The sequence below is a fragment of the Halichoerus grypus genome, chromosome 6 (assembly GCF_964656455.1).
Source record: "Halichoerus grypus chromosome 6, mHalGry1.hap1.1, whole genome shotgun sequence".
In the NCBI taxonomy this organism is placed as follows: Eukaryota; Metazoa; Chordata; class Mammalia; order Carnivora; family Phocidae; genus Halichoerus; species Halichoerus grypus.
Genome location: NC_135717.1, coordinates 175236297 through 175293589, shown reverse-complemented (window position 1 = coordinate 175293589; position 57293 = coordinate 175236297). Strand labels below are relative to the sequence as shown.

The following is a 57293-nucleotide window of genomic DNA, read 5'->3' as shown; positions in this document are numbered from 1 at the left end:
ACCACAAATCCACTGCTTTCCAGGCCCTTCTCATGCACCTCACTACCCCAGGGGTTTGCCCAGTACTGCTGGTACCTTCCTCAGGGCCTGCTGTCCTCTGGCCTCGTGCCACACTGTGCTCCCCCATCGAACTGGGGACTCCCAGCAACAGGATGTGGGTGCTTTGCCCCATATCTTCCACTCCATGAGGCACAGGCCGAGCCTCCCTGCCGGTTGAGATGTGCAGTGGAAGGAGCCCAAGCTCTGGGCCTGATGGGCCTGGGTTCGAGTCCCAGCTTCACCTACTGGTGTGACCTTGGCCAAGCACTTCCTTCTCTACCTCAGTTCCTCATTTTGTGCAATGAGTCTGACAGCACCGTTGCACAAGGATGCGTGAAGTCCTGTAGTCGGGCGCCTGCTCCTTATCTAGACTGTGCCCAACACACGCTCAGTGTAACCTGAGTTGTGGGGGTTCAGAAAACACTTGTCAGTGAACCAGTAACAAGACGCAAGAGCAAGGCAGGAGAAAGGCAGCAAGAAGGGGGTGTGGTCCTGGAGACAGTGCTGGAGCTCGATCGCAATGTTTAAAGGAGTCGGTGTCAGGTCCCTGCTCTCTGCGGCTTGTAACATTATGGGTCACGGACGCTGGCTGCCTCCCGGAAAATCATTTGTTCATTTGACAATTGCTTATCGAGCACTTAACTGAGCGAGGACCAAAGCAGATGTGAAGATGGTCTCCATAGAGCTTATGGGCTGGTGGTAGACAGGGAGCAAGTAATGGCATACTGTCCTCTGTGTCACAAAGGGAACAGTAGATTGTTAGGATAGAGAATACCAGTGAGTATGTTTGGGAGGAGGAATGTGTGGGCCCCTGCGATGTGCGATATTTACGCTGGGGTCACACAGAATCGGGGAAGAGCACTGCACTAGAAGGGACAGTCAGTGCAAAAGCCCTGGGGCAGGAACGAGTTTGGTATGTGTGTTAGAGTGTGCACCCGTCTACACACACACACACACACACACACACACACAGGAAGGGGAATCATAGAGCTCTTACCACCCCAGATTTCCCCCAACCTTGAAGCCATTCAGAGACTCCCCTGGAGACACCGAGGAGAAAGCACACACTGTGGAGGGAGCGACTTACAGGTCTTGAACCCAGCCCTGCTCCGCCTACCTTTGTCCCCGGCGCCGCCTCCCGCCGCGGCCAGCAGGGGGCAGCACGACGCTGCGCTACTGTCCCTCTCCATCTAGAGAGGCGCTGCTCTACCTCCCGTCCTCCCGGGGAAACTGAGGCACAGAGACAGGTTGAGACCAAGGACAAACCCAGGCGTCCTGCTCGCTCGTCCGCCGTAACCCTCCCTTCTCCCCGCCCCACCCTGCCCGGCTGCTTCTGGAGCCAACCCAACCTCAGGTTCGGGATCGGACTGGGGTGGGCGGCTGGGGGTCCGCGCGGCCGGGGGCTCTGGCGTGGTCGCCCCGACCTGAGCGGGGAAGCCCCACCACCGCCCCACAGCTTCTGAGGATTCGCCCCGTGAACGGACACTGAGACTGGGGTTGGCGGTTGTGGGGACGCGGGGTGGTCCCCGGACTCTGTGCTAATAGGGTCGGGGACACCCCTCACCTCGCAGCCCGGCAGCCGGCGTGGACCGGAGGCCCGCGACGCCCCGCCCCGCAGTGCCCGCGTCCCGCGTCCGAGCGTCCGCGGTGTCGCCGCCGGGTGGCAGCATCCGCCCGTGCGCCCAGCTCCTCCCGCGGCTCCCCACCCCCGGCGGGCCCCGCTCCGGCCGCAGGCCGGCTGCGTGGGGCTCCGCGCCTACCCTCCGGTTCCAGCGCTCAGTTTCCCATTCTCACTGAACGGGACGTCCGGGGCGCTGGGGCTCAGGCAACACTGTGAATGAGGCTGCTACGGTCCCTTCACGTCTCTCTGTGCCTCAATTTCCCTGCCTGTGGTTACTCTCCAACGCCCTTTTCATCTGGGAACCCTCCCCATCCACCTGGCCCGGTACAGCGGCACCACCGGGCCTCGGATCCAGGGGCCGAGGAATGGCCTGCGCCGAGGTCCTGGCAAAGGTTTAGGGAATTGAAAATGATTAAGAGGGAATGGGGCACTTAGTTGAGCAGGACTGCAGGGGTGCGGGTAGGTGGGTTCTGAGCTAGAGTTCTCCTGCCCCGGCTTGGCTAGGTGGGACCCAGGGTGGCTGGAAACAACGGCCCTCGCCCTACCCCACCCCAGCGAGTCTCGGGTCTGGCTGGTCCTCGGCAATTAAGCGCCTCCCAGTTCCATCCCCTCGCCCAAGAGTGGCAGGCTTGAGGGCGTCCAGGGCTGTGACCCCGCGGAACAGCAGAGGAGCGTGGCCAGGATGGCTGTAAGGCGGCGGGTCACCGGCCTGCCCCTCAGGACAGACAGAGCTTCCAGGGGCTGTGCCAGACTGAACCGCTCCGGCTGTGCGAGGCACCGCGGCGGGGAGACCTCGCGCTCTGGGCTCTGAACGTGAGCACGGAGCCGGGCACTGCCGAGGAGACTGAGCAGAGGCAGCGGAAGAGGCGAAGCAGGGAACCCCTGGGGGGGGGGAGCTTCTCCCAAAGCCAAGGGGGGCCCTCAACATCCTCCTATCCGTCCCCATCATGGTGCTTAGTCCAATGGCTTCTGCAGGATGGCACGCGAGCCATCCCCCTGCATCAGGCGAGGCCTGTCTGTCCCTTCCCTGTCCCCTCCGAGGTAGTCTCTCTGGCAGCAGTGCTCACAGGTGGGGGTGACCCTGGGTGCTGGGGGAGGGCTCTGATCCACGTCTGCAAGGGAGGCAGCAGATACTTGGGTGAAGGGTGTGGCCCAGGAGGACCCCAAGCGTATAATTGCTGGGGGGAGGGGAAGCGAGCCAAGAATGGCTATGGGGGTGGGTGGTCTCTGCCCTGCCACCCCCACCCCCACTAGAGACTGGAAGCCGAGGGTCCACCACCACCTGTACGGGACGTTCTCCCGCACCCCACCCCCACCCTTGCAGGCGTAGAGGAGCGGCCAGCCCAACCGCAGGTGTCTCTTCAGAGACGCACCCTCCCCTGCGGGCCGCCCCCCCCAACTCCGCGCACCCAATCCCCCTCCCCCTGACCAGTCCCAGGAGGCCGATCGGAAGGAAGCGGGCCTGGGCAGGGGTGTGTGTGTGTGGGGGGGGTGGATGTGTTTGTGTGTCACGGGGGAGGGAGGAGAAAAGGGAGGGGAGAGCCCGGGAGCGAGGGAGAGAGAGCGCGCGGCGAGCGAGGAGGGCGGGCGGGAGGCGGATCCTCCTACCTGGGGCGCGCTCGTTCTCTCGCAGCTCGCTTGCCGGGGCCGCGAGTCACCTGGGGAGGCGGACAAGTGCGGACACATTGGCCGCCGCGGCGCTCGGCGAGGCGCGCACGGCCCCAGGCGGCTGCGCCCAGTGGAGGCAGCGCCCGCCCGCCCGCAGTGCTCCGGCCCGGCCCCCGCCGGCGCTCGTCGCGCCCGGCGATCTCTCAGCCCAGCTCCGAGGTCGCGGTTCCCGGCCCCGGTCACTACCCAGGCGCACGCGGCGGCGGCGGCGCCCCGGGCTCACCATGGTGGCAGCGCGCGCTGAGTGCCCGCGCGTCGCCGGCCGCCCGAGCCGCAGCGCTGGCTGAGAGCGGTCCACCGAAGCCCCCTGCCCTTGCCAGTTCCCTGCCCGGCCCGCGCGTCCCCTCCGGCCGCCGCTGTCTATGGCGCAGCCCCCCTCCCTGGATCATGCACAGAAACTTTCGCAAGTGGATTTTCTACGTGTTTCTCTGCTTTGGCGTCCTCTACGTGAAGCTCGGGTGAGTATCCCCGTGGGCAGGGGCCGCAGCCCCGGGGAGGGGCCGCCGGGAGGAACCGGTTCCAGAGGGTCGCAGCAGAGACGTGGGGCCTGAGGGGGCGCCGGCGGCTCTTGGGGATCCGGGGCCGGCCTGTGTGTCGGACCCTCGCCCCGGCCCAGCAGAGACGCCCCCAAGCCCCACGAACAGCAGGTACGCCCGAAGTGCGCCGAGGACAGGGCTGGTGGAAGGAGAGTAGGGCGCGCAGACGGCGGCCGCCAGGCTCGCGGGTAGCGGCGAGCGTGCCCGGCGCGTACTTTCACCTGTTTGGGCTCCAGGCCCTGGGGGTGGGACGCGCCTTCCCTCCCCCGGGCTGCGCTGGGCGCCGAGCCCGGGCCGAGCGCTCGCCGTCTGGAGGGCGCGCCGGGGCCAGGAGCCGGGGGCGTCGGGCGGCCGGGAAGGCCTGAGCGGGCGGGGGGCGAGCACCCCGGCCGCGAGCCTGCAGGCCGGGGCACCTGCCTGGGCCCTTCGACCCTATCCATCACCCGGACGTGTTGAAATTGCCTTGACAACTCGTCCGGCTGGCTCGGGATGGGCCGCGCGGCGGGCCCGGCCGCCTCGGGCTCGGTCCGGGGCCCGCGCCCCCGCCCGCCCTGGGCCCTCGGCCCGGCCCCCTCTCGCTGCGCTCCCCCTCGCGCGGCCCGGCGGGCGGGCGGGCGCCCGGCGGGCCGCGCTCGCTGCTCGCTGCAGTAGCTGCTCCGAGTCGTATTTCCACATTCCTGAACCCAGCCGAGTCCTTACCTGTTGAGCTGCGATCTCCTTTAGACAGAATCTGTCTCGGCCTTGCTCAAAGTGGGGGTGGGGGGGCCGATGTGACCGTGAGGGGGTGCGGTGCACGTCGCTCGGGGGCGCCCACGGCCGCGGGCCCTGCCGCGCCTTGCGCCCCTACTGTGCGCCGCGGGGGCCAGGAGGCAGGCCGGGCCCTGGCCAGAGCAGAGCCGGGGAACAGCCCGGCGGGAGACGGAGACGCGGTTTCCCAGGCTGAGAGGTAGAAGCACCACCTGATAATCATCTCGTCTATCGCCGGTCCTTCTGTCGCCCCCTCCGCCATTTTATAGACGGGGAAACTGAGGCCGGGGGCTGCAGAGGCAGGGCTGGAAGACCCTGTCCTAGCCTCAGTTCTGCAGGCCCGGGCTGGCATGCCTACCGCTGCTGGCGGTTCTGTTTATTGTGGGTCTGTGTAGGCTGTGTCCCTGGGTGTTGGTCTACGGAGGTGAGGGTGCCTGCACTGAGTCCGCCAGGGGGTGGGGGTTGGGAGGGAGGCACTGTTTTGGATCTGCAGCCCCTGCAGTTCCTCTCGCTGTACCCCCCAAAGTAATGGGCAGCCCCTAATGAGGCTCTCTCTGGTTCTCAGCACTAAGGCTTTGTCTGCTCCTGGCCACCCTAGATTTAGGTCCGCGTTTTAAGGATCAGGAAACTGAGCAAGGGAGGCCAAATCACTTGTCTCCGAGAGTAATAGGCAGAGCTGGGACTGGCTCTGGCCTCCACCACTGACCTCTCCTCCTAGCACCAGCACCAGTTTCTCAACAGGAGTCATCCAAAAGAACACCCCCCCACCCCGCCCCCCCAGCTTGTGGGAAGTGCTCTATGACCTTTCCCTCCCCACCCCAGGCAGCAAAAGGAGCTCGAGGTGGTGCCCAACCTGGGCTCCCAGGGCTGGTTGCAGGGCTCAGGGGCCTACATGATGGACCTACCGACCTCCGGACACAAGGCAGCTTCCCTCTCCCCTCTGTAAATGGGACTGCGGCTCTGGCCATCCTAAACAGGGTGGTGGCCCGTGTCTGAGTAGAGAGAGACCAGTGAGTGAGACCCGGCCTGTGTGCCTGCCTCTCTGGGAGTGGGCAAGAGAGCCAGGCGCTGCCTTCTGCCTCCACTCAGGAGTCCTGGTGTGGGAAGCTCCCCCTGCCCCCGCTGTGCCCCTTAAAACACACACTCCTGGAGGGGAGAGGAGAAAACCTAATCTCCAAACACCCTGTGGAACCACATCCGGGAAAACCAGGGAGCCACCATGGGATCTGCTAAGGGGAGGGGGCTGAGCCTCGGCCGCTACCTGCCTGCCCACCTTGGAGCAGGGGTCTTGCTTTCTTTACAGTAAAGCCATCTTGGCCGCACAAGGCAGGGAGGAGGGGGGGGCTGGACCCAGATGTGACCCGAGGGGTTAATGACTTGGGAGTCCAGTGCAGTAAAGATGAGGTTTGGGGTTCATTCCTCCCCCTCACTCCTCATTGGTGGCTTTGGCTGGAGGCTTAATCTCCCAGGCTGCCTCCCTCATCCGGGAAGTGGGATCACAGTAGCACGTCCTTCACCGGGTACTGTGAAGATTCGTCCTGGGTGCCTGCACCCTGGGGGGAGGGGGGCCCAATAAACACCTGTGAGCACAGCCAAGCTTTCCTCACTGTTAATGACCTCAGTATCAGCACCCTGGGGACTCCTCCAGGTAGTGGATTTTAGGGCCATAGACGTTCCAAGCCAACGTCAGAGATTGCATGCCCTGGGGGGATATTCCATGATCATGCCCTCCCCCAACCCACACCTGTGTGTGCACGTTTATGAATGTGCATCGGGAACCTCCCCCACTCGTGCACACGCGGCCACCACACAGACGTGTAGCCCCTGGGGGAAGCTCCCAGACCGGCAGGGATGGAGAACTCCGGCCTCACAATCCCTTTGGGGATCAGGGCCTCAAGAGTCAGTTTGCCTTGGATTTTGAGCAATTTCAAAACAGATGGCTTTGGGGAGTCACAGTTCCTCACTTTTGGACTGAGCAGGCTCCAGGCTGCAGCCCTCAGGGAGGCCAAGCCAGGGCCGGGACAAGCCCTTGGAATCCGGGCATCCTCTGCCCACTGGAATGGGGTTACGAAGTCCCAGGATCAGCCCTGCTCCATTCCTGCCCTGGGAGAGGCAGAGGGATCCGGTAGGGTGAAGGTGAAGGGGGCAGCCCCCTGCTTCTGGATGCTGGGCATGAATCTGCATGCCAGGTCTAGAAGATGGGAAATGCCCCACCCCTGGACCACTGGCCATATCTGCACAGACCTCTCTTGTCATCATCCCTGCCTTGTGCTTTCGCCCCATCTGACAGGGTCTACACTGTATCCGGAAGATCATTCATATATAGCCAGGCTTGGCAGACAATAGGAGGTGGGACTCAAAACCTCAAAATAGGAGGTGGGTTTCTGGCCTTTAAAAAAATCACTGGAAGAAGAAGGATTGTTTAGGAAGTGTGTCCTTGTGAATCTGCTCCTCCCTACACCTATCCCAACCGACCCCTCAAAGGAGAGCAAAAGAAGTGAGACGGGGAAGCCAAAGTTGGGGGCCTCTGTGAACCAATCAGGGGTGCCTTCTCACTGCCTCTCGAAAGAGGCACTGAGGCAGGACCCTACAGAGACACCAGTGCGCATGTGCACAGGTGAGCCCTGCCCGGCTGGGCCTGGTTGGTTACGGTGAGAGTGTGCGACTCCCAGGCAGCCTAACCGAACCCCGGGCGCGCGCAGCCGAAGGGCGGCACACACCGCGCATCTGTGCGCACACACCTGCGTCCTCACAGACGCGCCCACGCTCCCGCGGGCACACGCAGGCACACGCAGGCACATGCAGGCACATGCATGCGAACACGAGAACAGACTACCGAGCACAGCCCCCCAAGAGGAACGCACGCCCCCGCGCGGCTACCCGGCGGTGCCTCCCCCCAGGTGCACCTTCCAGAGCAGGCCGGAGCCGTGCGGTTCGCTGAAGCTGGGCGGGGAGGTGGGGGGATAGGGGCCAAGGCAGTTCGGGCAAGCCCTGGGGGCGGCTCCTGTCGCACGCTCCGGTCAGCCTCCCCTTTAAAAAACCCGCCCGCAGAGGAGGCGGATGTAGGGGCGGCCCGTCCAATGGCAGCTGCGCGCCTCGAGAGACTTGGAGACTTGAGCCAGAGCGAGCGACAGAGCCGGTTCCGACCGATCGACGGACGGAGGGCTAGACAGCCGCCGAGGCGCACCCGCTGCCCGCTGCCCGTCCCCTCGCTCCACACTCCAGCCCCAGCGCCCGCCGCGGCCCCGGCCCCAGCCCCAGCGCGATGCTCGGCCCTGGCGGCGGGGCACGGACGAATACTGCGCTGGGGCCCGCGCGCCCGGGTCCCTAGCGCCTGGTGTCGCCGCCCCACCTCGGGGAGGGCCGCGGAGACCCCGGCCTCAGCTGGCCCAGGCGTCCTGCCCGCCGGGCCCGCCAAGCCCTTCCAGGAGCGCCGGCCCACCATGCTCCTGCTGTCGCCGCGCGGCGCGCTCCTCTCCGTGTACTGCCCGCAGATCTTTCTCATCCTGTCCAGCGGCAGCTACCTGTGAGTGCCGCGGGCCGCACGCGGGGCGGGCGGGCAGGGGGTGGTGGTGCAGGAAGCCCTCTCCTCGGCCTCCGGCGCAGGAGCCGGGCGGGTAGGAAACTGGGCAGCGGAGTCCCTGGGCGGGGCACCGGGTGCCCGACGCGCTCCGTAGGCTGGGACTTTGGGTCTCCTGGTCTGCCTAAGGCGCCGAGGTGGAGGACGTGGGGGGCGGCTGCAGCAGTGACAAGTTACGGCTTTGGGGTCAGAGAGAGCGTGGCCCGCCACAGGCCCTACTGCCCGGGTGGCCCCGACTGTGCGCACCGAGCGCGAGGGCGGGAGGGTGCGCGGCGGCGCGGGGATTCCCTGCGCGGTCCCTCCGGAGTCCCGGACCAGCGGGATCCCCTTCCCTTTATAAATCCACGGGGTCGACCCGCGGGGGCCGCCCTCGGGAGAGCCGCACGCACACACCCGCTCCCCCGCGTACACACCGCGCACACGTGCCCTCTGCGCCCCACCAGACAGCGCCCCAGCTGTCCTCGGTGGCGGCTGCGGTTTCTCGCGCCGTCCCGCCGCGCTGAGCCCCCGACCCAGCTATGCCTACTCCTCACCTGGGGGCGAGGGGGACGCGCGGCGCGCGTGCGGCTGCCCGAGGTGCGCCCTGGGGTCCTGGCCGAGGCAGCGCGCGGAGCGTGGGCGCGCGTGTGCGTCGGGACGGGCAGCGCCCCCCGGGCTCCGGGAAGCTGCAGGCAGGGCCGGGCCGGGCCCAGGGAGCCGAGGGGGCGCGTCGGCGCAGCAGCGGCCTCGCCCGATTCCTAATGGGACGCATATGCTCTGGCCTCCGATTTAAAAAGAAGTTTGATTTATGGAACCGCCGTTTGGGGGAATTTAAGCTGGATGCTACTGATTAAACCTCAGAGCTAGTTCTCCCTCCCCTTCTCTCCTCCCCTCCTCCTCCCCCTCCTTTGCACGCGGGCCACGTCCGGGGTCGCCTAACGCGGCCAGAGGGGGCAGGCGCTGCCTTCCCGCTCCGTGCGCCGCCCCCACCTCCCGCGCGGCCGCAATCCTAATAAATGCCGTGCCCCCACCCCCTTTTAATAGAGGCGCAGCCAATTTCTCCTCCAGCTCCTAGGAAATTACTATCCTACCCGTTTTCCTTCTATAAATAGTCGCGCATCTTGAAACAAAAGTTCGCAACCGCAGCCAGATGCTGCGAGGCCCGCGGTTTCCCGGGCTGTGGGACATAATTACAAGGTCCAGGCGCAGAGAGTGCTCCAGGCCCGGCGGGCAGCCCGGCTGCAGAGGCATCGCCTGGGGAAGGTGGGGGGGGGGGGGATAGGCCGCCCCAGGCAGGGAAAGGGGCCGGATTGGGACCGCCTGATCTTTGGGGAATCAGGCTAGGAAAGTCCTGCTTCTGGCATCCCTCCTGGGAAATGGATCAACCAAGGGGGCCTTGGAATCCCAGCCTCCAGTTCTCAGAGGTCAGAGGTCGGGAAGCCTCCCCCTCCCCCTGAAAATTCCCTCATCTCAATCTTAAGCTAGAGAATCAGCAGCTACTATGCCTTAAGAAACCATTTTTGGAGCCAGCTGGCTGAGGTTTGGCGTTAATGGGGAGGTGTCCAGGGGTAGGAAACCAGGAGTCCTCCGGGGGTTGTCTGTGGAGTAAGAATCTGAGAGGAGGAGGTGGGCAAGGGGCTCAGGAGCTGGAGAGAGTGGGACCAAGGCAGGAGTGAGGGGCTCTGGGGCAGGTGGTGGCCAGTATGCGTGGGTAGACCCCAAGTTTTCCTTCAGGTTGGCTCCCCCAATCCAGGCCTGCAGTGATTACCATCTGTGCCCACATGGGCTCGCTCCCTGCGTGTTCACTGCCACAGCTTTGTTGGGAAAAATTCTCCAAAGGCGATAGTTTTCCAAATGTTCCCCGGGCCAGTGCGGAGGTCCAGGGTATGTGGTGGGGGGCAGCGAAGCAGACTCTGCCCCCTGCCCTGCCTTCGGTGACCCCTGCTCCAGCACCAGCCCAGCCTGACCATCAGCTCCCCCCGCCCCGGCCCTGCCCCGGGGAGAGAAAGTGCTGATGCCAGGCTTTCCTGGGGAGAAATTCAGTTAGCTGCTCCCAGGAGCGAGAGAGGGAGCTCTGGGGTTTCCCCTGCCCCGTTTGGTGGGTACAGTGCTGGCTGGGCCTGGAGGAGGCCACGGTGGGAGCAGGGCCCCGGGGCTGCAGATGACAGTGAGAATGGTGGGAAGAGCCTCGTGGGTGGCTCTGCACTGATAGCCGGGTGCAGCTGGGGCGGCCTGTGCAAAAGTGCTTTGAGAACAGCTGGGGGTCAACAGTAAGCCCACCTCACCACCCCGGGAATACTTAGGCAGGTCGGCCCTGTGGGATCTGAGGATGCCAGGGGCAGGAGGGGCCCTGGGCGGAGGCTTCTTTCTGCCTCAGAGAACTTTCCAGAAGGCATCCCACTGCTGGGATCACAGACACTGGTGGACAATTGATCCTGCCCTTTTCATCTGGGCTGCTCTCCCAGCTCCCTGTCTTGGGCTGTGGTCCGTGCATAGCGAATCCCAGATGCATGCCTGGGCCCCTGCCACTGATTGGGTCGGACGGGTGTGCTGGCCTGGAAGGGCCCCGAGCCCCCGCCTGATGCCGAGCTTGGCTGGCCTTGTGAGGCAGCTCTGGCCAGCCTTACCCTTCTCTGCACCACTGTTGTCAGGGCAGAAGCCTCCACGGCCAGTGGGGGGTCAGCGAGGGCCCCAGAGAGGGCAGGTGGGGGGCCGCAGGTCAAGAAGAGGGCTGCGGTGCTGGTCAGCTGGTCTGGGGGCCTCGTGCCAGGACCAGGCTGTCTCCTGTCCTGGGCAGGTCCCTTCCCGTCTTGGCCTCCCTCTCCCAGATGTGGAGGTTGGCTACAATGATCCCCCCAGGTCTTCCGGTACGAGCCTCTCATGGTGACCGCCCGCTCTGGGGAGCTGAGTGAGTCATGGGTGACGGGGCGGTTACTCACCGACCACCTGGCTGTGGGGGGGCTGGGGGGCGCTCACCACTGCCCTGCCAAGGCTGGGCCTCTTCCCGGCTCCACCGCTGTGGCTTTATTGGTGGTGCCAACCGCAGCCCCAGAAACGCTGTGGGCACGACCCCGGGGGGCGGGCATTGCTGAATCAGGCCCCCTCCCCTGGCCTCGGAGCCTGTGTGGCAGCAGAACGGGGCCGCCCAGCTTAGTGTGCATTGGTTTCCCCTTGGGAGGAGCAGCTCCCAGCCTGCAGGCTGCGTCTGCCCAGGTGTGGGAGTTGCCCTGCTGTGTGGCCTTGGGCGGGTCCAGGGGCTTCTCTGGGCCCCAGTCTCCTCACCGGTGGTCGGTGGTCAGGAGATGGAGATGCTTCCTCTCTGCAGACGCATGTTGGGCCCACAAGCCTCCGGGACTCCAAGGCACGTGTGGCTCCGTGCAGTGACTTATCCAGGGGGTTAGCGCCGGGGACCTGCCCGGGACCCCTGGCCTGGGCTGCAGAAATGGCGTTTCTCCGGTCACAAAGCGCTCCCGGAGCCTTTGCCACGTGGGCACGGCTCATCAACTGCTAATCGAAGGGCGGCTGGTGCGCTCTGGAAATTACTTTTGACCCTGTGTGTGTGGGGAGGAAGGGCCAGGAGGGGCGGTGGGTGCTCATGTGCTTCCTCCAGGCTCATGTGTGCCCTGCAGCCGCGTTGAGGCCCCGCAGGGGAAAGGCTCATTTTCTGACCGAGTTTCCCTTGAGTCCTCCCTGCTCTGGGGTTCCCATCCCTGCTCCTCTTCTTGCTGCCTGGGTGCATTCTGTAACCTGGCTGTGCCCTGGGGGGCCAGGGCCAGTGGGACTCAAACTTCTGGAGTGGCCGTGAGGACTCAGCAAGCTAATGCAGAGACGTGCCCCGCCGGGTTCTTGGTGTACAGTAGGGGCTCGAGAGATGGGGTCACGCTCAGCCATTAGGAGCAGGGCGGCTGGGCAGCTGGGACGCAGAGGGAGGACTGGTGGCTGTATTTGTTCCGGGGAGAGTGTTGAACTCTCTGGGGTGTCTCAGAGGGCTTCCTAGAGGGAGTGGCACCTAAATGAGCAGAGAGGCCCTCTGGAGGTCACACAGAACCCAGGGTAATGGCCGTCCCGGCTCTGGAACCAGTTCTGCCACTGCCTTTGGGAAGAAATTCGCCCTATGGTGGTCCCACAGAGAAAGGCTTGCCCGGGCCCCTGGGGCCTCCAGGGGTGATCCGGGCAGGTGCGAGATGCTCTGCGGGGAGGAGACCATCGTGAAGGGAAGCGATTTTTGAGGCCCTGACTTCTCAGTGTTTCCACACTTGGCTCCTCTGGGGACGCTGTGGACACAGACCCAGCAAATCACACACCGTGTCCCCCAGAGCCTCACGCCAGCCTGCGGGGGCAGGGGCCAGGGCCACATGGCCTGTGGGGAACCCAGAACTCCTGCTGGGGGTCTGGGCCAAGGCTCTGTTGTCAGGCTAGCCTGGGCGAGACCCCGAGGGTGGTGGCAGGGGAGGGAATGGGATGGGGTGGAGGTCTTGACTGTAGAGACCCAGACCTTCCGTCAGCTCGGGTTTTGGGGGGTACCCAGAACAGGGCCCCTCTTTGTGCGGCCCGTGGCCAGTCACCTAAACTCTCGGGACCTCTCCCCCCGCCCCAGGGCAGATGGAGGGGCTTCAGCTAGTTGCCCTGGAGCCTCCATTTTGCATGGCCCTGGGTCCGGCTCAGATAGGGCTCAGCGCCCCCCCGCCCCCCCTCCGCCCCGACTTCCCCAGCAAGGGACAAGAGGCTGGGAGCTCTCTCTTGTCAGATGAAACCTCGACCCAGGGCTCCCTCAGCCTGATGAAAGGGTCATTGTGTGGTGCGGGCCGCCCGCTGGTCAAGGACAAAACCTCCGTTTGTCCTCCTTCCCTGGCGCGGGTCTGGGGCCTCCCCTTGGGCTGGCTAACAGGGTGGGGGTGGGCACAGGTGCGCTCCCTCCTCCCCTTCTCCATCTTCCCTGTCTCCATCACAGAGCTGCTCAGCCTGCCCGGGCCCCCTCCCGGTCCTGCCCTCAACGTGGGGTGTCCTCAGCCTCTGACTTGGGGGGGAGCCCCAGGCCTGGGCCACTGGGCCAGCCCCGTGGTTGGCAGGGGGGTGGTGAGCCCTCCAGCCCTGGAGGCATACAAGCAGATGCAGGATTGAGGGCCAGGGATGCCGGGCAAGAGCCCTGCCTGGAAGGAAGCCAGCACTCATGGGTCCTCTGTGCAAGGCAGCCATGGGGTGTGGTTGGCCCGCTCTGTGACTGGGGATGCAGGGGCCCTGGGAAGGTCATCCCACAGGCTCAGAGGTGGAGCAGTTAGATTCTGAGCACTGCTGACGCCACGAAGCACTCGGTCGGAGGATGTGAGTGGAACACACTAGCACTATGCAGCCAACTGGCCATCCTCCTGCAGACCCCGAAGCCCGAGAGGTGCCCGGAGCAGGACGGACAGGACACCAGCTGAACCGGCAAGCAGCTCCCCAGGCATCAGCCGTGGTCCGGAAGGGCCTGAGTCAGCATCCCCTGGCAGTCCCATCCTGATCAGACTGGGGGCCTCCAGCGCTTTTCAGACCTTACCCCCCCTCCCCAGGCCACCCCTGGTCCAGACGCTCCTCCACAGCGTCTCAGACCAGAGGTGCTCTGGGTGCTGGAGTCCTGCTGCGTGCCCAGCGGGAACTGTGAATGAGCAGGGCCCCGGGGGGAGGGAGCCTTGGAACAAGGGTGGGCGGTGTCTCAGCTTGCCCTCCCGAAGCAGGCCTTGGGGCTGCCGGGGTGCGGGGGGCCACCATGCTGAGGGGTCTAGAGCTGAGATTTCAGCCCTCACTGTCCCCAGTGGCAAACAGATGAAGAGCCCCTCTGAGTGGGAGTTCCTCCAGAAGGAGCTGCCTGCCCACCAGACAGAACCCTGACGGCTCTGCGTTCCACCTCTGGAGGACTCAGGTCGTCTTGCGGAGGCCTTCCGTCAGGGGCTGAGGGGCGCACACCAGCTGGGGTCTGCTCCGAATTTGTTTCCTCCCTGGCTGCCTGAAAGGGGGAGCTAGCGGGGGCCCCCTACTTGGGGCGGGTGAAGTGAGGAGTGTGAGGGGCAGAGCGCCCAGTAACTCCCTAGGTCACGCTCAAGGTGGCTGAGCTCATGTTTGAACCCAAGCCTGTCTGCCTTCTCATTCACTGTGTGTAAGAGAAACCAACTACTCCGGCTGGTTAGAATTGTCTAGGGACCAGGAGTCATGAGGCTCTGAGCGAGGGCTCTCTCTCTGTCTCTCTGTCTTCCCTGCCCCCACTTCCCCACGTTTAGACTTGGAACCAGAGGGGCACCTTCTCTCCAGGTGTGTGAAGGGACCAAGAGGCCCTCAGATTTCTGCTCCAGGGTCCCTCCCCGCCTTGGGCCCCAACCCAAGGGGCCCAGAGACTGGCTTGAGCACAGAGAGAGAAGGTAGTCCCCACTGGCCCCTCCTGAGCTTCTAAGTTGGGCCAGCATGTGTACACATGGTGTATTACCATGTACCACGGGCTTTGGGCAGCCCTCCGCTTTTCTGCCTTGGCCTGTCGCTGTGGGTGGTGGGTCTCAGTGCTTCAGGCCCCTCTGTCCCCGCCTCCCCTTCCTGCCAGGACCGGACACTGCTCCCAGCTTGCCCTTCTTAGCAGCGACTGCAACCCCCGAGCCAGGCGAATAAGGCGTACGCGGGTGTAACTGGGAAGCTCCCCTCCTCCCCCGTCATGTACACAAAGCCCTGTGGGGTCCTACAGAGCAGGAGCCTGACCCATCTGCAGTGAGGGCGGATCAGGGGAGATCCCTCACAGAAGGTGGCCTCCGACCTGGGCCTTAAAGAATGTGCTGGGGAGAGTGGTGTTCTTGGCCGAGGGGCAGCTGTGGGGCGGGCCGGGGGCCCGGGGAGCGGGCTGGGGCAGTGGGAGGTGAGGTCACAGTGGTGGTAGTGCAGCCCCAGGCCCGGGTCTCAAGCAGGGCAGGGATGAGCTAAGGAGGGCCCCTGGGTATGAGTGCACCGAGCAGGGGAAACGGGGAGGGGAGGAGGCTGGTCCTGCCGCCCACGTCCGATGCGGGTGGGGCCGAGGCCAGGGGACCGGTTTCTCTGAGGCAGGACCCACAGGTGGATGGGGGGCACAGTGTGGCTGAGGGGGTGCCGTCAGCGCCCTTGGAGGCCGGGCCTGTGGTCGTAGCTGCAAGTAGGTCACTCCTCCCTGCCCCCCCCGCCCCCCACCGTCTAGCACCCAGCGCAGTACTTGGTGCTAAGTTGGTGCCCAGTAAACACCCTCTTGGATGGTCGGATGGCGGCCTCTGTGTCTGGGTCCCAGCGAGGCCCATCGACCTGGTCAGGACCCACTTGCCCAGTGGATGGCCCCAGGTGTGCGGGCCCCCAGTGCGCATGGGTGGGCACAGGGTGGGCTAGGGGGCTGGGTGACTTCCTGGCTCCTTGACTCAGGTCTTCCCAGGGTGACTTCACTGCTGGCGGGGAGCACCGGGAATTTCCAGGTGCTGCCGACACGCCCCCCTTTGGAAGGAGCCCACGTCTATCACCTGCCATCCCCTTCTTCCCTGGGGGCCCGTCCTGTGGGCCATCCACCCGTGTCAGGCCCCGCGGTGCGCTCGAGTGCCACACTTATGGACCAAGCCCCCATCACAGCCCCGGCAGAGTCATCACCCCCTTGGTGGCACTGCCCGGGGGTGGAGCACGATGCCTACGCCCATGACACAGGCTAGGGCACCAGCGGCCAGCCTGTGGGGGGTGCCAAGGAAGTGCCAAGGAGTACGCATCGGGGAGCCCGGGGGGCACGGAGTCAGCAGCCTGGTTCTGGTTGCTCACTCTGTGCCCAGTAGCTTAGAGCACAGGGCGTGGGGGACCCCAAGGAATGCGAGGTCAAGCCTGCTGTTGGTCATTGTCTGGGGAGGCGTGCTGGGCAGAGGGCTGAGAGCTGCCCCGGGGCTCCCGTGTGTCTTCTGTCGCAGACCCTGCCTGCCTGGCCATGTGATCAGGCAGGGCGTCACTCCAGGCCTTGGCTCCTGGAGGTTGGAGGGTGGACCCCCCACCCCCCTTCCATGATCTCCTAACTGCAGCTCCAAGAGCCAAGAGGCAGGGAGTGAGGCGTGATGATTGCATTGCTGGGGACATCCTCCTTGCTGCCCAGCGTCTGCCCCAGGGGACCTGGGCCACAGGTTGTTTGCCAGCCCCTTCTAGAGGGGTGGGGAGAGCCGACGGTTCCAGGTGAGTCTGAGTGTGAGCCCAGAGCGACCCCTGGCTCCCTCTCACTGCCTTCCTTCAGAGGTGGAAATTCCTGCAGGGGGAGGAGGAGGGGAAGAAGAGGGGAGGCTGAGGAAACAGGTCCTTAGGGCCTGGGGCAGAGAGCCCAGAAGTGGGGAGAAAAGCCACAGGGCTGGGTCCTGCTCTTGGCGCTGATACCTAATCCCTGCCAGGTGTCTGTGTGGCCTCGGACGAGGGGTGGAGGCTGGCTGCAGAAGGCAGGGGTGGTGCTCAGTACTCCGGGCCACTTAGTGACGGCATGGGGTGGGAGGGGGGATTGCTGAGCCCAGGGAGGGGTTCTGAAGGTGCAAGCCCCCAGAAGTGCTCACCACATCATGTAGCTCATCACAGCCAAGCCTAATGAAGGGCGGAATGGGCTGCTCCTGGGGGGGGAGTGAGCACCCTGTCCCATAAAGCATCCAAGCCGAGGCAGTTGGCTGGGGTGCCCTGGTGGCCCAGGAATTCTCAGAGGGAGCAGTGGGATGCTTAAAAAGTGAGGTGGGTGGTGAAGGAGCCTTCCCCGGGGTGCTCTGGCCCAGAGGAGTCCCCAGGTTTGGTAAGAGGAGGGGGCAGGGCTGTAGAGCTGGGGAGAGCCTGGGTGGGGCTGGGCTCTGCTCTGAGGTGCCCCGTGGCCCAGGCAGGCCCCCGCCTTCATCTGTTCCTAGAAAGGGGTCCCCCAGGATGCTGGCCTGAGGCCGGGTCCCGGGATTGGGAACTCAGCCCTGCTCTGCACTCTGCACGAGGTGATGGCCCGGTGTCCTCTGCCTACAGAGACTCAGCCCCCAAACCCTCTGCTCAGACCATGTCCAGAGTAGCCTGGAAGGCTGAGGTGCTGGCTGACCCATCAGGTGCCCAGACTCCCAGCCTGGCCATGGGCCAGATGCCCTGCCAGCTTCCTCCCACCTGTTCCCCTCGCCTGTCTGTCCATCCCTCTGTCCTGAGGTTTCAGGTTGACATCCTGGTCACCCAGGCCTGCAGGGTGCCCCGGTGTGACAGATCTGGGGCATTAGGGCCTAGGCCGAGGCCAGGTCTAGGGGTCACATGCCCTGTGTGGCCTCAATTTTCATGCACCTTGAGGTGTCAGTGTCCACCTTTGTACCACGGGAAGTGAGGAGAAAGGCCGGGGGTAATTCTGGGGAGGTCCACAGAAATCGCAGGAAGTGTGTTCATGGCCTGGCCAGGCAGGTATGGCTGAACCTCAGCCCCCAGCAGCCTCCTCAGGAGACTGGCTTAGCTGTGACCATGCTGGGAGGGAGGACAGAGGGGAGGCCAGGGGCAGGCTTCTCGGAGGAAGAGGCACCAAGCTGGGCCTGGAATCCTGCCCGGCTGCTGGAGGGGTCTGGGCACCTCTATCCTTGCTGGTCAGTGTGGCCTGAAGCCAGGAGTGTCATGATGGGCCCTGGATGCCCAACAGAGGTCTGGAAGGTTCTGAGGTCAGAGGTCAATGGCCTGGGGTTTTGTGGTCACAGGGAGCGGATGAGGTTCTGGTTTCACTGACTTAACAGATGTGGGGGCTGGATGGACCCTCTGGACCCCATGCCCCCTCATCTGCAGCTCCCCGTGCCCCCCTGGGTGTGCTTGCCCACCTCTAGCAGCCTCAGCCCTGCCCAAGACCCCTGTCCACTGGGGTCCGCTCCTGCTTTCTCCCAGGAGTGCTTGGTTTCCCTCCAGGGTGGGGTCCCAGAATGCCAGGCCAGGAATGCCAGCTATGTGGGGAGGGCGGGCGGTTGCCCGCCCGCCGGGGGCGCGAGGGAGCAGGCGGACGCTCCGCTCTCTTCCCCAGGAACACTGCGGGCAGTGAGCTGAGCGGGGCAGTGGGCTGGAAAGATTGCAGCAGGGAGGACCCATGGTGGAGGGAGCCAGCCTGCAGGAGCCCCACCTGCGAGCAGGGGCTCTTCTCCCCATTGGGCAGATGGGCAAACTGAGGCCAGTGAGAGTCAGCGGCTGAGCAGACCTCGAACACAGGACCCCAAGCCCTGAGAACCCTCTTTAGGATACAGCCACAGGTATGGCTTTGGTCCCTCACTACACAGGGAGATGGGAAACTGAGGCCTGGGCAGGGCAGGGAGGGGTAGAGGGATGGCTTCATTTGCCAGCTGGGCCCCTTCCTGCCTCCACCCTCTCTCTCTGCACCTCCACTGGGGAACCCCTGCCCACCACCCATGCAGCTCCCTCTGGGTGTTCTCTGGGAGCCCCGTTCCTCATCCGTAAAGTGAGGCCAGCAAGGTCCACCCTGAGGAGCTGCGGGGCAAGGGGGGGGGGTGGGGCAGGGTGGGGGATGCCACTCAGGAAGGGGGGTCATTTTGGCTTGTCCCTCCCCTGCAGGGCATCCCCCCACCCCTTCCAAGTTCTTCCCGCCCAGGCCAGTAGGGGGAGAAGCCATTGGCCAAAACAGGGCTGATCGTCCCTATTTTCAGATGGGAAGACTGAGGCTCAGAACAGACCGTAAGGGCGGCCTTCCCGAGGTATGGGGATGTCCCCAGGCCCCATGCTGCCCACTGAACAGGACCGAGAGCCCCAGCAGGGGAGGGAGGTGAGCAGACTTAAGGAACACCAGGAGGACAGGTGGGCTGAATGCCCCCGGGCCTTTGCAGCGGCCGTGTCCAGCTCTGCCCCATCTGTTCTGTCATCCTGTTCCACCCCACAGAGGAGGGCTGTGGGGACCCCGCTGGTGCCAAGCTCTGGCACTGTGCTGGTGGCTAGAGCAGTCTGCAGAGTGACCCCAGACCTGGAAGACATTCTTATCCCCATTTGGCAGGCAGGAGCACTGAGGCTGCCACGAGCTGCGGCCCCACATGACTCCTACTGGCTCCAGAGCAGGAGAAGAGCCTCTTCCGGCCCACCTGTGGCTGGGAAGTTCTGGGCTGACCCCTGCCCACCTGACAGAGAAGCTGGGGGGGACGTGGGGTGGGTGGGTGGGCGTGGGGGCCAGCTGCCATCTTCCCAGGTATTTGCCGGGTTACTTCCTGGACAAGTGGACCCAGGCCCGCCTCCCGGGCTGATCGCAGATAATTAGAACATTCTTCAAATATTTTGCCGGAGGATGCCCGAGAAGGAAGAATTATAAAGCGCCCGGGGCCAGGAGCGTGGGCTGTAGGAGCTCTGGGCAGCTGGGCAGCCGGGGCCAGGGCCAGGGATGGGGCCCCAGAGGGAGACAGGGGATCTGGCCCAGGCCCGACCAGCCTGTCCCCACCTCCCAGGGAGCTGGGGCTGGGGTGGGAGTTCACATCCAAGGCCAGCTCAGGGCTGGGGTGGGTGCTGGGCCGTGTTGGGGATCCCTGCCCTGGGGAACTCATAGCTTGTGGGGGTGGATAAACCTTACCCCAAATGGCTTTAGAAAGGCCTGAGGGGGTCAAGCACAGAGTCCTGGCCCCTTGGGGGGCAGGTGGGTGAAAAGGTCTCCAGGAGGAAGGGCTCGGCCGTGGGGAGGTCAGTGGGTCTGGAAGGAGAACGAAGGTGCAAGGACGGAGTGATGGAGGAGCAGCAATAAGGGGGTGCCTGGGGCTGACCTCATGGCTGACACGCACATCCCTGACAGCTCAGGGCTGGGAGGCCCGGCTCAGGCTCCGGGGCTGCTGTCCAGCTATGCGGGGCAGGGAGGTCGTGGCCCAGAGGGCAGAGGAGGAGGGTGGGCTGCCCGTGGGGAAGCCCTTTCTCATCACCGCTGACCTTCCTAGAAGTGGTACTCGCCACCTGAGCGGGGGGAGGGGGACCCAGGAAGGGGCAGATGTCCCCCGGTGGCCCCCCTCTGGTTCCTGTGGCTTGTGGGGGAGGGGGCTGGGATGTTGAGGTCCAGCAGGCTCCGTCATGAGGTCTGAGTTCTGGGAAGCACTTGGATACTGCGTCTCCCCCATGGAGGGCTGTCCCGGTCCTAGCCTTAGGAACATTCCCGGGATTCTGTGGTTGGTTCGGGGCAGGGGCTGCCCCAGCCCAGAAGCCTGGGAGTGGGGGCGGGCTGCATTACAGCTGGTGTTCGGTCCAAAGAGTAGGTGCAGAAGAGGAGCTCGGGCTGGGCTGGGTAGGGGGCCCTGATGTAGGGGGGCATTCCCCCTCTACTGGGACATCTCTATCCTGGGCTGTGGTTTGTGGGGTCGGTTGCTGGGGAATTTGTAAAGAGAAACGGGATACTGAGGTGGAGTTGCCTGGGTCTTGCGGCCTCCTCAGGACACACGGCCACATCGGTGCCCATAGTTTTAGGGCCCTGTGCACAGATCAGATGGCACGGGGCTTCCTTGGGGTCTGAGAGGCTGGTCTGCCACGTGGTCCTGGGCTTGCGATGACAGCATTTCTCTCTGGCTCTTTAAATAAAAAAGGCACAACTTGTCCAGTCCCTGGTAATGCCAATGGATCAAAGCCCTTTGAGGTCTACCTTGGGGTGGCCTTATCCCCACAGGCCCTGGACCCACTCTGCCCACCTCCCACGACTTGATGCGCTAGGCCTTCATATGGAAGGCTGACGTTTTCTCAATCACACGTAAAATGGGAATAAAAGCTAATTTTTAATCAACCTGTAGCCGTCTAAGTGAAAGCGGGGGTATGCTATGCGTGCCCCCAGCCACCTGCCCGCCCAGCCTGCAGCCCCCCGCCCCACTGAGGATGTCTCAGCGGCATCTTGCTCCCTGTGCCAGCTGGGGTCACTGTCCCTGGAAGGGGCCCCCTCAGCAGGTGTGAAGGCTTCCATTCGTGCATTCCACTCATTCACTCTGCCCTTCTCTCATTCACTCGTTCCGTGATGACCACTGAGGGTCGGTGCCCAGTGCGGTGCGCAGTGGGGGATGAGACAAGGCCCCTGCCATCCTGGGGCCAGGAACAGGGCGGGGGGCTGGCCTGTTTGGAGAGAGTTCGTGACTCAGCGCCTGGCACGAATTAGGGTCCTCCTTCAGGAACCGCTTAGGGAAGGCTCCCCAGTGTAGGCTGGCCTCCAGCGCAGCTTCCTGCCCTCCCTGAGGACCAGTGGGGGAGGATGGCTCTCCAGGTAAACAAGTGAGCACCCCCTAATTATCTTTGAGGGTCAGGGACAGGGATGAGGAGGCACAGAGCCGTCTGGGGGCAGGAAGTGTGGGTCCCAAACCCTGTTCCCTACCCTCCCTCCCTGAGCTACTCAGCAAGTGGCTGGGCCCTTCTGGACCTCTGGTTCCTATTCTGAGGGAGCAATAGAATAACAACAACAACAGCAGCAGCAGCAACAACGATAATAGTAACAATAATAAAACACCTTCCCACTGAGGGAAGCTCTTATCCCAGAATCCAGCACATGGTAGGTGTTCACTCTGCCTTGAGGCACTAACTCTGAATGGCGTGAGGGATCTGGCTCCTGGGACAGGATTTGCAGGGTCGTGACCTCCTGAGTGAAGCAGGGCTGTCCTGTGTGGAGACGGGGGAGGATAGGATGGTTCTAGTCCTAGGAATAGGGGGGACACTGGCTCCCCCATCTTTCTCCTCGCTGAGCCTCAGGGTCCCTGACTGTGAGGTGACCCAGATATTGTTCCCCAAGGAAGTCGGTGGAGGGGGGCTGCCCCTTGGCCCGAGTGGGGCTTGACCTAGATGAGGTCTGAACCAGATTTGGGCTGCACTCTGGCCCAGGCCGGCGCTGCCTGCATGGGGCGGCTGGCCCAGCTCACAGCGGCCCTCCCCCAGCACCTGCCCCGAGGTCCGCACACGCTGACAAGGCACGAGGGGGTGATTGTTAACATTCACATTGTATGTCTTAAGTGTATTTTCTTTATTTTAACTTTTATAAGAAAACGCGAGAGTTCTCATTCTGATTTTGCCAGCCCTATGACGTTTTGTATTGCAAAATTTTGCTTTCTTGTTGAGATATAACTTACATAAAGTACAGAAATCTCGAGTGGACAGCTTGATGCGTTTTTACGTGTGTGGGCACTCACGTAAACCATTTCTCAGCTTGGGCTAGAGAACAATCTGGAACCCAGCAGGCTCCCTCGGACCCCCTCCCCGTCCGTGCCCCCGAGCTCAGGGTAACTTCTGACTTCTGGCTCTTCCGCTCGGCAGTGGGGGAGAGTCACTCACGTTGTCACACGTAAGCTGCTCGTAGCCTCCCACCGTGTGAATGTCAGCTCTGTCATCCTCCTGCTGATGGACACCTGAGCGGGTGTCCCAGCTTGGGCTGGAGACGCCTGTGTGGGCTCTGTGGCGAATGTGAGCACTAGCTGCCCCGGGGTGTCTAGACCCCGGACTGAACCTGCTGCGTCAGAGGGAAGGGCCGGTCCAGGAATGAACCCAATCGTGGTGGGTGCAGTGGCGGGTGCGGACCCCCACTGGCTTCCGAATTGCCAGTGTAGGTGCTGGTCCTCGCGATAAGCACAGCTGGTCCCTGATTCCCACAAGGGACTGCATCCTGGGGGCTCAGTGAATGGAGGTCAGTGATGGGTCCCCAGTGAGGGTTAATAATGCCCAACGTCCGTGACCTCTCATCATCAGCCCGCATCACATACTCCTCCCAGCAGCCCCGATGGACCAGTGTTATCAGTAGTCCCACTCCGCGGATGTGGAAGCCGAGACACAGAAAGTTTAAGCAACTTACCAAAGGTCTCACTCACGTTCCCACCCTCTGCCCCACAGGGCTGCCCGGTGGGTGACGTGGTACCCGGCTAATGTCATAGCAAGCGTCCCACCCTCCTGGCCTCATTCTGCACCATCTGTTGCCTGGCAGTGGTCACCTCGCCCCTCACCCTCTGGCATCCCCTAGTCCTAGCGGCAGCCCTGACCCCTTGGGACCTCTGGCAGGTAGGAAGCTCTTTGTCTTGTCCCTCGGCAGGCCCTGCTGGCACCCCGTGCCCAGTGCCAGGAAACAACAGGGAAGTGCATCCCTGCGGGTCCTCTGCCGGCTTCGGCACCTCTGGTTGGAGATCAGAGGCCCGTCTGCAGTCCCCGGGGACAAGGAAGAAGCCCCTTGTCCTGCAGGCTCCCTTCATGGGGCTGGCCCAGGCTGGGGCTGAGGAACAGTTCCAGACTTTCAGCTTTGCCCGCTCCTCCTGGCATCTTACCTTTGTCCCGAGGCTCCCGAATAGTGCAAGGAGATGAGTCTGGAGCAGAATTTTCCACGGAAAAAGTCAGCGACTGAAACCGGAGGGGCCAGCCCGGCCACCGTGTGCTCAGGGCCACTCAGAACCTCCCTGCTAGCTCTCCCGGGGCACCTGGGTGGGCAGCTGCGGGCCGAGAAGCCACCCGGGGTGATCTTGCTGCTTGGGGGTGAGAGCCAGGCCCACCCTGCGGGCGGCTTGCTGAGATGCCCACAGCATGCCCTCACTCCCAAACTGCCAATTATTCCAGGACGCAGCCTGCACTCGCCCTCCTCCCCTGCTGCTCCTCGCCCCTCCTCCACTCCTCCCTGCTCCCCACTCCTCTCCCTCCCACCATGTCCCCTTTCCCCTCCCCGCCATGCTTCCACCCTCCTTGCCCCTCCTCCAGATCACCAATTTCAAGTTACCATGTATTTTCGCCCCTTTCCACTCTGGCGGATTCCCTAACGAGGATTCCCATAACCGCAGCCCCCGCCTAACCCTCCAGGTGGAAGAAACAGTGTGGCCAAGGCTAGGGGTGTGGCTGGCAGGGCCATGCCTTCTCAGGGAGGGCAGACTCGCTGCGAACCTGTGGGCCGTAGGGGAGGGAAGGGGCAGGGTGGCTGAGACCTCAAACTCCAGCAGTGGAAGCTGTCCGTCAACCCGGAACTGAATTCATGAATGACCTTGGAGGATTTTAAGCAAGAGAAAGATTTAAAGCTGTGTTTCGAGACTAAAAAGTGGGCATTGTTTCCCGCTCTAGGCTCTCGTGCTTGGTATGCCCCTGCTGTGGGGCACCACGCTGCCTCCGCCTGAGTTCTGGAGTCAGAGACCGGGCTCTGAGCCTGGCTGTGCGGCCTCAGGCACGTCCCCTCGCCTCTCTGAGCTGCAGCCTGCACAGCTACGACATGGGGCTGTAAGGAGAGAGGACTGAGACCCAGCAGAGGCCCGTGTTCAGAATGGGTGTATTTAATTTTGTGAGTGGATAAACCCCCACATTCTAAGGGAGACAATTTCAAAATGACTTCTGAATTAGCAGCCATTTCTCAGTATTTATGTTCCTGGCACAAAATACTGTGTGACTGTCTTCTCCGATGCCTTTACTTCACCTTCGACCCGCGCACTGGCTGCTGGGGGCTGGCTGGGGGCTCCCATGCCCCCTGCTCCATCAGCCTCACATGCCCTTACAAGTGGGGATCAGCCGGGCAAGGCCCCTCTTGCCCCCTCCTACCTATCCCACCGATGTCCAAGGGTGCAAAAGTCCTGTGTATAGATAGACTTTTTAAAAATTGTGTTTAAAATACACATACAATTTGCCACTTTAACCATTTGAAAGTGTGTCACTCAGAGGTGTATAAGTGCATTCCCGATCCCCTCTATTGGGCTCCATAACTTTGTCATCACACCTGCCAAGCTGGCGCTCCCCGTGCCTCCTCCCTGCAGCCCCAGGCGACCGTGGGTCCACTTTCTGTCCTTTGCCAGACACTTCATGCAAATGCAATCATACAGTGTGTGGTCTGTGTGTCTGTGTACTCAGCGTACTCGTTTTGAGGTTCCTCCATGGAGCATGATCCATACTTCATTCCTGCTTATGACCAAGTAGCATTCCACCGTATGGAGAGACCACGGTCTGTCTGCCCATTCAGCCCCTGGTGGACATCCGGGGTCTTTGCTCCTTCTGGCTCTTGTGGACAGTCTTTGTTTGAATACCTGTCTTCAGTTCCGGCATAGACCAAGGAGTGGAATTGCTGGGACCTATGGTAATTCTGTTTCACTTTTTGAGGAACTTCCTGACTGTCATCCGTAGTGGCTGCCCACATTCCTGTTGGCGATGCACGAGGGCTCCGATTTCCGCACAGCCTGCCAACACCTGGCACTTTCTCTTGTTTTGACCAGGGGCATCTTAGCGGATGTGAGGTGGCACCTCGCTGGTTTCGATTTGCATTTCCCTCATGAGTGAATTTAGGATCTTTTCACTTGCTCGTTGGCCATTTACGGCTCTTTAGAGAAATACCTATTCAAGTCCTTTGACCATGTTTAAATTGATTATCTTTTTGTTATTAAGAGGCAGGAGCTCTTTCAGACATTATCTTTGAGTATTTACTCATTTGTTCAGCAATTCCACGAACAGTCATGGGCAGCTACAGGGGGCAGCCCCGGGAACCCCAGATTTAGCTGGGACCTGGCCCTGCCCTCAGGTGCTTGTGGTCTGCTGGGAAGGCTGTGGAAAGGGCCACGGTGAGAGCCCAGTGGTGAGGGTGGTACTCGAGAGACAGGTGCCCACCGTGTGCTTCCTCCTTGCCTGGGGACCAAGGGGTTTGAGCTCAGGGGACTTGCACTTGGGCACAAGGCAGGTAGAGTTTGCCGGACAGAAAAAGGGAGAATGAACGGCATCCCAGGCAGAGGGACCAGCACAAGCAAAGGTGGCAGGGTGGTCGGAGGCCAGATCCCGGGAGGCCTCTGATTCTACACCAAGGAGCCTGGGGAGCTATGGATGGGCTTTGAGCGGGGGAGTGACATGGTGAGACCTGGGTGCTGGCGGGGGCTGGGAGTCTGCCTGGAGGCAGGAGACCAGGGCTGCAATGATCTGTTTCGGCCCCTGGGGTCCATCCTCAGTCCCCTGGGGTCCCCCCATTCAGAACCCATTTGTCCAAGCTCCTACCCCCAACAGGGTTCTTACCCCAAGCAGTGGGGGGCTCTGCAGCCTGGAGACTGCTGGGAGAATTTGGGAGCGGGGAGCTTGCTTTTAGCATCTGGGATCCAAAGCAGGCTCTGTCCCGAGGCCTGGAGGCTGGTTCCCATCCATCTCAGTTGCCCGGGTCGGTTTTCTGAGCATCTACAATTACTTTGGGCTGAATTCCCCAGATTCCAGCCCGCTCCCAGCCCAGCCCGCCCAGAGGCTCTTCTTCCATGCCAGCCTCGGGCATTTCTGCCCATTGTGCCCGTGGGAGACCCAGGGGGGTCTTGGCCAGATTAGTGAGTGGGGCGGGCAGGCCTTGGGGATTGAGTGTCGCCAGGGGGCCCAGCTTGCAGCACGTGCTGTGGGCTCGCGCCACACGGGGACTTTCCCAGCTGGCTGTGGGTGCTTGGCTGCCCTGGAAAAACACTGACTTGTTCCTCTCAAGAAAGGGGCTGGCGGCCAGTGGGCAGGAGCAGAGAACTCAGGGCACTGGGAGGCCAGGGCCGTGGACATCAGCTTGGGGAGCCCCTGGTGGTCTCCCTCATTCCCACACTTTGTCCCTCACTAAGCCAGTCTGGTCTCTGGTTTGGAAGCCAGATGCCACTCTGAAACTCAGCTTTTGCCCATAGGTCTGCCCAAACCAGCCCCCACCTCCTTCCCTACTTGCTGTCCACCCCCTCCTCTGGGAGCTCAAAACCAAATAACTCGTGCCCCTTCTGTGGAAAATAGTTTGGTGGTTCCTCAAAAAGCTAAACAAACGGCCACATGACCCAGCAATTCCACTCCTAGGAATATGCCCCCCAAAACTGAAAACAGGGACTCAAACAAAACCTTATACGTCCGTGTTTGTAACATCTGTTCACAAGTGCCCAGAGGTGGGGGCAGCCCAATGTCCGCTAACTGGTGAGTGGATACACGGAAGGTGGTCCCTGCGCGCGATGGAATATTACTCAGCCACAGAAGGGACGGAAGCACGGACACCTGCCACAATGTGGCCGAACCTGGGAAACATGACGCGAAGTGAGAGCAGCCAGACACGGAAGGGCACATATTATGTGACTGCATCTCTATGGAAAGTCTAGAATCACAGATTCCTGGTTGCACGGCCTGGGGGAGGGGAGAGAATAGGGAGTGCCTGCTGAGGGGCATGGGGTTTCATTTTGGGGGTGGTGAAAATATCTTGGAACATGACTAAGTGCTGCAGACCTGTACCCTTCAAAATGGTTACCTGTACGGTAGGTCCCCTCAGAAAATAAACACGCCGGTGACACCTCAAGTGAGCAGAGTGAGCCTGGCAAGTGCCCTCCGGTCTTGGGAGGGCGTCAAATTAATTACACGGCGCCCCCAGGGGACCACTCGGAGGATACAGTGTTGCAAAGAGGACCCTGCCCAGCCCAGCACACAGTAGGTGCTCAATTCACATCAGCTCCTGGTTCCTCCCCCAGTCTACCCAGTCGTCCAGAAACGAGTGAATGACAACCGCAGTTGCCCCATGGGTGCAGCCTTTCTTCCTGTGGTTGTCTGGTCTGAGCCTATGTGGTGGAAGTGGTGATGGGGGGGGTCAGATGTTTCATACTCCCATTTCATGGATGTGAATACTGAGGCTCAGAGAGGCAGAGCGCCTTCCCAAGATTACAGACGGGCTGCACGTGGAGTCAGGACCCTGTGGGCTTCGCTCCCAGCAGGGCCAGCCAGCTCAGCAGCCTTCCCGGCCCAGGAGCTACAAGTGATGGGGAAGCCCAGTGGTCAGGAGTTGGGGGTGCTCTCGGACAGTTCGGAGCTGACGGTTGTCGAATCCCAGGCGTGAGGTTCTCTGGCCCGAAGGGTCTGTGTGTCTGATTCAGAGGCACGGAGAGCTGGGGTTCTTGCATTCCGTGGGACTGTTGACTCCCAGGACCTGTGACCCATGGCTCTGGCCATGCCAAGGCTGAGAAGGCATGGGCGTGAGTGCCTTTTCAGGCTGGGATCACGCGTTTTGGTCCATGGGAAATGGATTTTCTAGGGAGTCTCTAGGAAGAACTTGGCACATGGTGGGCGCCCGGAGCCCACTGGCTGACCGAGAGACCGAGTGAGGCAGGACGGCAGGCAGAGGGCAAGGGGCCCTGCGCCGCCACTCACCTGCCCGTGTCCTCTCCCCTCTCCGCAGAGCACTGTCGTCCGTCGTGGCCCTGGGAGCCAACATCATCTGCAACAAGATTCCTGGCTTGGCCCCGCGGCAGCGCGCCATCTGCCAGAGCCGGCCCGATGCCATCATCGTGATCGGGGAGGGGGCGCAGATGGGCATCAATGAGTGCCAGTACCAGTTCCGCTTCGGACGCTGGAACTGCTCTGCCCTCGGCGAGAAGACCGTCTTCGGGCAAGAGCTCCGAGTAGGTAAGGGCGCCTCCGGGCTTGCAGGGACCCAGCATCGGTCGGGGCTCCAGGGGCCAGGCCACTCCCCTGTCCCCACGGAAGGCCGCGTGGGGCTGCGCACGCTCCCTGGGCTGCAGCAGCCCATGTCTTTGCTAGAGCAGCTTGCCCTGCGCCTTTCTCCGAGCCTGGCCTGGAGGGGGGCCAGCACCCCAGGGAGACCCAACCGTGTGAGTGGCCGAGGGGTGTCTCGCCGGGCCGTGGGGCTGGAGGACGGCGCTCTGGCGAGGCATGAGCCCATGGGCGGGCAGCACCGTGCAGCGGTTAGAGACCCGCCCTGCTCCACGGCTGTGCGGAACTAGGCACGCCTCTTCCTCTCTCCTGCCTCCGTTCTGTATCTGGAAACGGGATAAGAGCAGGAGTTCCTGCATGGGGTTTTGGGGTGGGGGAGCTGGAGGCGAATGGTGCCATTTATGTGGAAGGCATTCCAGGCAGAAGGAGAGTGCAAGCAGAGACGCGTGGGATGCTGTGCACACGTGTGGGAGCGCCGAGGAGTCTGACGGGCTGGAGGGCAGGGCAGGGGGGCGGGGGGATGCAGGTGGAGTCAGGCTGGGGAGGGTGGTGGGCCTCCAGTGCTATGGGCAGTGGCAGCTACCGAAGGATGCTGAGCAGGGGTGGCCAGGTCTCTGCTGGCTGTGTCCCGCTGCACCATACACCGTCCCTAGGTCACATGCTCCATCTCCATGTCCTCACACAGCCCCAACGGAGGCTCCGTGGTGCCCATTTTACAGTGAAGGAGACTGAGGCCCGGTTGGGGGGAGCTTACAGGGAAAAGTGGGACTTCCAGAGCCTGACCTCGATTGGAATCCAGCTGTGTGATCCTGGGCATGGCACTTGGGGCCACTCAGGGCCTCAGTGTCCTCAGTTGTAACATGAGCTCTGAGCAAGCGGGCCCTCATCGGGGTCCCTAGTGCTTCTCCCGGGCCTGCACGCAGTAGGTACGCATAAACTGCTGTTGAACTGGTGAGGGTGGGGAGGTGATGCAACCTGCCCTTCCAGGAGGGTCAGATGGGGGCGTGATAACTTGGGGGCACCGCGCCAGGCATGCAGGGGTGCCCTGTTATTTCAGACCCCAGCCTGTAGGCACAACACATCCTTCCGATCCCAGCGGGCCAAGGAGCCGCAGCTGCCGGGACCCAGGCCAGAGCCAAGCTCTGCGGGGCTTGGAACGCCTGGCATAGGGCTGGGGGTGGCGCAGGGGAAAGCCCCCGGGGCCCCTTTGCGGTGAGCAGCCTGTGGGTGGCACCTGGCACAGGCGGGAGGGTGGCACCACCCCCTCCCTGGGGCCCCACCACCCAAGCGCAGCTCCCTCCCTGCAGGTGCCAGCTGGGGAGGGCGGGGCCGCCTGCCCCATCCTCCACGGGTGGGAGGCCGTCGGCGCCGGGGCCTGCTCGCTGCCTGCTCGCTGCCAGGGGTCCGCTTGCCTCCCTGGCCCCTCATGCCTGAGACTCCGGGCTCTGAGGCCGCTGTGAGCACCCCCGCGGCGCAGCTGAGTGGTGAGGTCGCCTGCGGCCACAAGGTTTGCCCGTGACGGAGCTGGGTGCAGATCCAGGTCCGCACCTGCCACCCGGCCTGTTCGCTTTGCTTCTTTACTGTGCGGAGAGACGGGCAGTGGACATGGTCCCACGGCTTGCAGAGGGGTGGGGGCTCGGACTTTATTCGGGACCACGAGACACAGGGAGTGAGGGAGACGTGGCCACTCAGAGCCCCTTCTCAGGGTCAGGTCCCAGGTTGGGGAGGGCTTCACCGGTGGTCCACAATAAATGCCAATAAAAAGCCCAAGAGGAGTGGCTTTGGCCCCAGCCCATGACCCGCGCCGTCCCCCCGTAGTGGACACCACCAGTGCCCACCCAGATTACCTTTACTGGCCGTCACATATCCCCTGGATCACGGCTAACAGCTCACAGCTGTTCCTCCTTGGAGACTAGCCCTCGGCCCAGCAGGAGCCTGGGAGGGTCTGCAAGCTTGGCCCGCAGGGAGGGTCGGCTACAGCCACGGACGGACCGATGCAGGGGGTGTGAACTCTGCCCTTGTGGGTGGGGGTGCTCTGCAGTGCTCTGCATGCCCTGAGCTCCCCTGGGAATAGGCGTCTCAGGCTCTGCTTCTAGGGAAGCGACCTAAGACACCTGCTCTCTCTTCCATGAGCATTTCAGAGGCAAACTTTTTGGTAGAGCTGTCTGCACCCAATACCCCCCGATCCCTCACCTTCTTGTTCCCACCACCCCTGTCCAGGCCGTTAATGACCTTCATGTGGCCGACTGATGCCCCCTCTTCCTTGCTGGGGCCCCAGCTCACCTGGGCTTCCTCTTGTCTCTCTGGCTGGGTCTCCTGAGCCCTGAGCTCTGCCCCAATCTTTTCTCCCCTGGGACCAAGACCAGTGCGGCCGCTCCATGGGAACCTCTGGCTCAAGATGCTCAGCATCTTGTTGCTTAAATCTGCTGTTCTTGGCCTTCCCCCTGACCTGAGCACCTGTTGTCTCAGCAGAAACCTGGTGTTTCCCTGTCCATCCCTCCACCCTGCCCCACAGCCCCTGCAGGGCCTGCCTCTCTGGCCCTCCCCTGGCAGCTGTCAGTGCCTCCCCCTGCCTCCCTTCCAGCCCTGGTCATGCCATGTCACTCCCTTCCTCCAAAACCTGCAGTAGCTCCCTATTGCTCCAGGATAAAGTTAACTCCTTAGCTTGGAGTCTGGGTAATCCCTGTCATACATCACCCCCACCTCTCTTCATCCCCTCTGGAAACCAGAGCTTCACCCTGGCTGACTTCTTCCTCTTCCCAGAGCATGCCAACCCTTTCCTCCTCTGGGACTTTGCCCCCACTGCCTGTAACCCTGGGAGGACCTTCCCCTCTGCTCTGCTTATTCACATCTGATTTCTCTGGAGAAGGAAATCTCACCCCTCCCTGGCTCTTCCTGTCCATAGCCAGGCCAGACACATCCTGGAGCTTCATCCTGAGTCTCTCAGCCCGGGGCCAGCTCAGCACCTGCCTCAGCGCTCCCTTCACTCTGCCCTGGGGGTGGGAGGGGCCGGCTCCCTACCACCTGGGCTGAGGCCTCTTGCCCTGCTCGAAGCCCTCCTTGGCTCCAGGCTGGCCCCTGTGAAGGAAGACCCAGCTCCCATTTCAGCCAGGAGGGCTCTGGCTTGCGGGGTCCTGTGGGCACCGTGATGGTGGTCTGAGCAGGCCCCTGCTCCTCCCAGAACTCAGGGGCTGGGAGTCACGAGCAGGAAGTGGGGCCGAGTGGCAAAGCCAGCCCATGTCAGAGGCATGCGGCTGCCCCGGGCACGAGATGGGAGACGGGCCATGAGCTGGCAGGCAGCCGGGGGACTCGTGGGAGCAGCCACTCAAGCGGTGCCAATTAATGATTGGCCCCAAGTGGGGGGATGGCCTGGGTCGGAGGGACGGCCCCCTTCAGGCCTTGCCTGTGACCTTGGGCCGTGCCTAGATCTTGAGAGCTGAAGGGAAACCCCTCAATGGGCAAATGAACCCCTGCGCAAGGTTCCAATCCCTTTTCCAGCACCTGGTGCTGTTGCTTGTACACCTCCAGGGATGGGGAGCTCACCACTCCACATGAGCTAGATCTTTCTAATGATGCCGCTGCACTGGCTTTGCCCTGAGGCCCCCCAGGTGCCAGTTGCTCTGCTCCCTTCAGGGAGTCAAGACCCACACATGGTGTCACCTCATGTCTGGCGGCCCCCACCCTCTGGCAACATGAGCCCACCCCAGGCCTATTTCCCCATTTAGCGAGAGATGCTTATGGCCAGGCCCCTCTTGACCCATCTCTTCTGTTAGGGGGCAATGAGCTTGGGGAGGGGGGGTGAATGTGTCCTCAACTCTTCTGTCCTGGGGTAGGGGGGCACGACACGAGAGCTGGGGGGTGAACTTGTCTTCCGGGGATGCTTGTTAGAAACTTGGGCCCCCAGTGACCCAGAGCAGACAGAGTATTTCTTACAGGCACAGTAATTGGGTTGGGACTGTTATCAGGGGCTTTCTGACAGGGTGACCTATGAGATGAGACCCAAGAGAGAATTTGGGTGACCCAGACCAGCCTGGGGTGAGCGCAGGGAAGGGGGTTCCAGGCAAAGGGAACAGCAATGCCAAGTCCCAGAGGCCAGAAAGTGGATGGTATTTTCCAGGGACTGCAAGAGGGTGAACCAGAGGGCTGGAAGATCAAAGCCCAGAAGAGGGGGCAGAGCTGGGGCGCAGGGACCCCGAGGGCCCCATAGAAGACAGGGAGGGTTCTGAGCAGGAGAGGGATTTCCCTGAAACACTGGCACCCTCCAGCCATGGCCTCACTCCTCGCCCGAGCCCCGAGCCCTGTGGGACCCACTGGCAGGGGGCATGGGGACTGCAGCTCTGTGCACTCCTGCCCCCACCCCCACCCCGCTGCCAAGCAACGCTGAGTCCCGCCCATCATGTGCAGCCCCAGACATGACCAGGCATAGGGGCCGCCCCTAATCCTGGCTCACGTGGCCGCCTGGGGCTGGCGGCTGGCTCTGCGGTAGGGGCTCAGCAAAGGCCGTCGGTTCCTGGACAATCCGAGGGGGCAGAGTGACTTACCTCTGACTGTCTGAGGCATGAGAGTCTCGAGGCTTCCAAATTAGCCACTGGCGAATCCTCGGAGGAGGGGGCCGACTGTGCCCGGGCACCTTGCCTGGGGTTTTGCCGGCCGGGCCCAGGGGAGGTGTGACATTGGTTCCCGGGAGGGACGAGGGCTCCAGGGCCACGGCTGGCTGGTGCAAACGGACAAATGCCCTAAGTGTCAGGTACACAACAGATTTTGAAGACTTCCAAAGGAAAAGAGCAAGTAAAATACCTCTGCTGATCTTTACAACGAGCCCATGTTGACGTGGTAATGTTTGGGTATATCGGCTAAATAAATGATGTTACCAAAATGAAGTCCACCGGCTTATCCTCATGTTCCTTAGATGGCATGTGTGGCTCGCGTGAGACTTCTGCTGGGTGGCCCTGCTCTGCGGGGCACACGCTTGCCCGGACGCAGCCTGGGCAAAGCCGGCGTGCACACTCGAACCCAGATCCGACTGTCTCCTCCAGCCCGGGGCGCAGCAGACGGAGGGCGGAGGGTCACTGGCCGGCTGCTTCCTGGGGCAGGGCAGGAGGTGTGAGCATGACTGTGCTGGTGGCCCCTGGGGTTCAGCCTGCATGCATTGAGCGCCTGCTGTATGTCAGTCCTGGGAAAGGGCGCCGGGAGGCGGAGTGAAGGCCACCTGGCCCTGTACTTGGAACCTTGCACCCAGGATGCCCCGGGGGAGCCAGCTGCTCGGGGCCCGCTGTGTAACTTGGTCACAGACTCATGCTCTCCTGGTCTGTCCACCCACCCATACCGGGGGGCTGAGGCTGGGGCCGGGACTCAGCCAGAACTTGGGGTCTCTCCTCAGGATGGGGGGCAGGAAGGCCCTCCACTTCCTCAGCGCCCACACTGGGGTTCTGCCCAAGAGTCTAGTGGACAAGGGGTCCAGGGCTCTGGGCTCTGGTCTACGGAGGCAGGACACAGATCACAGGGTGGGCGGGCCTTCACCCTTGGCCTCCGAAAGTTAAGGCCTGGCCGGGCCGTGGCCGGTCTCCAAGCCCGATCCTCCTGCTTCGGTGCTGAGAGGATCATTTCTGTTACAGCTGCAGCCGCCTCCAAGGCCAGCTGTGGGTGAACCCTTTCCATGTTCTACTGTCCATACATCATAGATGGTGAGATGGAGGCTCACGGGAGGCTCATGACTCACCCAAGGTCACATAACGCTAGGGCCTAGAGATTTGAACCTGGTAGGCCAGCCCTGTGTCCCAGCGGGACTCCAGTCGCCAGGGGGCCAGAGGATAGCCTCGGGGAGGAAGGAGTTCTGACGCCACCGCGTCCTCACACATCAGCAGTTGCTAATTTCCCACACGACGGGACGAGGGACTGTGCATGAGGGCAGGCTGTCCGAGGCTGACCTCCCTAACAAGAGGGGCTGCCGGAAGCCAGGCCTGCACGAGAGGCCTTCCCAGGCTCCCCAAAGCTCCGGGGAGGGGTGGAAGCTCCTGGACGGCCATCCCAGCTTGGGACACAGATCCCGAGGCTCCGGCTCATGCTGCCCCTCACGATGTGGTCCTAAGCCAGGCTCTGCTCCCTCTCCGCCCGGTGAGCCCCGTGCCCAGCTGGAGCGTGGCCCACCTCGACGGCTGCTGCGTGGCATGTGAGGGCCTCCCTGGGTCAGAACAAAGGCCTCGGGCACTCGGGGATGCCAGCGTGTTCGGACCTGGTGTGGCTTTTTCCAATGCTCTGTTTATGACAAGGGCAGGAAGAGCTTCATGTGGCGACACTGACTCAGCCACAGGTGAGCTGGGGAGGGGGCCTGGGTGGGGCCAGAAAGAGACCGAGGGACAGATGGGGACAGAGACAGACAGAAAGAGGGACAGAGGGCAACATAAGCACTGACACAGAGGCACGCACACACGCACACCCACAGCCCCGGCACAGCCTCGGCCCACCCACACGTCTGCCCCAGGCCCAGGGTCTCGGCCCGTCCCGAGACACAGAGAAAGCAGCCCACGGGCATGGAGCCCCTCCCGCGTCCCAGCTGCCGCGAGCCCCCCACTGCACTAACTCACTCGCGCGGCGTGGGCGCCTGCGGGCGGATGCTTCGCTGCCTCCCTTTAACAGGTGCAGGGACAGGCATGAGGGTCCGAGCAGCCCGCCCACCTGTCCCCGGGCAGAGCCCCGGCCCTCCTGGCCGCTGCGGGAACCCCAGGCCATCTTCAACTGCACACATAGGGATTTGGGACCTCGCTGGGCTTGGAAGCGTCTCTGGGGTCGCCGGACCCCCATTGTCCCTGCCTCCGGAGGCCCTGAGCCTGAGCCCTGCACGTGCTGGTTTAAGCTCAGGCAGGGAGTTGCACGCCCAGGGCCGGTGACTGAGCCCCGTCTTGGGCCAAGGGGCCAGGAAGGCTCGCGGGCCCCGCCCTGGGCCCCTGGGCTCCTCCCCCCAGCTCCTGTGCTCCCTAGCACCTGGACATGGGCACCGCACCTGCTTGCCTGGGTGACACCAGGAGATGCCGGCTTGGCCTGGGGTGTCTCCTGGCCTCCCTCGCCTCAACGTCTCCATCCATAAACTGGAGGTGGGGACAGTATTCTCACAGCCACTTCCAGGCTTGGGAGAGCCCGGGGGCCGGGTGGGGTGGGCGCAGGGGCTCAGACGCACTCACCAGCTGGCAGTGTCCTACTGGCCAGGCCTCAGGCCTGGAAGACTCGGGGACCCCACTCCATCCCTACCATCCATGTCCCTACCCCACCTCAGCCCCGGCTTCCCTGTCCTGACCTGCTTCTCAGGGAGATCCAAAAGCTCCCTGCTAAAGAGGTTTAGAACCCGCTGCACTGGCCTCACTGCTGTATTACATGGGGAAACTGAGGCTGAGGGGAGTGAAGGGTTGGGTGGCCCCTGGTTCCACCTGGGTTGGCACCCGTGATGGTGAGCAGCAGGGCCGGGGCCCCCCCAGGCCCAGGGCTTGAGTGCCCAGCCCCTGCTTCCACTGTGTCCTGCGTGCCCCAATCTGCCTGTGGCCAAGGCAGCTCCTTGATTTCCCCCAAACCTGGTCCTCTGACCCACAGTTTCGGTGCCCAGCTGCCCAGGCCCCACTCCAGGAGACTTCTGGATTCATCTTTCCTGAAACCCTCACCCAGTCCACCTGCTGGTCCGTTGCTTCCACCCTCAGACTGTGTCCCAAGCCGGCCGTCCTCACCGCCTCCACCTGGCCGGCCACCAGTGTTTCTTACCCAGACCCTTGTGCCCTGCTCCCACTGTGCTGCCCACAGTCAGCTGGAGGGGCCCTTTCAATGTCGGTCACAGTGGCACCCTCCAGGGGCTCCCCCTCTTCTTAAAGCCAGCCCCCTCCCCCTGAGCTCTCCAAGTCGACACGGTGTGGCCCATTTCATGTTTCACCCTCTCCGTGGGGTCGGACTGCTCACACCCATCTTGTTCTCTTCTCGGGGCCTTAGCCTTGCAGTATCCTCTGCCTGCACACTGTTCCCTGACCTGTGCATGGCTCTTGTCTCTCATCATTCAGGATGTCCCCAAGAGGGGCCCTCCCTGGTCACCCCCCAGTCACCTGTCCTGCTGACCCTCCATGGTGACCGTGGCCCTCTGCCCATGCTCTCGGGGAATCCCCTCCTGGCTGTGTGCTTGGCCCTGAGCTGGGGGCCTCACCCCTGGGGCTCTGGGGTTTGGCCGGAGGGCAGGCTGTGCTTGGTGTTGGGGGCACTGGATGGTAACAGAGGATGGCGGGGACGGACGCCAGCCAGCCCAGGTCGCAGGCACGGTCAGCCGGATGGGAGGCAGGACAGTGTGCTTTCCCTGTCCGGTGGGTGGGGAGCAGTCTGAGCATGACCCTGGGGTCCCGGGTCAGATCCCAGCCCTGTGGCTGGCCTGCTGTGTGACCTTGGGCCAGTCACCTGCCGCCTCTGAGCCCAGCATCCTAACCATGAGTGTTTAAATAGAGGACAAGTTGTGCACAACCCCTAAAAACCATCAAGTGCTGTATGTTTTTAAGACAGCTTATTGAGGTAGAATCCACATACCCCAGAACTCATCTGTGTAAGCATCCAATTCTGTAGTTTCTAGTCTCTTCACAGAGATGTCCACCCATCACTGCCTTCAATTTTAGAACGTTGTCATCACCGCGAAAAGAAACCCTGTGCCCCTCAGCTATCATCCTCCAAGTCCCCAGCTCATCTTGACAACACTCATCTGCTTCTTGTCCCTATGGATGTACCTATTCTGGAAATTTCCCATCAGTGGGATCATACACTAGGTGGCCTTTTGTGGCTGGCATCTTTCACTCCGTACATGTTTCCGAGATCTCTCCCTGTTGTAGCGTGTGTCCGTGTTTGAGTCCCTTCTGTGGCAGGGGACTATTCTGTTTTGTGGCCAGCCCACCTCTTGTTTATCCATTTGTTGCCGATGGACACGGGCTGTTGCAAACACCGCTGCCGTATTTATGTAGAAATTTCTGCGTGGACACACGTGTTCATTTCTCCTGAGGCTGCACCCTGCAGGGGATTTCTGAGTCCTGCAGTAACTCTATGATGGCTGTGGCACTTTCCATCCCCCCCGCCCAATAGCACGTGAGGGTTCTGGAGTCCGGCGTCCACGCTGACACTTATTATTGTCTGTCTGTCTTGCTTTAGCCATCCCAGTGGGGCTGGAGTGGCATCCCACAGTGGTTTCGATTTACATTTCCTTGATGGCTCAGGATGTTGAGCATCTTTCCTGTGCTTACTGGCTGTTTTTATACCGTCTTTGGAGAAATGTCTTTTCAGATCCTTTGCCCATTTTTCATTGGATTGTTTGCCTTTTTATTATTGAGCTGTAGAAAATGCCATATTGGGGCACCTGGGTGGCTCAGTGGTTAAGCGTCTGCCTTCGGCTCAGGTCATGATCCCAGGGTCCTGGGATTGAGCCCCACATCAGGCTCCCTGCTCAGCGGGAAGCCTGCTTCTCCTTCTGCCCCACCCCCCACTTGTTCTCTCTCTCTCTCTCCCTCTTTCTCTCAAATAATTAAAATCTTTAAAAAAAAAGAAGGAAATGCCATATTTAAGGGGCCAGTACGGGTTGGCGGAGAGGCAAGGGGAACTGAACGGCATTGGCCACCAGCCCGGGACGTGTGCAGGGGCACATGCTCGCTCACACTCACGGGAGCCGCATTCATGCGTAAGCCCGGGTATATGCCCAGGGCCACACGCATGTGCACGCACACAGAGGTACACCCACGGAGACCCCATGTGTGGCGTGTCACTCGTGGGGGTCAGGCCTGCCCCCCAGGCCCTCTGGTACAGCCACTCGGCCATATCAGAGCTATTATCTTCATTTGGCAGGTGGGGAGACGGAGACATGAAGGGCCCCTTGACTGGTCCAAAGTCACCCAACTGGCCAATTTTAGGATCTAGACTTGAACTCCAGGTGTCAGACTCTGACCTCCCCTCTGGAGTGTGTGTGGCCCCAGACCTTTGAAACCCCGAGTCACTTCAGAACTTCGGGTCTGGACTCCCCCACTCCCTGAGCTGCTGTGTGACATGGGGCAGCTTGCGGACTCTGTCTGGGCCTCAGGCTCCTGGTTGGGGACAGAGGGATGGCACTGGATGGTCCTTAGCTCTGAGGTCCCAGATTCTTGGCCCGCCTTCTAAGAGCAAACCAAGTGCCTTTCCCACCCTGTCTCCCCAGACTTGCAGTTAATCAGGTCATTATGAGCTCAATTATGGCCTTCTAAAAATAGTACGCCACATCCCGAAGTGGCAGGTAGCTTTGAGTGGACAGTGGGGGGAGCATCTGGGGCGTGGGGAGGGTGGGCTCGGCCCCCAGCTCCTTCCCAGGAGGGTAGGGGGTGCTCAATTCTGTCCCGCTTTGCTCAGGAGGCGTTTGTCCCCTCCGGCAGCTGCTCATAAAGATCTGCCTGGTGCCGGGTGCCCTCCTTTGGGTCAGGGTGAGGGGATGACAGGATGGACTAGGTCCCACTATCCCGGGCAGGTCCCCTCACCCAGGGCATCGAGGTCTGGCTGGCACCGTGAGGGCATGGAGCGGGCAGGGCCTTGCATCTGCTCTCTCTGAGCCTGGCATCCAGCAGGGTCAGCGAGGGCTTGACTGTGAACAACCTATCGGAAAGAAAGAATAGAGCTGGGTAGCCCCCGAGGGGGCCTGGTGCCTCAGTTTTTACCCATGTGGCAGTGGTTTCTGAAGGTTCTGCTGCTCCAGATATTTTGGGTTTATCCAGAATATTGGGGGAGGGGGTAGCGGGGCAGGGCCAGCCCCTGGGAGGAAGCAGAATGATGTCTGGGCTTGTTCTGGAAGCCCTGGGCTTTACCTGGAGCCTCCTCAGGCCTGCTCACCATTTGGGGTGATGCCCGTCTGTCCTGTTTGTTCTCAGAGCTGCTCCTGGGACAGTGGAGCAGGTGAGAACTGTGAGTCCCACTTGACAAATGGGGACACAGGCTCAGAGAGGGTGAGTGACTTGCCTGGAGCCACACGGAGGTACGGCTCCAGGTCCAGTGCTCTCCTGCCTATTCCGGCCTGAGTGTCCCGCTCTTCACTCTGCTTTGTTGACACCTTGGGCCTTGCAGGTTCTCGCAATGGTTCTCGCCTTGACCTGCCAGGCACCAGAAGCAGATGGCCCTGGAAATAGCAGTGACTGCCTCAGGGCCAGTGTGTGCAGGGACCCACCCAGGGCTCATGAGGCCATGGAGGGGGGGGCGGCCAACGAGCAGCCTGCCTGCCTCTAGCGTTTCCCAGGGACACTGCTGGATGCGGATGCTGGCTCCGGCGTCGGAGGGTGCGGATCCGTGCTGGGGTGGGCTCTGGATCCCAGGAGGGTCCCCGGGCCTCCCGGGACTAATGTGTGCCCCCCGGACTGCTGCTGGACGCAAGCAGACCGCCCGTGCTGCCTTTACCCAGCTCCCCATCACCAGACCCACCTGAAGCAGCTGCTGAGCTCAGATGGCCGCTGTCCCCGTCACCTGGAGCAAAGCTTTTCCCACCTGGAGGCTGGCTCAGTGTTCCCATCCCTCCCTGAGATGGTCTGAGCAACCAGACTGATTTCAGGGGGTTGCTATGGAGATAAAAGAAGGCAAAGTGTGTAAAGCGCCCAGCCCCAGACCTGCTCATGTGCAGGGCTTGGGGACAATGTTGGGGGGGGACACAAAGTAATCAGACCTGGGTCCAGCCCTCCACCCCTACAGCCCAAGGGGCACCTGGCAGGAGCCCAAGAGGAGGTTGCCTCACCCTGTTGGGGCTCTCGGGAGCAGGGGCATCCCCGCTGTGTCCGAGCGCGGGGAGCTGCGGACACGTGGACCTGGGCAGCAGCGGGCCAGCGCCCACCTGGGCGGGTATCAGGGAACCAGGTGGCTGCTCTATTCAAGGCTAGTGGTGTGCACTGGAAGCAGCCGCATCTACCCCCCAGGTGGGCCTGGCCAAGCTAGGCTGCGGGGAATGGCAGGTGGGGATGGGTGGGGTCAGATCCCAGGGGCTTGAAGTCATCTCAGAGGTCTGGCGAGCCGCCCACGTTTGCTGAGCAAGGCCCAGAGGTTCGAGGGGCTTCTTTCTAAACCCAACACCCATTTGTTCTCCTCTGGAGGAGGATGCTCAGACATGCACCGGGGGCTGGCAAATGGCCCCAGGAGTGACTGTCCCTCACCTCCCCCATGCCTGCACACACTGTGAAGCCCCATGAGGCAGCATCCAGCTCTGTGGGTTGGCACAGTGATGCTCCCAGCCCGTGGGGCTGTCGTGTGAATGATATGAGGTGTGTGTGCAGAGAGCAGGGGCCATGAAGCCCCCCGTCTGAGACTTAACGTCGCCTTCCGTGATTCTCCCCCAAATGCCGCTTGCTCCCTGATCACCTCCCCCTTGTCGTCATGGCGAGACAGAGGGTTTGGCTCATTAAAACCAAATAAAAAAGGAATTAGTGGGAGTGGCTGCCCTGTGAGTAACTGATGAGTAACTGGGAGTCTGTGCTGGGCATGGGTATGAACCAGGGGACGCCGGGAACTCGCACAAAGGATGGAAGGGAGGCTTTCGAGAAATGTCCTCCAAGCGCACGGGCCTCTGTGCCTGCTTGCCTGCCCGGGGGCTTCGGGACAGCAAGGCGTGGGAGGCACCAGTTTGAATTTTGGGCAGAGGAGGGTCGGGTGGCAGGCGCCAGGGCCTCCGAGGGAACGCCCACGCTGTCCTAGCTCAGGCAGGGCTTGGTCGTGGGACTGGTAACTCCATCGGCCAGGCCTCTGGGTGTGATTGCGCAATCCTGTGAGATTTCCACCCCACCTGCCGGGCGCTGAGCTTGGGACATGCCCTCTGTGAGGCCGGCTCCCGCCTGCGTTCACCTGCCGACCAGTCGCTGAGCCCCAAGGTTCACAGATCGTCCAAAAGCGGCATTTCCTCCCCAAGGGCCCCCGTCGGTGCCTCTTCTCTCCTCTCTTCTGCCCAAAGTCGCTTAGCTGCAAAGAGACCCTCCCTCGCTTTGGAGGGTTTTGATGCCACCGCCTGGGCTCAGATTCTGCTCCGGCCACTAACCCCTAGTGTGATAGGCTCACCTGTGGGCCGGAACAGCGACGAGCCTGCCTTGCACGACAGTCTGGGCGCTCGGTGAGAACAGACGTGAGCGTGAGGGTGTCTGGCGCGCTGGGAGAGCTGGTGAGTGAGAGCCATGATTCGGGGCCGGCTCACTCCATCGTTCCCAGAGCCAGACAGGCTCGGGCACCAAGTCCACAGCCCTGGCCCCGGCACCAGGACAGAAGGCACCATGCGCTTCGGGAGATGTCTCCGGCCACCCACGACTGGCTCCCCCAGATCTTGACGGCCTCTTTCCTTCTTACGCTTGAGCTCATACTTCTAGCTCCAGGTCACCAAACTGTTTCACACCTTGGCACCTTTGGTCCTGCCATGCCCACTGCTAGGAGCGCACACGCCCACTGCACACGGCCACAGGCCACACAGACACTCCGCAGACACACGGCATACACGTACACGCTCACACATGTCACACACACACTCATATGCACTTGTAGGGAGTTAACTCTAACCTCTTGTTAAGACTCCCTTTACCCAAGGTGTCACCTCCTCCAGGAAGCCTTCCCTGACTCCGCCCCTTGCAGAGGCAGGTGGGGACACCCTTTGAGGTTGCTTGACCCCTGCGCCCTTTCTCGCAGAGCTCTGTGGTCACCTCCTCTCCTGGAACCCCCGACATAGTTTACCGCACGCTCCCCTGCCGTGTGTGCCTCATGCGTCCACGTGTGTGAGTTTGTCAGCAGGCCAGCAACAGTGGGGGGCTTGGTAACCTGATGCCCATCCTTTCAGATCACCTAGACCTAACTTGAAGCCAGGGATGGGGAGCCCCATATTCTCCCTGTGCTTGACCCTGTGTCTGCCTGGGAGCTCCCAGCCAGCCCACCTCAAGCCCGGCTGGGGGTTCCTCGGTGCTCCCCAAAGGGCAGCTGTGCTGAGAGATGCTTCTCACAGGAGCGGTGCCAGGGCAGCAGAACCCTATGCTGCCGGTCGGCAGGCCGTGGGGGGTCGTGCACCGACGCCAGGCCGGGTGGGGGGCGGGTGTGGGCAGCAAGGGCCAGGAGAGGGGCAGGGGCTGGACAGGAAGGCCGTGGCAGCCCTGTGTCCTTTGCAGACCCCAGTCTTGCTGGGGAGGAAGGAATGCCCAACACCACTCTCCCTTAGCTCTTCTCAGAGGAGGGACGTTTCCAGGGAGCTGTGGCCCCTCCTTGGCAGCAGAGGTCAACCAAAGCCTCCTCTACACTGGGCCTCCAAGACCAGCAGGTCCTACCCTGGTCCTCAGCCCAGATGGGAGAAACCCCAGGGAACAGGAACCCCCCAGAGGGAGAGCCCCCCAGGGGAAGCTCCCCCCAGCAGGCTGGTAGGTGAGGAGGTGGACCCCAGAGCACATATTCAAGGCCGATCACAGCGGGCATGCAGGCGGTGCTTAATGGATGTTCATGGAAGGGACATGACTTGACCTTCAACCCTCTCTCAATCTGGGGGTGATCACTCTAACTCCAGTAACGGGGATAGCGGTGGTCACAGACACGGGGTTTGTGCAAGCACAGGGACCTCACTGATCTCCACGCCCACAGTGCCAGCCGCTGAGGGCCACACAGACCTGCCCGTGGCCTGCAGAGAGCCTCGGAGCTCAGGGGCAAGAGAGGCCGGGCCAGGGAGGCAGGATGCCCAGGGCCCAGCCGGAGCCCGTGGAGAATAAAGATGGATTAGCACTGGACCCCTCCATCTGGGAGGCCACGGGCCCCTACGGAGCCAGGACCGCTCAGCGACAGGGCTAACCGGGTGAAAGGGGTCAAGTGCAATGAGGAGTCAGATCTGTGACTGAGGGAGAGGGGGCAGCCAGGGCCCCCTGCTGGCTGGCAGTCTGGAAAGGCTACCTGGAAGAGGCGGCATTGGAACCGGCCTTGGAAGGTCATTAGGATTTGGGAAGGGGAAGGAAATTCCATTAAAGAGACCAGGAGAACCCAGGAGCACATGAGCAGCACCGGAAGGAAAGAGTTGTTGTTTTGGGCAGAGGACGGGGAGAGAGGGGCGGGGAAGCCAGCTGGGCTCGGACGGAGGGCCTTCCCTTCCCAGCTCAGGCAGAGGAGAAGCAGTGAAGGTGCAGGGTAGAGGTGCCCAAACGGCACTGTGGGCCCCCGGGCTGGTGGCAGGGGCGTGAGGGAGCCGGGGAGGACTGGCACTCAAGGTCTGGGCAGTTCAGGGGGTCTCTGAGCCAGGCAGGGGTGCTGGAAGAGAGGAGAGGCCCAGGGAGCTGGGGCCTAGTGATGGGATGACGGGGTGGTCAGAGACAGGGAGGAGGCAACAAAAAGCCTGGAGTCGGGGCGCTCTGAGCTGCGTGGGTTCTGCCTGGTTCTCGGCTGGGGGGTGAGTGCGCCACGGAGATCCGCACAAGTGGCTCGTTCTCGAAGAGCACCACTCGGAGGCGGGCAGAGGGGAGGGGAGTGGGGCCCAGACCCTACAGGCCTCCTCGCAGGGCCTGCCACGGCTCTCTGCCAGGGTTGGGGAAACTGCAGCTCTCCAGCCCAGGCTCTTGGGACAGGGAGAGAAGGTGACGGTGGTCTCACGTGCTTCTGGCAGGGCTGGGGCACTGTCCTCACCACGGCCCTGCAAGATGGGATCCGTCGGCCCCACGTTGCTGAGTCAGCAGCTCAGATAGGGCCAGCGCCCAGGCCAGGGGCGCACGGCGGGCCAGCAGCAGGACGGGGCTGAGACCCGCGGGGCCTCACCGTGCGCACCCGATCCCCCCGCAGGGAGCCGCGAGGCCGCGTTCACATATGCCATCACCGCGGCCGGCGTGGCCCACGCCGTCACGGCCGCCTGCAGCCAGGGGAACCTGAGCAACTGCGGCTGTGACCGCGAGAAGCAGGGCTACTACAACCAGGCCGAGGGCTGGAAGTGGGGCGGCTGCTCGGCCGACGTGCGCTACGGCATCGACTTCTCCCGGCGCTTCGTGGACGCCCGTGAGATCAAGAAGAACGCGCGGCGCCTCATGAACCTGCACAACAACGAGGCCGGCAGAAAGGTAGGGCGGGCGCCGGGCCGGCGGCCCCGGGTGGGAGTGGGGGAGCGGTCGGGGCAGGGGGAGCGGCTGCGGCCCCACCTGGGCTCTGCCCCGCCCTGAGCCTCTGGGGGGGCGGTGCTTGGGGGCCGGGACCCCGGAGCTGTGTGGTTGGGGGCACTGGGCACGATGTCCCGCCTGACCCTCCCGGCAGCTCTAAGATGCGGGCCTGACTCTTCCCCTTTCAGAGGTCTGAAGACTGAGGCTGGGAGTGGGGCTCCGGTCCTCAGCGGCTGGGTGGCAGGGCGGAGACCAGGGCCGAGGGTGGGGGTGGCCCCTGGGCCACAGTACTGTGTCCCTGCCCTGGTACCAGACGGGTCGTACCAGCACACCGGGAAAGCTTCCTGGAGGAGGCTGCCTTTGGCTCAGATGGCCCTGACAGACTGGAGGAACAGATGTTCTCAGGAGGCTGGAGCAGCCTGAGGAAGGGTGGAAACTCCAAGCGGGGGCTCTCGAGGAGCTGCCAGCTTCACACCTGGGGCGGAGCAGCGTGGTGGGGCAATAATGGAGGACGTCCGGGCAGGACCACACTGGGGCAGAAGTCAGGGCGAGCCTGGCCCCATCTCAGGGAGATGAGGGCCCCAGATACTGGGCTGGGAGGAGCGGCCGCCATGGCGGCAAGATGGCCTGAGATAGGGCGCCAGCCGAGCGGAACGCCTCTCCAGGTCTGGCTCCCCAGCCCCGGGGGCTGCGCCCAGGGCACCAGGGCCTGTGGGTGTCTGCAGGCATGAGACGGACGTGCCTGCCCTCTGCCCCAGGGACCACTGCAGAGGCCACCCGTTGCTCGCTCATTCACTCAACAAACACTCCCTGCCCCTTCTCTGTGCCAGGCATTAGCTAGGGGAGACAAGGAGAAGGGAGACACCGCCCTGGCCGTGGGAGCTTCCGCAGCACCAGCGGGTCCACATGAGGGGTGCAGAGGACATAGCCAGGAGCTGCGAGAGTGTGGAGACCCCGGGGGAGGGAGCAGAAGTTTCTGGGGGTGGTGATGTCCAAGCAGAGCCTTGAAGGACACGTCGGCGCTGAGAAGAGCCCAGGCAGAAGGAGTAGGCACTCGGAGCAGGGGCGGGCTGCTCAAGAAGTAAGCAAATGCTGGGACAGGCCTTGAAGGCCAAGCCAAGGGATCGACTTTATCTTGTAGTCGTAAGCAGCCAGTGGTTATTAAATTGTTGGCAAATGGATGGACGGACGGATGAATAAAAGAAGGAGTGACGCAGTCTTTGCCTCTAAGGAGCTCGCAGACAGCCTGTAGGGACAGTCTGATCTCCATCTGGACCAGGGGAGGCAGAGGAAGGCAAGGTTCACGTCCCTGGAAGTATGAGGAGGGCTCCCTGGAGGAGGTGTGCTGAGCCCTCGACGGGACCACCGCCCCTTGAGCCTCTGCCGTAGCTTAGGTCCCGAGGAGGGGCTTTCCAGCACCCCTGGGAGGAAAGTCTCACTCTCTCCATTTCACGCATGAGGACAAGGAGGCCCACAGCGGGCAGCAGAGGCCCTGGTGGCTCCCGAGGCCTGAGCTCTGGTTGGCGCTTGCGGAGAAGTATCTGAGGAAGCAGCAGAGTGTGGGGAAGGGCACTGCAGCCAGAGGGACCAGCACAACGGAGGCAGGGCTGGGGGACTGGGGTGGGTGGGGTGGGGGTGCGACTCGGGTCACACGTGCGGTGCAGTGAGGCTGCTGGCCCAGCTCAGGGGCAGGTGAGGAGGCTGGCGTGTGGGATGGGCTCCTTGGTGAAGCGGCCATGACAGCCACGCTGGATTCTGGCCTCTGGGCCACAAGCGTCATGGCAGGTCCCCGAGGCAGTGATGCTAGTGGCTTGAGGGCCAGGGGCTTGGGTGTAGGAGGGTCAGCACATCGGGTTTTGAACCGTGAAGCTGGAAACAGAGATGGGGAGTAAGGGAGAGGCAGGTTGTGGGGGAGAGGGCCCAGCAGGGCAGGGAGGCTGTAGGAAAGGGCTCTACAGGGGTCAGCAGCCAGGATGCTGGGGCTAGCACTGTCCCTGCCTGTCTGCAAGTCCTCTTCTGAGCCTCAGTCTGCTCATCCGTACAGTGGACGTAATGTACCTTGTCCCCTTCCCCTGCTGTCCTTCCCACAGCCCCTGATCCTGAGCTGTGGAGCCCACCTGTAACCTGAGTCCTTGGCAAAAGCCACTGGGAGTGGCAGCCGTGACCCTGGGGGGCAAGGGTCCTTCTGCTCCCAGCAGCTCTGATCATGGTGGTAGTGGTGGGGTGGGGGGCTATGGCTTTGAGGTTTCCATAAGAACTCAGTCCGGATCTAAGAACTGAGTCTGGATCTTCTTTCTGGTCCCCATCATAGTTTGTCTAGGCTACCTCTGGCCTTTCAGGGCCTGAGTTCAGCAAGTTGGGTGGGAAGCAAGCTCACTGGTGCCACATGAAGTCCCACAGCCTGGAGGGCTCAAAGCAACAGAAATTTATTCTCATAGTTCTGGAGCCAGAAGTCCTAAATCCAGGTGTCAGCAGGGCCGCGCCCTCTGATGGCTCTGGGGGAGGACCCTACCTGCCTCTTGGCGACTCCAGAGGCTCCTTGGCTTGTGGCCTCATCAGCCTCATCATCCTGTCTGCCCCCATCTGCACATGGTCTCCAGCTCTGGGTCCGATTTTTCTTCTGTCCCTTACAAGGACATGTGTCCTTGGGGTTAGGACACACCCTGATCCAGGATGACCTCATCTCGAGCCTTAATTACACCAGCAAAGAACTATTTCCAAATAAGGTCGCATCCTGAGGTTCCGAGTGGGGAGACATTATTCAGCCCACCATGCCCCCGGTGGGCCAGGGTCAGACAGGCTGAGCAGGAGACCCGCTCACTGCTGGCTTCTGCGAGATTGAGGCCAAGGCCGCCCTGCCTAGCCCTCCCGTGGGCAGCGTGGCCTTTCCTGAGCAGCTACCCTGCTGTGTGGTCCCGAGTAGAGGGGCGGCAGGTGCAGAAGGAGGTGATGCCTGAGCAGCGGATCTCTGCACCTACCGACCCCGAAAGGCAGGAGCTTGCCCAGCTGGGAAGACCTGGGGGCTGTTGTCAGGAGGGCTCCGGGCTCCTCTCGTGGGTGACAGAGGTCTGAAGTCATCGCTGACGAGGGCCCCGAGCACTGGGAGCTCGGGCAGGACCCCCATCAGGTGGCCACAGCTCTTACCTGATCTCGTCTAGGCTCCAAGCTGGTCCTGCCCCAGGGGGCACATCATTCCCGTTGTCTGGATGAAAACCCAGGGTCCAGGGAGGGGTGACTTACGCGAAGTCCCCGGCTGAGAAGCTGCTGGCCATGCTGGGCCCCCAGGAAGTTGGGGCCACCTGGCCCCCTCTCTCCCTCATGGCCTGGGCTCTTCACTTGGTGCCCACGCCCATCACACTGCGGCCTGGACGAGAGGGTGAAGCCGACGTGGGCCTCACCCCCCCAGGGCCTCACACACCCACGGAGGGTCAGGACACCACTGAGGGCCCAGAAACAAATGTGTGAGGCATGCCACGGCCCAGGGTGTTTGCCACTTCCCTCCCACCTGCCCGAAGCATGGTGGGTCACGTGCCTTCCGTGGGTGCCAGGACTGTGACCAACCCCCACCCCCAGCCTGGCCACAACTGAGCACTGTTCCCAGAGCCTGGGCCACACCCTTATTCCAGAAAGAATACCAGGTTGGCCTTTTTCTGGAGGCCCCCATTCCACCCCCACGAGACCCGGGTCGAGGGAAACCGAGGCCCCACTCCCCTGGGCGAGGCCGGGTCACTCTACACCCTCCCAGGGTGGTCTCCTGGGGCAGCAGGGCTGGCGCCACCATCGCTGTCACTCTTATCTCGAGGGCGCTGGAGACGGAAACGGCACATTCTTGAATCCTGTGATCACTTCCCAGGACAGGCTCGGTCCCAGGGGACCCAGCCAAGCGAGGATGCAGCTCCCTGCTCTGCAGACAGCTGCCCAATCGGCTTCATCTGCCGACTGTCACCGGCCTGGCCACGCAGGGTCTGAATGTGCCTGGGTGGGCAGACAGCGGGGCAGGCGGTGGGGGCGGGGCTGCACGGGCTTGATGAGGACAGGGAGGTGGGGGCAGGTGGCAGGGCAAGGTTGGGGGCAGCCTGGGCCACCTGGCCTGGGCACCCCGGCAGGTCTCAGGCCATCACAGCCTATTTGAGGAGGAATCATCTGGGCCAGCAGCCTGGGGTGGGGTGCACTGCCCCCCACGCTGGGGACTCTGAGTGGGGCACCCATCTGGTCAGTTCTTGGCCTGAGGGGCGGACATGGTAGGCAGTGCGGCCAGGGCAAGAGAAGCTTCCTGGCCTTGAAGGGCAGGTTGTGGGGGAAGGGTCTTTCTGGGGAGGGGAGAGTTGAAGCAAAGAGGAACATGGGGTGAGGGTGAGGGAGGGGAGAGGATGGACAGGAGTGCGGGGAGAGGGGCAGGAAGCAGACAGGATATTCTTTCCCCTGGAGGGGGTCCCACCCTTCGCCTAGACCCCCAGAGCAGATTTCCGGTCCATGCCCTCAACCCAGACACCCTGTGGCCCTGTAATTCCAGTTTGGAATATTCCTTCCTCCTGACACTGGGGCCCTCCCCTGCTCAGTCCTCCCCTGGTGGACCATCAGCCTCCCCCCCTCCCCCCATCCCAGCCTCCCGGGTCTCCCCCCCCAGGACATCATCCACAGAATGCTGGACCAGGGAATCCGCCCCCCACCCCAGATCCAGGACATCAGCCTCAGGGCTCACCCAGCACCCACACGATGCTCATGTGGGCTTGTCTGCTCTGCACCCTCCAGGAACATCCTCCTCTCTGCCTAATGAGCAGCTCCTCCTTCTCCATCCACACTCCATGCAGGCACCCCTCCTCCAAGAACCCCCCTTACCATGGCAGGGGGCGGCTCCCAGAGCCCCCACCTGACGGTTTGCGTAGGCTTCCTCTTCTGTTCCCCATGCTGGACTGTGAGCCCCCGAGGTCCCTGCCCAGGACTAGAGGCCCATGAGGGCAGGGCAGGGAAAGTGATCGGGATAGCGGCTGGCCCTGTGGGATGTTCCTCATTCATTCATTCATTCATTCATTCACTGTGGGGCTCCTAGTCTGGGCCAGGGCTGGGGTTCTGGCCCAGGAGGCAGGGGGTGGCCAAGTTCCCTCAGGGCTGGGCTGCCCAGGTGAGGCCAGCGGAGCCGGGACAGCTGACAAATGGCCCTTCTTCAGCCGTGGGGCGGCAGCTAATGATTCCCCATCTTTAATCAGGCCGGCTGGCAGGGCCCTTTCGATCCAGGTAAATGAGTACCTGGGGTCAGGGCTGGCTCTGGGAATCGGCCTTCCGGGACCACGGAGGGAGGCCCAAGGAAAACACACGGCTGCGCCCATCGTGGGCCCTCGGGGAGCTGGGAAGAAAGAACAACACTGTCAGGGGCTGGCTTCCCAGCAGGTGGCACGCCTGGGCCTCGCTGACCCGTGCCCTCACCTCCTGCTCATCCACCCCCTCTCGTCCTTCAGCAGACGTGCACAGAGCTCCACGCAAATACCACACTTTCACTGAACAGCCATTTATTAGGCACCAACTACATGCCGGGCCCTACCCTGGGCATGAGGGCAGGGAGTACAGAGATGGAGAGATGGGGATCTGCAATTAATAAGCACCCACTGTAGCTGGGCTGGGATCACCATCAGGCACCTCCTCCCCACCTGGCTGGGCGCAAGCCCCACGCTCCTGACCCTCAGTTTCCCCATCAGCGCATTGACCTGAAGGATTGTGAGAATTTAGTGAACCACATTTGATAAACATATACTGTGCTCTGCCAAGTCCTGGACATTCTCACTGGACCCTCACAAGGTCCCCTGCAGTAGGGACCTACGGGCAGCAGCCCCATTCCATGGATGAGGAGAGGGAGGCTCAGGAGGGGGGAGGCACTCAGGCGTGGTCCTGCAGCGGGAAGTCGGGGTGCCGGCTCCGGGCCAGGCTGGAGGCAAGGGCAGGTGGGGGCGGGGTGCCCAGGCGGTTGTGGGGGGCGGGGTGTCCACGCACACCGAGCTCCTGCCCTGTCGCCCGCAGGTCCTGGAGGAGCGCATGAAGCTGGAGTGCAAGTGCCACGGCGTGTCGGGCTCGTGCACCACCAAGACGTGCTGGACCACGCTGCCCAAGTTCCGCGAGGTGGGCCACATGCTCAAGGAGAAGTACAACGCGGCCGTGCAGGTGGAGGTGGTGCGCGCCAGCCGCCTGCGGCAGCCCACCTTCCTGCGCATCAAGCAGCTGCGCAGCTACCAGAAGCCCATGGAGACGGACCTGGTGTACATCGAGAAGTCGCCCAACTACTGCGAGGAGGACGCGGCCACGGGCAGCGTGGGCACGCAGGGCCGCCTGTGCAACCGCACGTCGCCGGGCGCGGACGGCTGCGACACCATGTGCTGCGGCCGTGGCTACAACACGCACCAGTACACCAAGGTGTGGCAGTGCAACTGCAAGTTCCACTGGTGCTGCTTCGTCAAGTGCAACACCTGCAGCGAGCGCACCGAGGTCTTCACCTGCAAGTGAGCGCCGCCCCGCCCGCAGCCACGCCCCCGCGCACGCGCACGCGCACACCGCTCGGGCCCCGCGCCGCCCCCGGGCGCTCCTGCCCGCCCCGCCGGCGCCTCCTGCGGCCGAGCCGAGCCCCAGACCCGGCCGGGAGGGCGAGGCCGGCGGCCCCGGGGTCCCTCTGGGGCCCAGGGAGCTCCTGTGCTTTTCTCTGGGGAAGCGAACCCTCCTGGGAAGCAGAGCGCCGAGACTCCGAGCGTCCCCCTCCCCCACCTGGCGGCACGACGGACGGACGGATGGACGGACGGACGTGGAAATGCCATGCCGGCCGGCCGACGCCACGCGGGACCCCATCAGCCGCCGGGGCCTCTGGGTGGTCTGGGCAGATGTTGACAAAGTTTATTTATGTGTTTAGTATCAGAAAAGAATTCTTAGCACTAAGGCATAGCCAGCCCTAACTCTGTACTCCGTGTTAGCGCATCCCCTGGGGCCCTCTGCTTCCTCTCCCCGCCTCTCTGGCCCGGGGGAGCATCCCCGTGCACAGCACCCTCTGGCCCTGCCCCGAGAGGGCCTCTGAGGAGAGCCATGGACAGGGACCCTTCTTCTTGAAAATCATATCACAAATGAAAATGTCACCCAGGTCAGGCTCCAGGAGTGCTGTGTCCCCTCCCTAATGCTGTCACCTGCCCAGCGCCCCCGCCAGCCTGGCAGCCTCAGTTTACAGAGCCCCCTCCCTGCCCTTCCTCACCCTCCCCTCCGCCCCTCGCTGGGAGCCAGACGGAACCCTCGGACAGCCCTGCGCTGGCAGTGGGATGGCGGGGTGGGGGCGGTTCAGGGGTGTCTTCCTTCTTTGACAGATGCAGACGCTGAGGCCCAGAAGGGCTCGAGAATGAGCCAGAGACCGTAAAGTTATGACCCTGGGCTGTGTGCTCTGGGGACACCCATGGTGGCATGAGACTGCCCCCATGATTTGAGAGATCTGGCTGTGCCCCTCCTCCCCTGCTGTCAGCTGCACGGGGACCTGCACCCCCAAAGGTACCTGCTGGGGTTTCTCTAGTGGCCTCGTGTCCAGTCCTGCTCCTTGGGCCATGACTCCAAAGCTGGGAAAGCTCGGATCCAGGGTGTCACTTGGCCAGGGCCCCACCTGCTGTCCCGGCAGGTGTCTGCCCTCCAGACCCTCCCAGGGTCCCCATGTGCACACCCTCCCCTGAAGTTCAGCTCACCCTGAAACTTGAGAAGGGGCCCCTGCTGAGTTCTCAACCGTGCATGCTGTGGGGAGAGGCAGAACCCTGGGACTTGGGGCTGAGGTGTCCTCTGTGAGCACTCCACTGTCCCTCGGGGAGTCTGAGGCATCGAGGGGGTGACTTGCCGGCAAGGAGGCAAGCTGGCTTCTGGCGTGCTGCCCTCCACTGCCCGTGTGCCCACCCCCTGCCCCAGATTTAGGGTATTTTCCTGCAGAAACCTGTGGAAATGTGTCCTCAGGCAGCTGACAAGCCAAGTGGGCTAGACATTAGCCTGGGGTGAGTGACCCTGTCCGGGCCCTGGCCCTGGCATTGACCCCGTGTGCCCCCGACGATGCCAGGACACTCCATCAGCTGCTGTTTCAGGTACTTCCAGGCCACGGTGAATGACCCGCCCCCGGCCCCCCCACCTCCCCGGGTCCCAGGACACTCCTCTGAGTCCACAGGCCCGGCACCCTCTGCCAAGGAACCTGGTTAACTTATATTGTTTATAGCGTTGAAATGTCTATCATGTCTTTTAAATTATTGTGACCTACACTGGGTACTGGAGGGAGGGGACAGCCTCGTGCATCCTCCGAGCCAGGCTCCTCCTTCTGCTTGAAATGGACTCTTGGGACCCCTGATGCCATTGACATGCACACTGTCCAGGCGCCTCTGCTGAGACCCTCCTCCATAGTCTGTCAGTGGCAGCCCTTCCCTTGGGGGAGAGGGGGTCAATGTGGCCCGGGTGGGGCGGTGGCGGTCAGGGCCCCATGTGTCCCTGTGGCGCTCCCACTTGAGGGGAGCTGGTGGGTTTCGGATGGGCTGTGTCCCACCTTCCCTGGAGGGGAGCACCCGGCTCCAATAAAGCTGGAATCAGAAGTGAGTGTGTGTGGAACCCACGCGACGCCCTTGCAGCTCTTTTCCCCCAGGGGTGGGGACGTACATGCTGTCCACAGAGGACCCTGGGTCTCAAGCCCCTCGGCCCTCAGGTGCCCCAGCTTTCTGACTTCCTTACCCCTCTCTGCAGGCTGGGCAGGCACTGTGCCCATGTACCTCCATCCTCACACCTTGCCCTGTCCTCCCACCTTGCCCAGGTCCCAAGGGAGGCCTTGAGCCATACAAGCCTCCAGGCATATTTGGGGGCCACCCCACCCAGCAAGGGCCACTGGTGGTGGCTGGACACAGACCCGGAGGCCTCTCTGGACAGCCTGGGCTCAGGGTATGGGGACAAGAGGCCACGGGTCTGGTGCCAGAACCAACTCATGGGGCTGGGTGGGGACTGTTCTTAGGAGAATGGGGGGCTTGGAGGTGGGGGACCCACAGCCAGGAGGCCCTGGTTCCATCTGTCTCCCTCTGTGTCTCCCTTCTGCTTCGGACCCCGACTGGTCTCGGGATCCCTACGGGTCCGTCAGTTGTGTCTGGTGGGTTTTAGCTCAGGTGCCCCTCTTGGGGTGCTCCTAGCCCTTTCCAGCTGTGGGAAGACAGCCCGAGGCCCCTGGGAGCTAGGCAGCCCCTGGCTGGCCACCAGGCCCTGCTGTTTCTCCCTAGAGGTCTGGGTGCCGCCAGGCCTCCGCACTTGTGGTAACCGTGTGAGCACAGGAGGATGAATGGCATTCCTGCCGAGGGCTGGAAGGCATGTGGTGGGGCCGGTTTGGCCACTGCCCGCTGTCCCGGCAGCCTGGCATCGGGCGGAACCGCTGATCCAACAAGGCCCCGTCCACCCTGTGCCCGCCGGGGCACCCACGGAGCCTGGCCCCAGACCCAGATCCCAGTGGAAGGGCCACCCAGTGGGCTTCTGGAGGAGGACGTGTCCCTGGAGGGTGTGGAGATGGGGAGACAGATGCAAAAATCCCCGGACTTGAAGCCAAAGCCCATTTCCTTCCGACACCCAGGTGTGGACAGCCTCTAGGGTGGCCCTACCCGATATATGGCCTCAGTTTCCCCATCTGAGAGGAGGAGGTGGCCCAGGCCAGCACTTGGTGGTTAGTGGGGCCTGTGGGGCCAGGGCCTGGGCTGGGCAGTTTGGCAGGAGGCCCCGGTTCCCTGCGAGACGGTAAGCAAATCCGCGGTGGTGGCTGCAGCAGAACGCCGGGGTCCGGCTACTCCCACAGGGCCAGGAATGAGGAAAGAGCTTCGAGAATGCCACGGCCCCGGTGCCCAGACTGTACTTACTTCTTGGCCATGGTTCAACCCCAGCCCCGGCCTCCCAGGGCCGCCCAGCACATCCTCCGAGGGGCCCTGCCTGAGGCATCGAGCTCACACGGCCCAGCCTGCCTGGGGGCCCACCTGACCCCCAGCCCCGGGCTCCGCCTCTGAGGCTAAGATATCAGGAGCATCCCCAGGCAGCCTCCAGCTCCCCCAGTGGCTCGTTCCCATCCGAGTGGCGTCCCTGTCCCCTTGGCTCTGGTCGCCTTGCTCTTAGCTGGTCCCGGGCGCGCCAGGCGCCTTCCTGCCTCTCCGCATTTGCCAGGGGTGCTCCTTCTCCAGACTTGCCTTCCCGCTGTGCTCCAAGAGGCAGTCACCAAGCAGGTGTCGGATGTGGGCAGACCACCAGGCATTCATTCATTCCTTGCTCATTTGCTTGTTCTGTGGCGCTGGAGGCTGGGCCCCGGGTTGGCCCCCAGGAACAGTGGGGGCTTACGCCTGACCTTGACCTCCAGGGGCTCTGGCTCTTCACTTGGCTCCCCTGCCCTGAGCAGCCACCTATTCTCAGGTGCAGCTGCTGGCTGAGACAGCCTGAAAGACAGGAAAAGGCTTTGGGCGGATGCTTGCACAGCTCTGGGCCTCAGTTTTCCTCTCTAGAATGGGTATAGGGGAGAAAGCAGTGCCTGGCCAGGCCCGGCTCCCTCTTTCTCTGTGTGGAGGGTGCCCCTGCCCACACTTTGCTCACGAGCTGAGCTTTAGCACCAGGACCACTCCCTACCTGCCCCCGCCCAGGGCTGCCCAGGCTGTCCACCCAGATGCTATCTGTGGTGGGAGCTCACAGGGTCCCGTGACCCTGGTAGGTAGAGGTTTGCTCCTTGGTGTGGCCTTCAGAGTCCATCTCCTACAGCCCATCTCCACCCTGCCTCCATACAGAGCCCCCTGCCCTGCCGGCAAGCCAGCCCTCCCCAGAACTCCCCGTGGAGCTCCCCACCACCTCCTGCCCCTGCCCAGCCTCCACCCCTGCTGTGCCCTCCCACCGGGATGGCCTTTCTACCACATCCCTTGCCCACACCCCTCCTTCCCATAATGCCTACCTTCCCAGCAAGCTTGCTGGGGCCCTGCTCTCTCCTTCACCCTCCACCCCAGTTTTTACCCTGACAGAGAGGGGTGTCGCTGCCATGACTGTCCCTGCACCCAGCAGGCCTAGGGGCCTTAGAAGTGAGAGGCTCTATGGAACCCTGAACACTCCCACTATGCCAGACACGGGGTCTGGTTCACAGGGACCCACCACCTTCACAATACCCCTTCCCCACACAGGTCAGGGCTAGCTCCATTTTACAGATGGGAAAACCAGGCACAGAGAGCAAAAGTGTTCTGCCCCGAGGTCACACACAGCTGGCAGAGGCAGAATCAGGATTGGAACTCCTGTCCTCCAGGGTCTTCCTTCTACCCAACTCATATGCCTCCTCCCACAAGGGGAAACTGAGGCCCTGGGATCTTGCCCAAGGCTGTACAGAGACGAGCGGGAAGGGAATGGCTGAGGCAAGTCCTGGGGAGGAGGTGATGGCCGTGCTCTGTCTTGGCCGAGGACAGAACAGGAAAGACCGGGTTGAAGGCAGCAGGCAGGATCTGGGTTAGACGTCTGGGTGAACTTCACACCTCCCCGAGCTGGGAGGCAGGTGGGCTGGGGAAGAGAGGCGAGCAGAGGCTGGGGCTCCTCACACTCAGGCAAACAGGGAACGTGCAAGTTCCCCTGAGTGGGGCGGCCAGGGCTGCTCCTGGGAGGCACCAGGCCAGCCAGGAACGGGGCCACCAGGAGCCAAGAGGTTCAGCTGGATGTCAGTCTGGAGCTCGCCTGCTGCTGTCCTGGCCCCCTCCCTCCTCTGGGTATGAGCTTGAGCCCACCTTCCTTCTCTGGGATGCTGCCTGCCTGCCCATCAAGTCCTTGGCCTTGCAGGGCCCGGGGACTCAGCAGTCTGGCCTGGGCGTCCCAGGCCCTGTGAGTCTCGGAAGGCCCAAGAGGGCTGTGGGCTTGGCAGCCACTGCAGGGCCCAGCAGAGGCCTGGGCAGTGGTCGGGGGGTTGGCAAAGACACTGGGGCTTGGGGCTCCCTTACAGCCCGCCCAGGACAGGCCAGAACTGCCTGGCCGGCTCCCCTGCCTGGCCCTTCCCCTGTGTGTTTGGACACGGCAGGAATTCTGCAGCCATCTGGGACGGGGAAGAAAAGAAAGCCCTCATGGCCTTGCAGGGAAGGAACCCAGAGGCAGGCCGTGCAGGCCCAGGATCAGGGGTCCTCTTACTCCACCTGCAGGCAGATGCCCGTGGCCGACAGGGCAGGCCTGGGACACCCTCCAGATGCTGGACACAGGTGGCCTTCTTGGGGCCGCTGGTCTCCCGTGGGTGGCCAGCCCACCCACCTTGAGGCCTGAGGGTGGCCTTCAGGACTCCAGTCCTTCCAGGACCGACCCAGTAGGGGGTCTAGGCTGGCACCTCTGGGAAGGACACCTGGAGAGGCAGGTGTCTGCAGCTCCAGAAGCCCCCTGTCTGAGCTGCTGGGGCTGGGCCACAATTGGGGCCATTCTGCTGGCTTGGCCTGTGTACCCCACCCCCCTGCCCCAATGTGGGCTGGTGAGGAGGGCGGCTTTGCCTAAGGTCTGTGCCCTGGTTTCTGGCTCAAACCCTCACTTCTGGTTCCTGAGCCCCTGGCTTTTCCACCAAGCAGGACAGGATATGGCATCCAACCATTCACACATTCTTTTGTCCATTTGTCCGTCATTGCTGAACTCCTCAGTGCCCAGAGCTTGGCTACGGACTGGGGGTTCCAGAGCTGAATGTGAAATGAGCTCTTCTCTTAATTAGT

The 57293-nt window shown here is 62.6% G+C and overlaps 1 protein-coding gene across 2 annotated transcripts; it reads left to right on the top strand.

Moving 5' to 3' along the window:
- The first annotated feature begins 3324 nt into the window (after positions 1-3324).
- WNT7B (Wnt family member 7B) lies at positions 3325-53168 on the top strand. Of its 2 annotated transcripts, none has more exons than XM_036120578.2 (4): positions 3325-3786; positions 28236-28462; positions 44285-44556; positions 50605-53168. In XM_036120578.2, the coding sequence occupies exons 1-4, from the start codon at positions 3716-3718 to the stop codon at positions 51082-51084; spliced, it is 1050 nt and encodes a 349-aa protein (XP_035976471.1). In that variant the 5' UTR covers positions 3325-3715; the 3' UTR covers positions 51085-53168. The 2 variants fall into 2 exon arrangements, with proteins under 2 accessions (XP_035976471.1, XP_035976470.1); XM_036120577.2 differs by lacking the exon at positions 3325-3786 and adding an exon at positions 7880-8137.
- The last annotated feature ends 4125 nt before the right edge of the window (positions 53169-57293 follow it).

What these genes read in the sequence shown, in the direction of transcription:
- WNT7B (XM_036120577.2), top strand. Translation starts at nt 8,055, where the DNA reads ATGCTCCTGCTGTCGCCGCGCGGCGCGCTCCTCTCCGTGTACTGCCCG. An exon ending in CTGTCCAGCGGCAGCTACCT is followed by an intron (nt 8,138 to 28,235) that starts GTGAGTGCCGCG and finishes CCCTCTCCGCAG; the next exon opens with AGCACTGTCGTCCGTCGTGG. An exon ending in ACAACGAGGCCGGCAGAAAG is followed by an intron (nt 44,557 to 50,604) that starts GTAGGGCGGGCG and finishes TGTCGCCCGCAG; the next exon opens with GTCCTGGAGGAGCGCATGAA.